Raw genomic sequence first — 72089 nt, 5'->3', positions numbered from 1 at the left:
GATTTACTATTTATTTTAAAGGAAATTCGGTGACTATGTTACTGCCCAGTTTGGCCCCGATTCTGTGCATACTCGGTTTTTCTCTCTCTCGGGAACTGATCGGTGTTACCATGACATTTTGGTGGATTTAGTTGACATTGGGCTAATTTACAAAGATAAGAATTGGTAATGATTGTTGAGGTGTGTGCATGGTCACGACACGTTCCGTCTAGGCGGGAGTTCTAGACGATGCCCGGCGAGAGTTCGGATGCCGTCTAGGCGGGGGTTCTAGACGTTGCCGATCGCGGTAGAGGCCGGATCGATGCTCCTTTGTGGAATGCCGTCTGGGCGGGGGTTCCGGACGTTGCCGTCGCCGAAGTAGCGGGACGATGCCTGGTTACGCCAGAAGACCGGCGGGAGTTCGGTGGCCCGAGGGGTCGTTAATAATCTGGACTTAATGAGTGCGATTTGCATTGGGGAATGCTTTGCCTGAGTTAATTGATGAGCACGTCTGGATTATTGACCATGTTATGCTTGATCATGCCATGAATTGCTTTGCGTGTGCTTGATGGGCAATTGGTCATGTTATGGCGATATTCTAACGTGCAGGGCTTGTGTATGCGCCAAGGCGAGGTAAGGACGCCTGTGATTGTTTATGGCACGTCGATTGTTTGAATCGCATGTTTAGAATTGTTCGGAAGTACGCTTTGGCCTAAGCGAGGCTTAGGTAATTGCTTATTGAGAAGTGTTCTCATGGTTGTATAACCAAACCATTTCAGACCAGCGACCGTGATTGATCCGGAGACGTTGCCAGGATACTACGGGGATTGAGGATAGGTCGAGTTACCCCGTTTTTTGAGTGCACCTTTTTGTAGAGGAGTTAAGCTTACCAACCACCCGATCCATGTTATTGTGCGTGGTTCGTAGATAGTGGCCTCGTAGAAGGCTTGCAAATGTATGTGTTGTAATCGATGTTGTGTTTATAAAAGTGTCTTGTTGATGTGTATTCTTTGTCTCTCTACTATCCCGTTGTTTATATGTTGTACGGAGAGTTCGGGGTTGCTTCCGCATGCGTTACTCGTTAGTGTTTCGATTGGGTCGGCGACAAGTCCTGGGCTGTCGCGTACATTACGACCACAAAGGGATGATCGCGCGCTCGTAGGTTCGGGGCGTGACAATACCTGCTGTAACACTAATACCTTGACTTTTTGTCGTACTGATACAAGTTTGGGTATTGGTGTCACAGTAGACAAAGATTAGGGTTTTTTGTGTAGACTGAAGGTTTTTTGGTCATATTGTATAAGTTTGGATGTTTTAGAGACTTAAAAAATTGGGATAGTGCTGTCACTGTGGGTATATCTTAAAATTTTTTGTGGTATTGTCCCTTACTATATTGATTCTCACAATAAGCCGAGATTAATGAAATATTTGATATTTAAGGTCCATCTAATAAAGATTGGAATCATAATGCCTATACATCCATGTATACAAAATTTCATCCGGAAAACTTTTAATGTCGATTGACCAATAAATGAAGGTAATCAAACTGAAATATGCTATTTATTGAATTGTTTGATTCTTGGTTACTTCTCACATTGTTGTAGATACACCGATCGTGTAAAGAAAATTTTTCACACACGGCCTTATCCATAATAGATTTGAGGATTATAACTACCTACTCGCTAAAATTGACGATCTGTAAGGCGGCTCTATGTTGAACGTTTTTTACGGTGGTGGTGTGTTGTGTGATTACCCTTGAAAAAGACTTTGTCACTATGCAATAGCCATCCAGGTAATGTAAAATGAATAATTACGATAAAAAAAACTCTGACTTTAACATTACTTTATTATAATTAAAGACACTGGTAGGATTCGGCTTTTCTTTGTTTGGTAAAATAAATCCTATCTTCATCTTATCATCCAAATTTGAACTACTATGTGAATAACCATGCGCAGATTCTTCATAATCAAATAAAATACAGTTGCGACACCAAATTATTTGTTTAGTATTAGCTATTTCACCAAATTCTTCGTTACGACCCCTATTCTCTGTGTGGGTGACTGTAAATCATTGTTATATGGGTTAATACCACTAAAATCCTAAAGGGTGATGCTTTCTTTACTCCCACTATGACTAAAACATTTCCTATCATAATGTTTTGACAATATTAACCTTTGTGGGTCCCACTTTTTTTCTTAAACATTCTTCAATTGCTTTTATGCTTTCTCTTTTCTCGCTATACCACTTTCCTTCTTCTCATTTATTTCTCTTTGTTCTCTCTCTTTCTAAAGCAACCCCTCTCATGCCAATAATAGACAAGTTTTAGATGCATTTAGCTATGCAAAGAAATTGAGTCAAAGTTTCTTCTTTCTCTATGCATTCTTTTGGATTTAGACTTGAAATTTTGAGATCGTAGTTTGAGTTTAATTGTTTTTGAGAGAAAGTGAGGCTCAATCATTAAGATTTTCTTTGCATACCATACCTCTCTTTTCTGCACTCGGTTTCTTTCTTCGTTAAACTTGAAGTTCGGACATAGCGTGACGAGATCTTTAGTTTCAGCAAATTTCCGATAGAATTTCTCTGCTGCATTTTAACTCGTTATGTAATTGGATTGTTTCTTGTTGCTTTTCTCAATAAACACTGACTATTTGCTATTGCAATAAGCTTTGTTCAGTGAACGACATAAGTTGGGATGTATGTGTGAGACTTGTAATTTACCCCTTTTTTTCAAATTCAACCATGAGGTGATCGATTATTTCCTTGTAATTAACACAAGCAACTCATGGAGTTGAAGCCTAGATTTGCAGAATCTTCCTTTGCACCCAACTATGCCTCTTCCATCTCCATTTCTTCAACTCAAAGCTCAACAGTAAGTAAAAAATCCATCTCATATCTCTTCACTCTTCACCCCCATTCCCTCCCTTTCGCTCTATGTTATTTGTGGTCCCATTTTGCATCAAACTCTTCGATCATTGTTCACGAAGGCAAGAAAAACCCCATGAAAGATTCAAATCCATGAGCTGAAGTCCTCACCCAAATCCTCATCAAGCTCATCGGCATTGTCCCCTTCTCTTCTCTGTCTTCATCTTCTTGGTCCTCGTAGTCATCGTCATCGCCGATTCATCATCAACTACTAGCCTCTAGATCCATGGTTTAAATCCGCCCTTGCTCTCACTAAGTCATTTACACAAACGAAAAATGCCACCTTCAAGAACGACAATCCCATCCTCAAGACTAGTGAGGATTTGCCCCTCCTCGCCCCTGCAGTCTCTCCTATTTCCCACCGATCTTGATTGCTGAATCGACCCCTACTCTCATTAAGTTTTTTGACATATACTACCAAGGCATGAACCCTGATCAAGATTAAGAGGGAACCAAGAGAAGTGAAGGAGGAGAAGGAAAATGGAACCCACGAGAAAAGATAGAAGTAAACAAACGGAACACCATAAGCAAACAAAAAAGGATAATTAAAAAAAGTTAGGACCTACAAAGGTTAATATTGTCAAAACATTCTAATAGGGAGTGTTTTAGCCATGGTGGGAGTTGAAAAAGCGTGACCCGATCCTAAACTATTTTTATTGTGACAGTAATACCCAACTTTTCTTAGTTTGTCATTATCCCTTAACTATACCTACTTTGACACCAATACCTCGACTTTTTGTCGCACTGTTACAAGTTGGTGTATTGGTGTCACAGTTGACAAAGGTTGGGGCGTTTGGCGTAGACTAAAGATTTTTTTGTCATATGGTATAAGTTTCGGTGTTTTAGTGACTTAAAAATTGGGATATCGGTGTCACTATGGGTATATTTAAGATTTTTTGTTGTATCATCCCTTACTATATTGATTCTCACAATAAGCCGAGATTAATGAAATATTTGATATTTAAACTCCATCAAATAACGATTGGAATAACAATGCCTATACATCCTTGTATACAAAATTTCAACTTGAAAACTTTTAATGTCGATTGACCAATAAATGAAGGTAATCAAACTGAAATATGCTATTTATTGAATTGTTTGATTCTTAGTTTTTTTTTGTGAAAAGAAAATGGTATTCATTAGTAAAAAGGATACATGAGAAGTACTATGACTTTCGTGGCAAAGAAAATCGAAGCAAAGCAAATCCTAAAATACAACAAAACAAAGCCAAATCCAAAAAACAAGGAGGATCAATAGAGCACCGGCAAAGTTAAGCACATATTCGTTCCATAAAAGCGAATCTATCAAGAAAAATAATCGGCGGCCAATCACTATATCTCGAATCATCATCAATGATGAGCACATGCCAGAAATTCCTTCTTGAATAACTACGACGTTGCCTGTTGGCGGTGCACGCCTAGGTTCAGCTTCTTTTGCACCATTGCCAGATGGAGACAACCAGAATAGGTTGAAAAAACAAAGGCAAAAGGACACTATAAGTGCCATAACTTGTGTACGGAGATCACTTTGGTGCCATAACTTTTTTTCGGATCACTTTGGTGCCAAGTCGGAGGAAAAACGATCACTTAAGTGTCATAAGTTTTTTTTGGATCACTTCAGTGCTAAAATTTTTGAAAAACGATCACTTAAGTGCTAAAATTTTTTAAAAATGATCATTTAAGTGCTAAATTTTTTTAAAAATGATCACTTAAGTGCCAATCTCCGGCGAGCCACCTCAGCTTCAGAAATTAATAAAAAAAATGCCACGTCGGATTTCCGGCGAAAAATTGTGTACGGCACCGGAGTTGGCACTTAAGTGATCGTTTTTCAAAAAATTTAGCACTTAAGTGATCGTTTTTCAAAAATTTTAGCACTAAAGTGATCCAAAAAAAACTTATGGCACCAAAGTGAGCGCCGTACACAAGTTATGGCACTTGTAGTGTTCTTTTGCCAAAAAACAAAAATCTGACTTTTGGAACAGCACATTTTCGTGTTTCAGTGAGACACCAAAGCTTATACGATTATCAATGAAATTGGAGGCAGAGAACCTGTACACGGACAGAGCACAAGGTATCAAATCTAAAAAAACATTATTAAACTCCCAAATCTAAATCTAGAGAGAGAGGCTCTTAGATCTAAAACTAAATTTGGAGAGCTCAAACTCTCATATCTAGTATTAGACCGGGAGAAGAGAGCTTCCAAATTTAGATCGGGATAGAAAAAAAAACAAGAAAAGAACAAAAAGGCTTGAATAAAATCATTGGGAGGGGAGGGTAAGACTAGCTCAAATCCTCACCCATGGCTGAAGCTTGAAGAAGATGACGAAGAGAGAAGCGAGAGAAAAACTTTTCGGCTTTGAGATGTTTGATTCTCAATTACTTCTCACATTATTGTAGATACGCCGATCATGTGAAGCAAAATTTTCACGTACGGCCTTATCCATAATAGATTGGAGGATTATAACTGCGTACTCTCTAAAATCGATGATTTATAAAGCCGCTCTATGTTGAACGGTTTTTATGGTGGCGGCGTGTTATGTGATTACCCTTAAAAAAGACTTGTCAGTACGCAATAGCCGTCTGAATAGTGCAAAATGAATAATTACGATACAAAAACTCTGACTTTAACATTACTTGATAAAAATTAAAGACATTGGCAGGACTTGGCTTTTCTTTGTTTGGTAAAATAAATCCAATCTTCATCTTATTATCCAAATTCGAACTATTATGTCAATAACCCCTACGAAGTTTCTTCATAATCAAATAAAATACTGTTTTTTTTATTTTAGTCAGGTGTCCTTAACTAATGCAATTTCCAGGTCATGGCACATGATTTCTCTACGATCTTTTCAATAATGATATGAATTGAGCGTGTTGCATTCATATAAATGTAATAAATTGGATCCTAATCATCACCCCTAAAAGAATGAGACAATGTATTATCGAAAAATCATATTGGTGATGTGGAGAAGAGAACCAATCTGTTTTCAATAAAGTGATTATATGATATGGTAGATAATGAAATTTATGTTTCCCTTATGGAGACTAATTATATATTTGATATTTAAGATATTCATCTAAGTAAGATTGCCAATCCTCACGCCTATAAATCCATGCAAACGAAATTTCATCTTGAAACCTTTAAATGTCGATTGACCAATAAATGAAGGTAAACGAACTATAATATACTATTTTTTGGATTATTGATTATCAGTGTTTTCTCACACTCAAAAAAATCAAATGCAAGCTCTATCCGCACAGGGTCAAAGAAATCACTAAGTTCAATTGTTTGAAGTTGATGGGATGATAATCATTTTTTCACTTGGTGACAGCAAAACTCTTTAGGATCGGAAAAAACCCGCTTTTCTCTTTCCACTCTTCCCCATTAAATTTCAAAGACTTCAAATAATAGAATCCCCAAAATGAGAGAAACTCAGCAATGCCAAAAGGTCTCACTAAAGATCATCCTATAAAGCATAATTAATATCTACTCTTCCCAGACATAAAAAGAAGAGATGAAAGAAGAAAAAGGAGAAAAAAACACCTTCAGACTTTATTAATCTGAACCCATCACAAGGAAAATTATCACATTACTCAACATTAACCAACACTTTGAATTTAATCAATTTGTCCAGCACCCACCATGAAAAATAACGCAAAAACTATCTCAAACATCAAAGAGATGGTGAAGATAAAGGAAAATGGGACCCGCAAAAGAAGTTTCCAAGAAAAAGGACACTAAGAGAATGCGATGAAAGATGGGACCCACAATGGATAAAATGGTCCCGATATTTTATTGGGGAGAGTTTTAGCCAAACTAGGAGTGGAAAAAGCGTGATCCCTAATATTTTGACCACCAAAAACTCCAAACTGGTACATTTGTGACAAATTTGCCCTTCGTTAAATTGGATTAATACTACGAAAGACCATAAATTGGTAAATCTGTAATAAACGCGTCAACAAATCGCTTGCCCAATGCGATCATTCAAAGCTATCCGTAACACGAAGTTCGGGCGTGAAACTCTAAAATTTTGCTCCAACTAAACCGTTACTTCAAATTGACTCACATCAAACCCCACGACTCTATAGCACCCTAATCTATAATTTTCATGCAATTCTACAGTTTAACAACTCCAAATCAGACATTGCAATTTAAAATTCACATAATTTCGAATTTGTGCCATAATCTCAAAAATTACTCCAATTATAAGAATAAAATCATTGCGAATCGAAGTAAATCCGGCTTGGCGTGGTCCGTGACATATACGCGCAAAACCCTTTTCCCTTTTTCTTTTTCCTTTATTCTTTGTCCCTTCGTTTCCTTTTCTTCTTCCTTCTTTTTTTTGTTCCATCTCCGGACATGCTTCTTTCCCTTTATTCTCCCCGTCATGTCTCTTTGCTTTAAATAAAGTAGTCTTCTTTTTATTTTTTTATTAGCCACATCATTTGACCAACTCAACAAACCCAAATATTACAATATCTCAGAAATGGAGGCATAATGATTTTTTCTTTTGTTCATTAGTAATTAATCAACCACAAAAAAAGCTCCAAAATAATCGACAATCTTCCTAGACAAGAGCAAGCATCGCTAGATACCTGAGCAGAAATCGGATTTGCATTTTCTGCTGCATTGTTTGCTCTACGAAATTATTCAATAACGTAAGAACTTATGTTGCTACTCATAATCATTATCACTACTGTGACTAGTAATCATCTTTTTTGTACATCCACCGAGTGTGAGTTGAGTTAACCGCGTCTTCTCATGTCTGGCTGTGAAATTAAATATTTTGGCCCCATTGGTAAAACGACTGGAATTTCGTGGCTTAATTTTATAGCTCAATTAACGAGAGGTTCGTATTCATTTCAATGAATCCTCTGTAATCGTCTCGGCATCGACAGTTTACTTTTTGGTGGAGGGAATACTAGGCACTCAATGGCTAATGCTAAGTATATTACGAAATTTCATTTCAGAGTATTCAATTACCATATACACTATGTATAATTGGGTCACACACTAAAAATCATTTCGTTTCGCGGGGAAGATTGAGTGAACATACTAATAGATGTCGGTACCTTAAGCTTCTTCCTTTTGTCTTTTGAACAGTTAGAGGCAACCAGCGTGTTTCACATTGACACCGAAAAGAAGAGGCTCATGTCTTAATAGACTCGTAAAGAAGAGTGGTATCTACTTTTTCTTTGGGTCAAGCGTGTTTAAAAGCCATAGCGTGAAAAGGGAGGCGATGGATCCACGCAACAGCGTCTTGTGATAATATAGGACACAGAGTCCTTAGACTTGGCTGAAGTCACAACCTGCATTGAAGCAGAATAAGCATCAATTCATATTCTCAAGTTAGAGGTGTCAAATACAGTCATTCTGATAACACTACAAAAAAACCGGGTTTTTCCGAGGAAAATTTCCGACGAAAAAATTTTCGTTGGAAATTTGCAACGAAAATTCCAACGAAAAATAAATTCGTCGGAAATTTCCGACGAAAAGTGCTCCGTCGGAAAATTCCGACGAAATTTTCCGACGAAGCACTTTTCGTCGGAAATCTCCGATGAAATTTTCCGACGAAAAAATTTTCGTCAGAAATTTCCGACGATTTTATTTTTCGTGGAACTTTTCGTTGTAAATTTCCAACGAAAATTTTTTCGTCGCAAATTTCCAACGAATTTTTGCGACGAAATTTTTTTCGTCGCAAATTTCCAACGAATTTTTGCGACGAAAAAATTTTCGTCGGAAATTTCCGACGAATTTTATTCGTGGCAAATTTGCAATACGAAAAATGATGTATTTGATATCTGTCCCGACCCCTAATTTCTCTCTGTCGACTGATTCCTCTTATCCCCTCGCTGTTCTCTCTCCGTCTCTCTCTTTAATTTCTCTCGAATTACTTATCGGTGCACGCGCAAATCAATCTCGGTAAAGCTTTTTCGCCGGTAAGTGTCGTGGCTAATTTCATGAATAATTGGCGACGAAAACGGTTCGTCGCAAAATTATTCTTCGCTGGATTTGTATTTGTTGGTGTTATTAAAATTTTTTTTTTCCTTTCCTCACTGGTTTGGCCGATCGCCGGCCATGGGGCGAGGTCCGGTGGCCTGGCCATGGCCGTCGGTCAACCTCGCCGACGCACAGGCGGGCTAGCCTCGCCGGCCAAGCTCGCCGGCCATGGCGAGCTCGGCCCCGGCCAGCGGCGAGGCTGGCCCTCGCCGGCACCGGCGAGCTCAAGCTCGCCCAGATGTGGGAGAGATCTGGGCCTCGCCGGCCATGGCGAGCTCGAGCTCGCCGGCGGCTTGGCTGGCCCTCGCCGGCACTGGCGAGGGCCGAGCTCGCCATGGCCGGCGAGCTCGAGGTCGCCCAGATCTGAGCGAGATCTGGGCGAGCTCGCCGGCGGCGAGGGTGGAGCTCGCCATGGCCGGCGGCTCGAGGTCGCCCGTATCCGAGCGAGATCCGGGCGAGCTCGCCGGCGGCGAGGCGGAGCTCGCCATGGCCGGCGAAAGCTCCGGCCGCCCGCACCTCGGCGAGATCCGGGCGACCTCGAGCTCGCCGGGCTTGGCTGGCCATCGCCGGCACTGGCGAGGGCCGAGCTCGCCATGGCCGGCGAGCTCCAGCTCGCCCAGACCTCGGCGAGATCTGGGCGACCTCGAGCTCGCCGGCGGCGTGGCTGGCCCTCGCCGGCACTGGCGAGGGCCGAGCTCGCCATGGCCGGCGAGCTCGAGCTCGCCCAGATCTGGGCGAGCTAATGCTCGCCCGCGGCTTGGCTGGCCCTCGCCGGCACTGGCGAGGGCCGAGCTCGCCATGGCCGGCGAGCTCGAGCTCGCCCAGATCTGGGCGAGTTCTGGGCGAGCTCGCCGGCCATGGCGAGCTCGGCCCTCGCCGGTTCCGGCCAGGGCCAGCCTCGCCGCCGGTGAGCTCGATGTCGCCCAGAACTTGCCCAGGCGAGCTCGCCGGTCGCCGGACCGGCGACCGGCCAAGAAGAAAGGACAAAAAAAAAGAAAAAGAAAAAAAAAGAGAAAAATATAAAAGATAATTAAAAAATTAATTTTAAGTCATTTGTTTTTATTTCAGGTACGTGTCTATTTGAAGGTCTCGCAATCCAAGTGAACGTTGCAATTCTCATCAAATAGACCACTTTCTACTACAAAAGTTTCAGTCAAATACTTGGTAAGTTTTCTTGACATGGTAATTTTTTTCATTTTTTTCAAGTTGAAAGTAATTATTTCGTAAAAAAGAAAATTGTAATTGTTAGAATTTTATGGTTTTAATTAACAATATTAAACAATAGATATGATATTTTTAATATTGTACGAGAATTTTTTTATTTTTATACAGACACAATGCAAAGAGACAGGGGTTGGATGTATAATAAGAACCTACCTGGACGTCAAGGATTGACCGATGAGTTTCGAATCGGGGTGGAACTATTTTTGGACTTTGCTAGTAATAAATATGAGTTCATGGATGGAAATAAGTTAAGGTGTCCATGTAGAAAGTGCAGTAATGGAAAATTTCAAGACATTGACATAGTTAGAGAACATCTTTGTAGATTTGGGTTTACTCCGAACTATTATAATTGGACTTACCACGGTGAACCATTTATATCTGATGACGGATATCGAAGAAGCGACCAAATGTTTGTTAGGGAAGAATGTAGCTATTATGACCAATTGAATCCATATCAGGGGATGGTGTTTGATGAAGCAGGCCATAATTTTTTTCCAGAATCGAATCATGCAAGTACTAGTTTAACTCCTCCACTTGAACAAGTGGGAACTAGTCATGCATCACAATTGGAAGAGGCAGGAGTTACAGGTTTTGATGAGAATGTGTGTGATGGAACTTTTCAATCTAATCGGTTATGGGAAGAGTTGAAAACAGCAGATGAACCTTTATGGGCAGGTTGTGACAACCACACGAAGGTATCAGTGACAGCAAGACTGTTAAATATCAAGGCAGAGCATAATGTGTCGTGGATTGCTTCAACTCTTTTGTTGAAGTAATGCGGGAAACAATGCCTCGTGATAACATCATGCCAAGTGACTTTTACGATATGAAAAAGCTAGTGGATAATTTAGGTCTTCCAGTTGTAAGGATTGATGTATGTAGTATGGGTTATATGTTATATTGGAGAGATGATGAAAATGCAGAATCTTGCAAATTCTGCAGCCAACCTAGGTACAAGATTAACAGGCAGCAAGGTCGTAATCAGAAGCGTAGACCATGTAAACAAATGTTCTACTTGCCCTTAATCCCTAGGTTGCAAAGGCTTTATGCGTCTCAAGCTACTGCTGAACACATGACTTGGCATGCAAATCATGAAACAGAAAAGGATCTAATGTGTCATCCTTCAGATGCAGAGGCATGGAAACATTTTGATAGAACATATCCCGAGTTTGCGATAGAGCCTCGAAACATCAGGTTAGGTCTGTGTGCTAATGGTTTTGCCCCATTTGGGAAATCAGGAAAAAGTTATTCATGTTGGCCAGTTATCTTAACTCCGTACAATCTTCCACCCGGTATGTGCATGAAGACACCTTATATGTTTTTGACATTGATCGTGACTGGCCCGCAAAATCCGAAAAAGTTGATAGATGTTTATATGCAACCATTGATTGAAGAGTTACAACGGCTATGGGATGAAGGTGTCCCTACGTATGACGTTTCTACCGATCAAACATTTGTAATGAAGGCTGCCTTCTTTGGACGATAAATGACTTTCCAGCTTATGGAATGTTATCTGGATGGAGTACAGCTGGGATCTTAGGATGTCCGATATGTATGGAGATATCGAAGTCATTCAGATTAAAGCACGGTAAGAAGGCCAGCTATTTTGACTGTCATAGGCAATTTTTGCCGCTAAAGCATACATTCAGAAGGAATAAAAAAGAGTTTATCAAGAATAAGATCGAAAGAACACATCCACCATTGAGGTTGACCGGTGATCAAATTTGGGAGCGAGTGCAGGAGTTTCCAACGGTTGTTGAAAACCCTCACGGCACAACTATTGGGTACGGAAGTACACATAAATGGACTAAGCGCAGTATATTTTGGGATCTACCATATTGGAAGGCCCATCTTATTCATCATAATCTTGACGTCATGCACATAGAGAAGAACGTTTTCGATAATGTCATAAATACTGTGATGGATGTCACTGGAAAAACAAAAGACAACTTGAACGCAAGAAAAGATATGAGGGATAGTTGCGATCGGCCAACACTAGATGTGGATGCAAGCAGCAGGGGACCAAAACCAAAAGCAGTTTATACATTGGACAAGGAGCAGAGACGGGTCGTTTGTCAATGGTTGAAATCGGTGCGATTTCCTGATGGATATGCTTCGAATCTAGGGAGATGCGTTGATTTGAATGAATGCAAGTTGATAGGTCTGAAGAGTCATGATTGTCACGTATTTATGGAAAGACTAATTCCAATAGCCTTCAAGGAACTTTTACCAAACTTTGTTTGAGGCACCATTACAGAGTTAAGTAATTTCCTGCACGATATTTGCTCAACAGCGTTGAAAGCATCACATATGGAGAAACTAGAGAGAGATATTCCAATTATTCTTTGCAACTTAGAAAGGATATTTCCTCCATCGTTCTTTGATTCAATGGAGCATCTCTTAGTTCACTTGCCTTATGAGGCCAAAGTTGCAGGTCCCGTCCAATTTCGATGGATGTATCCATTTGAGAGGTAAGTTTTTTGTTAAATAAATTTTAAAGTACTTCATTATATATTATGTTCCGATAAATTTTTTTGTATTGCAACTAGGTTCTTATATCATTTGAAGAAAAAAGTGAAGAATAAGGCATGTGTCGAAGCTTCAATTTGTAATGCATATATTGTGGAAGAAGTGACAACATTTGCATCATACTATTTTGAGCCGCACGTGCAGTGCAAGAGGCGGAGAGCAGGAAGAAATGATGAGGGCCCCATTGATCCCAATTGCAAATCATTCTCTATTTTCAATTATTTGGGTCGACCAAGCGGCGCAAGTAAGTTTCGGCACTTAACAGTGAAGAAAAGGGCAGCCCATACATATATTTTACTTGAACTGTCCGAAAGTTGAGCCATACTTCAAGTAAGTGTACATTTGTAAGTATATGTATTGTGTGTCAAACATTTGCTAATATATAAATGGTATTTGTTAATAGGATTTTCCAAAATTCAATGTTTGGACTACCACCGAATGAGTTCGGCCGTTTGTGCCAGGAACAATTTGCAACATGGTTCACAACATATGTAAGTTGTATGTGGAAGAAATGCAAGTTATTCGAATTTTTTATACATCATATATTAAAATATATATTATTGACATTACGTATGTGACCTTAGATTCACAGTAATCATGATCATGCGACGGAGCAAGGATTGCTATATCATCTGGCGTGGGGTCCAAAGTCCAGAGTACGAACTTGGCCAGCATATTTCATAAACGGGTACAATTTTCACACTCGAACATATGGAATGGGAAAAGCCACAATGAATAGTGGTGTGTGTGTTCAGTCATCCAATGGTGGCAGTTCGAAAGATGATTTTTATGGGTTGTTGGATGAAATCGTAGAGATAGAGTACCATGGACCATTAATTTTGCGGGTTGTGTTATTTAAGTGCATATGGTTCGACCCGTCAAAGGAATGAATGTGCATACGAAGTTTAATTTGGTTGAAGTAAATCACAAGAAAAGATATATGAAATATGAACCATTTGTCTTAGCACAACAAGCAATTCAAGTATATTATGCATCATATCCTAGTTTGAAACGTGACAAAGCCGATTAGTGGGCTGTATGTAAAACCAAAGCACGGAAAAAAATCGAGGAACACTGGAAGGACACAGCATATCAACAAGAGAAAGTTTGTCACACGATTGAAACTGATGAATATACCATTCCAACTTTACGAGATCCATGTGGAGCGATGATCGATGTGGATCCAACTGAAATTCGCGAATCAAATTTTGAAGTTGGTATAGAACTTGATTATGAGACAGATGATGAAGATGATGCGCATGAAGTAGATGAAGACGAAGATGAAGACGAAGACAAAGCTGCAGATGAAGATGAAGATGAAGATGAAGAATATGATTTTTGATACTTTTCACTATTTATGTGCAATTATTATTATTATTGCGACATGTATTTTTTTTTCTCATAAATTTTTGTTATTGTTGTTGTCGTCGTTGTTGTTATAATTAGAATCATGACTAATTAGCCTTCGATTTCGCCACAGAATTAAAATAGTAGGGAAAAATATTAGAATTTTGCAAGGAATTTGCATTTCGTTGGAAAAATTTCCAACGAAATGCAATGTCGTTGGAAATTTCCAACGAAATGTAAAAATTCGTTGGAAATGTTTTCCAACGACATTGCATTTCGTTGGAAAAAATTCCAACGAATTTGCATTCGTTGGAAAACATTTCCAACGAAATCCAAAATCGTTGGAAACATTTCCAACGAATATGCATTTCGTTGGAAACATTTCCAACGAATTTTCATTTGTTGGAAATTTTTCCAACGAATTTGCATTCGTTGGAAACCATTTCCAACGAATTTACATTTCGTTGGAAACATTTCCAATGAATTTTCATTTGTTGGAAAAAATTCCAACGAATTTTCATTCGTTGGAAAAATTGCCAACGACTTTGTATTTCATTGGAAAAATTTCCAACGAATTTTAATTTCGTTGGAAATATTTCCAACGAATTTTCATTCGTTGGAACAATTTCCAACGAATTTTCATTCGTTGGAACCGTTTCCAACGAAATCGAAATTCGTTGGAATAATTTCCAACGAATTATATTTTCGTTGGAAAAGTTTCCAACGACATCCCAATTCGTTGGAATAATTTCCAACGAATTATATTTTCGTTGGAAAAGTTTCCAACGACATCCCAATTCGTTGGAAACATTTCCAACGAATTTGCATTTTGTTGGAAAGATTTCCAACCAATTTCCATTTTGTTGGAAAAATTTCCAACGAACTATAAATTCGTTGGAAATCTCAAAATAATTTTCCCGCAAAAAAATATATAAGCAAATATTTTGCCACGAATATGAAATTTGTGGGAGAAACCGTAGGAAATTTCTAACGACGTCCAAAGTCGTTGGAAATTTCCCACAAAATTGAAATTCGTGGGAAATTTTCCACCAATTTTCTCACGAATTTCAAATTTTCGGAAATTTCCCACTAACTTCAATTTCGTTGGAAATTTCGTGGGACATTTCCAACGAATTAAAATTCGTTGGAAATTTGCCTTGAATTACATCGAAATATTTTAAAATCGTACGAATTTCCAACGAATTACAAATTCGTTGGAAATTTTCCACCAATTTTCCCGCGAACGGGTACAATTTTAGGAAATTTCCCACTAATTTGAATTTCGTGGGAAATTTTGGTGGGAAATTTCCAACGAAATTCAAATTCGTTGGAAATTTCCCACCAAAATTTCCCACGAAATTCAAATTAGTGGGAAATTTCCAAAAATTCGTGAAAATTTTCAACGAATTGAAAAAATTCGTGGGAAATTTCCCACGAATTTCACATTCGTTGGAAATTTCCCACGAATTTAAAATTCGTTGGAAATTTTGCACTTAGTCTATTTTCGCCGACACTCCACTTTTGTTGCAAGAACAATATCGCCACGAATCTCCTAAGAGCCGTCCTCGTCGCCGTCCTCCTCGCCGTCGCCGCCTTCGTCGTCCACGTCGCCGTCGACTTCGCCCAGCCCGGTAGGTAACTCTAAACTATATATTGTGTGAATAAAATGGTGACGCGGCCGTGAGGGGGTGGCGGGTGTCGCGGCGGACTTGGCCGAGGGAGGGGGTCGCGGCGGAGTTGGCTGGTGGGGGGTGGCCGCCTAGATGGCCGGAGGCCGTGGGTCGTAGCCGAGGGGGGCCGGAGGGGGTTGTCGCCGGCGAGCTGGCCGTGTGGGGGGGGCGGGCGACCGGCCGTGGGTGGGGGGGTCGCCGGCGAGCTGGCCGTGTGGGGGGTCGCGGGCGACTAGCCGTGGGTGGGGGGTCGTCGGCGAGCCGGCCGCGGGCCGGGGGTCGCCGCGGCGAGCCGACCGTGAGGGGGGGTTCGCCGACCAGCTGGCCGTGGGGGGGGTCGCCGACTAGCTCGCCGGAGGGGGGGTCGCTGGCTGTGCGGGAGCCAGTCGCCGGTGAGCTCGCCGGAGGGGGGGGTCGCCGGCAAGCTCGCCGGAGGGGGGGTCGCCGGAGGGTGGTGTCGGGCGACCTCGCCGGAGGGGGGGACTCGCGGCTATGATTTTGACACGGTTGTCGTTTTTTTTAATGATTTTTGTGTTAACATATAAAATTTGGTAAAACGATGCTTATAGAGGGAACAAATTAATGTGTTGCATTTGTGGCAAATTTACTTATTGAACGTAATTTGTGATCTTTTTTTTAGGTCTGTACTAGAACTGTGCGAAATAACATATTTGGGGCATAAATTTGCATAAATGTGGCATCAGAGTTTATACTTGTTGTAATTCGTTCTGCACATTTAATATGCTTCATTTTATTTTTCGTGGAATCTGATGTGGTCCAAATTTTAATAGGTTGTTTCAACGTGGACCAAAGATTGCTATTTATCAGAGGCGATAGTCGGTTTGTTTCATTTTGTCGAGTTTATTTATTGCTCTATTAAACAAAATGGTAAGCAAAATGGCTAATGTCATTTTCAGTCCCTAATATATGGTCATATTTTTAAATATATTTGTCTAACCTTCCTACTTGTCAGTTTAAACGTGGAGGTCTCCTGCGTGGTTCGGGTTCGCAAAGAAGATTAGCCCCTTCCGCTGGCTCGTCCTCGTCCCCGACCCTGTCCTCTTCCCCTGCCCATTTATGTAACCCTCAACCACAACATGTTCATGGACAACACGAACACATTGGCCCATCCTTCGACCCTCAACAACATATTAGGGTAGAACCTCGGGACATGCGAACCGAATTTACTTCAGTTCCATCTCCGATTCGATCTCCTTCGGTTCCACTTTCTTCTTCAAGGCAACACTCGAATGATGAAGAAGATACCCGATTCATTATATGCCCATGTGGAGATTCGTAAGTACTTCATTTTTTTACGTATATATAAATTATCGATGTAAATAAAATTGTTCGTGTTGCGAATTATCCATATGCTTCATTGTCTCATTGTCCGTATTGTTATAACATGTTTTCAGATTCACGGATTCTACGCATGTTGTGAGGGAACTGAATAAAATAGTCAATAACTGTTGGATGGGCCAGTTTATTACTTTTAGCAGCGCTCCCGCAGAACTAAAGACTTTGTGGTGGAATGAGTTTAAGGTTAGTGTTGTCTTCCTTCACAAACTAAGTTCGGTGTAGCATATTGATGGTCAATAATGAATTTTGTCACGAATTGTCTGGTACATTGTAATGGATATGTGACATGTGACCCTAGTGGATAATTTTCAGTTGTTTTTCTATTAATTGTAGCGTAAGTTCACGTGGGATGAAATGGAAGAGGATGAGGTTAAAAGAATTTTCAAGAAGAAAATCGGTGATCACATGCGATATGTGATAAATAGAGCAAAGAGAAAAAATGAAAAGCCGACCTTTTTTACAACTGACAATTGGACGGAAATTACAAGAACTTGGGAAACTGAGAAGTATAAGCTAAGGTGTGAACAGAACAAGAAGAATCGAGCTTCTAGTTCTAGTGACGGGTCTGCGTCTGCCACATATGCTGGGGGCTCTATCAGCATCGGGGAGCATAAAAGAAGAATGGTAAGTCTGTTTATACATGTCAGTGCATTTAATGTAATGATTAGTCATTTATGTTTATATTTTGTAGGCAGATGAATTAGGGACGGAACCCACTTTTACAGCTACATTTGAACGCACATTCCAAAAAAAAGATAAGACATGGACTGGCGCTCGAGCAAAAGCTATTAAGGTATGTAAGGTTATAGTTCGGACTTATAGGAAACTAGAATGAAAATCATGAATGTTTTAATATTTATGGTAATATATATGAATTTATTTTATTTCCATCTATAATGTTAATATAGGAAAAATATGATGAACTTTTAATGAGCACTGCTGGTGGTGATGGTGGTGGTGGTGGTGGTGGTGATGGTGGTGATGGTGGTGGTGATGGTGGTGATGGTCGTGCTGTGTCTGAGCCATCGGTTGACAGTATGGCATTATGGGTGGAGGCAGCGGGTGGGATGAAAGGAGGAAAAATATTTGGGATGGGATCCTTGTCAAGGATGTACAAATCGAAGGTTGGTGCAACTTCATCCTCCAATGCAAATTGTTTCAAGGAGGACACGACGTGAGGAGCATATAACCCAAGAATTGAGCCAACCGAAGCTTGCTTGTACGTAAAGGACGAAGAAACGAAGTATTTACTTGGACGAAGGACGAACAAATAAGGGTGATGCAACAACAACTGCAAATTGTCATGCGACATCTCGACATCGATCGCAATGAGGTTCCTCCTCTACCTCATATTAATCCAATTGATGATGGGCATAATGCTGAGCCACAAAATGATGCGGCGAATGGTGATGGTGATGATGATGATGATGATGCTGATGATTTTATTGTCAGTCCTTCCTAGTTCATTCTCGAGTACCAAAACTGCCAACGTTTTTATGGTTGTCCCGCGTTCTTTCAATGTTTTGAATGTATTACTTGATGTTCATTAGTGCTTAGCTGCCTCTTCGTATTATGAGATTGAAAATCGAATATCATCATATGAGACTTTGTAACTTATGCATTGTAGAAATTAATATTGCTTTCTTACCAAAAAAAAATTAATATTGATAATAATTAGATTTAAAATCGAAATTATCGCTAAACAAAATTCGTCGCAAACTTAGCGACGAATTTTGTCACGAATAGCTTTCGTTGCAAATTACCAACGAAAATTGAATTTTTTTGATGGAAAAAAATCGAATTTCCAACGATTTTTGCATCGAATAATTAGCGTCAAATTTTGCAACGTATTTTCCCACAAATGTTGTTTTCGTTGGAAATTACCAACGAAAATTTTAACTTTTTGGATGAAAATTTCGCGGATTTCCCACGATTTTTTGCAACGAATAAGGATGAATTTATATATTATTTTTCCAACGAATTAAATTTTCGTCGGAAATTACCAACGAAACTTGCTATTTTTTGTCGGAAAAAATTGCGATTTCCAACGAATTTTTTTTTCGTTGGAAATTAACAACGAAAAATTTTTGTCGGAAAAATCCCACATTTCCAACGAATTTTTTTTTTCGTCGGAAATTAACAACGAAAATTGTAATTTATTGTGGGAAATATTCGGGATTTCCAACGAATTTTATTTTTGTCGGAAATTACCAACGAAAATTCGTTTGTCGGAAAAATTCGAGATTTCCAACGAATTTTTTTTTCGTTGGAAATTAACATGAAAATTGTTTGTGAGAAAAATTCCCAATTTCCAACGAATTTTTTTTTCGTCGGAAATTACCAACGAAAATTGTTTGTCGGAAAAGTTCGCAATTTCCAACGAATTTTTTTTTCGTTGGAAATTCAAAACGAAAATTGTAATTTCGTGTGGGAAATATTCGAAATTTCCAACGAATTTTTTTTTCGTCGGAAACTACCAACGAAGATTGTTTGTCGGAAAAATTCGGGATATCCAACGAATTTTTTTTCGTTGGAAATTAAAAACGAAAATTGTAATTTCGTGTGGGAAATATTCGAAATTTCCAACGAATTTTTTTTTCGTCGGAAACTACCAACGAAGAATGTTTGTCGGAAAAATTCGGGATTTGCAACGAATTTTTTTTTCGTTGGAAATTAAAAACGAAAATTGTAATTTCGTGTGGGAAATATTCGAAATTTCCAACGAATTTTTTTTTCGTCGGAAACTACCAACGAAGATTGTTTGTCGGAAAAATTCGGGATTTCCAACGAATTTTTTTTTCGTTGGAAATTAAAAACGAAAATTGTAATTTCTTATCGGAAATATTCGGGATTTCCAAAGAATTTTTTTTTCGTCGGAAATTACCAACGAAAATCGTTTGTCGGAAAAATGCGGGATTTCCAACGAATTTTTTTTTTCGTTGGAAATTAAAATCGAAAATTGTAATTTCTTTTCGGAAATATTCGGGATTTCCAACGAATATTTTTTCGTCGGAAATTACCAACGAAAATTTTTTGTCGGAAAAATTCGGGTTTTCCAACGAATTTTTTTTTTCGTTGGAAATTAAAAACGAAAATTGTAATTTCTTGTCCGAAATATGAGGGATTTCCAACGAATTTTTTTTCGTCGGAAATTACCAACGAAAAGTTTTTGTCGGAAAAATGGGGGATTTCCAACGAATTTTTTTATTCGTCGGAAATTAACAACGAAAATTTTTTGTCGGAAATATTCGGGATTTCCAACGAATTTTTTTTCGTCGGAAATTACCAACGAAAATTTTTTTTGTCGGAAATATTCGGGTTTTCCAACGTATTTTTTTTTTCGTTGGAAATTAAAAACGAAAATTGTAATTTCTTGGCCGAAATATGAGGGATTTCCAACGAATTTTTTTTCGTCGGAAATTACCAACGAATTTTTTTTGTCGGAAAAATGCGGGATTTCCAACAAATTTTTTTTTTCGTTGGAAATTATCATCGAAAATTATTTTTCGCAAAAATTCGCGATTTCCAACGAATCTTTTTTTCGTTGGAAAGTAAAAAAAAAAATTGTTTTTCCGAAAAATTCGGGATTTCCAACGAACTTGTTTTTCGTTGGAAATTACCAACGAGAATTGTATTTTTTTGTCGGAAAATTTAGCAGATTTCCGACGATTTTTGCAACGAATATTTTGCAACGAATTTTTCCAACGATTTTTAGCGACGAAATTTGCCACGAATTAATTTTCGTGGGAAATTACCAACGAAAATTCAAAATTTTTTTCGTCACTAATTTCGTTGGAAATTACCAACGAATTTTGCCACGTTTTTTCCAACGAAGTATTACCAACGAATTTTCCAACGAATGTTTCCCACGAATTTTTCCAACGAATTTTTCCAACGAAATTTTTCCAACGAAAAAATTTCGTTGCAAATTACCAACGAAAATTTAAATTTTTTTGTCGGAAAATTTTGCGACGACTAATTACCAACGAATTTTTTTTCGTCGCAAAATTCGTTGGAAATTCGTTTTCCAACGAATTTTGACGAATTTTTCGTTGGAAATTTCGTTGGAAAACTCTTGTTTTTTTGTAGTGTAAGATAACCATGCACAGTTAGTAAATGAAATGAATCTCCACTCAACCAAATCATTCAGCTCAATGATAGGCTCATGAATTTATAGGATGAAAATATCGATTTTGATGATCCATTCCTCAATTTCACAACTATGCTCAAATGAAGGAGAAAAGGCATTTCCTTAGTCAGAACAATACTTCACTTCTCATCTAATAAGCTCAATGACAAGTGTTGAACAACTCAAAATTCCTCAATCAGAGTAATTATTAGTATGTCTACTCCAGCAACAATTTCTACAAGTAGTGATTCCTAGATACATGCGTGCCTATGATCTTACATCAGATAATAGTGACAATGTGACATCTTTGGATTAACTCACTAAGATATTGTCCGCTTTGGTTCATCCCATACCTTGTCTCATGGTTTTGTTTTTGGCATACAGATGGGCACCTTCCTAAGAGGTCACCCATTCTAAGAATGCTCCCACCTGAGTACGTTTAACTTTGGAGTTAAGCATTGTTGTTACATCAAAAGGCGTCTCCGTGAGTTAATTTCAATTTTTACATATATATCTCAAAGTCGCTCTGTGACATTCCGAATTTCGGCCCATTTTTGGGATTTATAAAACGTGTAATTCGTCAGTGTGCTTATAGTAAAATCTCGCCCGGGAACTGATCACCCTCGGTTATTTTATTTTTAAATTAGAGATTTCGCTAGAAACGCACTCGATCGAATTTGGCCGTTAATTAGAGCCCAAACTTTGGTGTCGAATTTCTCGGAGTTCCAGGACGAATTTAATTGGACGGTGTCGATATTATTGTGGCCAGCCTCAAGATTGCCCGGAATATGTGAAAAGTGGATTTTTGACTGGGTGCGGATTTGGACTAGTAGACCTCCCTCGTGGTAGTTTGATTTAATTAATTTGGCCTTTGTCCCTTATTATACTCTAGGATTAATTTGGACTGCCGGATCGTTTTCGATTTTAAATATGGGCCGTTGGATCGCAATGATTATTTGAATGAACGTTTGTTTCTCTCTCTTTCTTTCTCTCTCTCCTCCCCCTCTGCCGTGCACAATGGCCCCCCTCTCTCTCTCTGTCTCCTCTCTCCTCTCTGCTGCATTGCTGCTGTGCACGATTTTTCCCCCCCTATCAGACTCTCTCTCCTCTCTCTCCTATTTTTCTTCTTTTCTTCTTTTCTTCTTTCTTCCTTTCTTCTTCTCTTCCTTCTTCTTGGCCTGCGACTGCTCCAGCGTTTGCTTCTACTTCTTCTCCTTGCTGCCCGGCGCCGTCCGCCCGAGCTCGCCTGACCACTGTGCGCCGACGTCGATCCGCCCGCCAGCCGCCGCGCCATCGCCCCCGAGCCCCCCCTCTCCTTCTCCTTTCCCTATTTTTCCTAGCCGAGCCACACCGTCGCCCCTGTCCACCAGCTCGCAACTGCGCTTGCAGCTCGCCGCTTGCCTTGGGCTCGCTCGGCCGGCCTCACGTGTCGCCAGCCGCGGCGCAAGCCGCCGCCCGCCGCCGTCGTCGTCGCCCCCCCTTAGCCCCATCTCCCTCTCCCTCTCGCCCTCACCGCCCCAGCTCACCTCTCCCCTATCCTCCGCACCATCGCCGTCACCGCCGCGTTGCCGTCACCGACAAGTCAGCCCCGACCAGCTAGCTGGCCAGCCAGCCCCGCCGGCCAGCCAGCCCAGCTCGCAGCCAAGTCGCCCCGGGACGTGGCCGAGCCGTTGCCTGCTCGCCCAGGCCACGTGCCCGGCGCCTTGCCCGTTCAGCCCAGGCGCCTCGCCCGTCCAGCTCGCCGTTCGCCCCCGGGCACGCCGTTCGGCCACCGCGCCCGCGCGCCAGGCATGCCGATCGGCCACTGTGCCCGTGTTGGCCGGCCAGCGCGCCCGTTGGCCCGCGCCAGTGCCTAGTCCAGCACTGTTCACCCGGGCCATTTTAGGCCCGAGCCGATTTTCTCCGGGCCAAAACCAAGTAAGTGACCTCCTATTCCTTATTTAGGACTATGGGTATTTTTAGACTTATTTAGGATGTGCTTGGTACCGGGTTAGGAATTAAATTAGGCGTGGGCTAATTTGACTGATTGTGCTCAGTTTGTGAATTATTGTGGCGGTAATTGTGTGGCTAATTTAGTGATTGACTAAGATAAATAGCATGACTGAATTGTCATGGCGCTTGTGGGTGAATTGGATTAATTGAATGTGTTGACTTGAATGTCGGAATCGTGAGCTTGTGATTTGAAATTGGGATGATTGTGGGTGCATATTTGTGGCTATTGTGGTGAGTCAATGATTGGCTTATCGTGGCGGTTGTGAGTGGAATTGATAGCTGAATGTGACCGACTTGAAGGTCGGGTTGGTGGAATATTGTGGTGAGCATGCCTTGAGTTTCATTGGTACAACTTGTGAGAATTTCGAATTGTGTTGTGGTGCATGTGCATGAGACAAGCCCGGATTGATCGGAGGGCTACGGACTTGGGACGTGTTGACGGCGGTCCGTGTGAAGGCATGAATGGTCGGTGTGCCAAATGGATGCGGGCTTGAGACGTGTTGACGGTGGCCCGTTAAAGGTGTGTTAGACCGGGACGTGTTTACGTTGGTCCTTAGAATTGAGCCCGGATTGATCGGAGGGCTACGGACTTGGAACGTGTTGACGGTAGTCCGTGTGAAAGCATGAATGGCCGGCGTGCCAAATCGGCCTGAGGCGCAGTGGCGCGGGCAGTGAGAATGGACCTGAGGCGCAGTGGCGCGGGTCGTGAGAAAGATGTTCGGCCACGCATGCGAATTGAGTGTGATTGAATTGGCTGGTTGAATTAGTTGGATTGATTGAGTGCAAGTGTGGTTGGTGTTTGAGCGATTGTGATGTGTTATTTAATTACTATTATTGTATTATCACGTTGTGACTAATGTGTAGAGTTGGCATGAGCTTGATGACGAGGTAAGTACAATGATGCGAATTTTATATGTCATGGGGTAGATTGCATGTACGACTTGTCTCGGTACGCATTGGCCTATGTGGGGTATAGAGGGTTGCTTATTGAGACTCGTTCTCACGGTTATTATATAACCATTTTAGATCCGCGACCATGAGTGATTGGAGACGCTGCAAGGGTATCTCGGAGATCGAGGACGGGTTAAGTACCCGGTATTTTGAGTTCTCCTTTTTGTAGAGGAGTTAAGTTTGTGAACTATTGTCTCTTTTGAGGAATGTGGTTCTGTTGTTGTGGCCTAGCTTGGGATTGTCTTTTTGTGAGCGTCGTATGTATCTGCCAAGAGTAGGAATTACAGTTATTGTTTCGTGCTACTGCTACCCCTTGTCATTATTAATTGTCTGGGTTGTTTCTATTTGTTTCCGCGCGTGCCTAATCTCTGATGCTTGGGTTGGGTCGGCGACGTGCCTGGGACGTCGCGTTCAATGATCGACCATCGAGGGATGATCGTGCGCTCGTAGGGTACAGGGCGCGACATCCCGGTTGATTTAGTATCAGAGCAAGGTCAGCTCGAACCAAGATGGTCGAAGCCTGGAGTGATCAGGAGCGATGACTTTGGGATAGCCAGTTAGGGAGACTCGTGTGCCATGCGTATCCCAGACTGTGTGATTGTGATTGTTGAGTGATTTTTATGCAATATTACGTGAGATGCATGTGCGTCAGGACTTGAGGTAAGTGCACAAACTTTGTTGGTTGTGATTAGGTGTTGTTTATGATTGGCTGCCTGCTTAGTGAATTATTGTTATGATTCACTGCCTAGGGCTTTAGACTGGTATAGTTGGCCTAGGTCTTTAATTCTCGAGGGAAATTATAGCAGGTAAGTGGGTGGTGTGAATCCTGTGAGTAAGAGTAGCCGAGGAAGAGGTCGAGGTCGAGGTCGTGTAGGTCCGCAAGTTGGAGTTGTGGGGGATCCCAGATGGGATGAGATTTTGAGGGCACTCGAGGAAGTTGGAGTTTTAATGGGAAGGCAGACTGAGCAGTAAAATGCGACTGTTGCTACTAATGCTGAGGTCGTTGTTGTCGCCGCCAATGGAAATAACGGGAATCATGGGCATAATAGAAATGTTGGGAATCAAGGTCAAGGGCAAGTTAATGCAATCAGATATATGTGTCAGCTGGTTGGAAAATATTTGAAATTGAAACCTCTGAAGTTCGATGGTAAATGTGACCCTGAGGCTACATTGCTTTTGAGGTATTCGGGTGCACTGGTGAGGAGAAAGTGACTCTGGCTCTATATCAACTCTAAGGAAATGCAAATGATTGGTAAGAGGGCCCCGAAGTAGGATATTTCAGAGGGCATATTTCTAAGCTGGGGTGTCGTTATCGAGGCCTTCAATGGGAGGTACTTTCAGAGAGTGCGCAAGGACAGAAAATGACAGAGTTTCTTCGGCTTCGCTAAAATTGAATGTCAGTCGATCAGTACGAGGTTGAGTTTGTAAGGTTGCCTAAGTACGCACCAAGGATGGTCAAGAACCATGTGGATAGGACAAGGAGGTTTCGGGATGGATTAGAACCGGAATTCCGCAATCAATTAGTACTTTTGAGTCTTAAGGGATTGTAATGAGCCATATGACAAGGCTTAAACGGTTGAAAGGGATATGAAAGAGAGGGTTACCGTATAGGGATTGCGGTACACGCCAGCTAGGGACAATAAGAACTTAGGAAGAAGTCTATGACAGAGAATATGAGACTTGTCCCTCCGGTAAGGAAGAACTCTGGAAAGCTGAACTATTGCTCCAATGCCGCATGTCGGTCTTATGGAAAGAGGCATAGGAATAGCCATTGCCAAGGTAGAAGTGGAGCATGTTGTGGATGTGGACAGTAAGGTTACCAAGTGAGAAATTGTTGAACCGACAGGTTAGGTCACTAATGCAATCGCAGAGACCGCAGGTAAGACATTAAGCGAAAGCTACCCCGCAGATTAATCAGAATCGGCTAAGGACGTAAGGAAAAGTGTATGTTGTGGCTGAGAAGGAGTGAAGGATGTGCCTTGAAAGTCTAGATGCGTTATGAGATGATATTAGGTACAATAGGAGATGATTTTGAAGTTATCGCTTGAGTGGTCAGGTAAGACTTATAATCAATTTTATAGTGGATAGGCGCAATCGGCTTAAGGATTTCTAAATTACTGACGATATTCTTGGACGAGTTGGGAAGGATGAGTGTTGCTTAGGAATTACAGATTTTGTAAAGAACCGATGTGAGTTGTTTTTGAGAGACTATTGGATTGAAATTGGATGGATTGAGCTTTGTCCTTGAGGTGTAAAAAGATAATTAAATTGTGGCTGACTAGTTGGTTGAGCAATCAAGGCTAAAGGACATAGCCGAGGTGTGTAATCTTCCCGATGTTGTTCCTCCGGAATTGCCGGGATTGCCACTTGATAGGATAGTCGAGGTTGTGGTTGAGTTGGCCTCAGGGACAAAACTGACCTTGGGAGCGCCCTACAAGATGTCATTGTCGGAATGGAAGGAATCGAAGGTCCAAATGCGGGAGTTATTGGCTGAAAGTTTTATTCGTCTGAGTAGGTCTCCATGGGGAGCGCCAGTTTTATTCGTGAGGAAGAAGGACGGATCGTTAAGGTTATGCATTGACTACAGACAGTTGAATCATGTGACTATTAAGGATAAACACCCGTTGCCAAGGATTGATGACCTATTTGATCAGTTGCAAGGGGCGTCAGTGTTTTCTAAGATCGATTTGAGGACTAGCTATCACCAATTGAGGATCAAGAAGGAGAACATGCCGAAGTCGGCATTTAGGACGAGGTATGGACACTATGAGTTTACGGTGATGCCGTTTGGACTGACGAACGCCCCTGCTGCCTTTATGGATTAAATGAATCGGGTGTTCAAGGAATTTCTGGATCAGTTTGTAATTGTGCTTATAGATAATATCTTGGTATACTCAAAAAGTTACGCCGAGTATGAGTTACTTTTGGAAAAAGGTTCTACGGACTTCAAAGGGGGCATGCACTCTACGCCAAGTTCAGTAAGTGCGAATTCTGACTTTACCGAGTAGCATTCTTAGGACATGTGGTATCTGGTGAAGGGATCGCAGTGGATCCGGCAAAGATTGAAGCCGTCATAAATTGGCCAAGACCGACAATGGTAATCGAGATTCGGAGCTTCTTGGGTCTGGCAGGCTATTACAGACGTTTCGTGAAAAGATTTTTAACGTTAGCGACACCGTGGACGCGTTTACTAAAGAAGGAAACGGAATTTGAATAGACGGGTGAGTGCAAAAGGAGTTTTCAGGAATTAAAACAAAGTTTGATGACCACGCCAGTATTGACGGTCCTGTCAGGTTTGGAAGGATATGAAATCTACTGTGACGCGTCGCTAAAGGGACTACGATGCGTGCTAAGGCAACATGGAAGGGTGGTAGAATACGCATCGCGACAGTTGAGATCGCATGAGATGAATTACCCGACGCATGATTTAGAATTGGCCGTGATCATTTTCACCCTTAAGATTTGGAGGCATTACTTGTGTGGGGAGAAGTTTCGGATTTATACGGACCACCAAAGTTTAAGGTATCTGTTTTCCCAAAAAGAACTTAACATGAGACAGCGTCATTGGATGAACTCCTTAAGGACTATGACTGCGAGATTTTGTATCATCCCGGAAAAGCTAACAAAGTAGCGGATGCATTGAGTCGAAAATCGAGCATCGCGCATATGATGATCAAGGAATGGACTCTGTTGGAGGGAGTTCGGGATTCGGAATTTAAGTTTGAAGTGAGTCATGTCTCGAGCCTGCTTACAGCATTGAGGATTGAACCGAACATCCAGACTAGGATTAAGGTCTTGCAATCGACGGATCCAGAGATTCAGAAGATTCTTGGTATGGATGTCACAAAAAGGAAATTGGACTTTCATGTATCCGAGGATAGGATTCTGAAGTTCCGTGGACGGTTGTGTGTATCCTGTGATGTAGAGCTTAAGGAGGAGATTTTGTCTGAAGCACATCGTAGTAATTATAGTATTCACCCGAGTAGTATGAAAATATATCAGAACTTGCGATAGCATTATTGGTGGAACGGCATGAAAGTAGACGTGGCCAAGCACGTGGCCAAGTGTTTAGCATGTCAGCAAGTGACGGCGCAACATTGCAAGCCAGGTGGAATGTTGCAGCCGTTGGAAATTCTCGAGTGGAAATGGGAATACATCACGATGGACTTCGTCAAAGGATTACGGAGGAGCCAGAGGGGCCATGATTCGATTTGGGTGATAGTGAATCGGTTGACTAAATCGGCACATTTTCTGGCAGTGTGAAAGGACTTCATGTTAGAGAGGTACGCAGAGCTGTATGTGCAACAGATAGTTCGTCTACACGGAGTACTAGTGACGATCACTTCGAATCGTGATCCTAAGTTTACCGCCGCTTTGTGGAAAAGTCTTCAGACGGCATTAGGGACGAAGTTACAGTTAGCACGGCCTACCATCCACAGACGGATGGCCAGTCTGAGAGGACGATTCGAACTTTAGAAGATATACTGCGAGCATGTGTTTTGGATTTTAGGGGCAATTGGGAACAACAGTTACCTTTGGTTGAGTTTGCCTATAACGATAGCTATCAGCAGAGTATCAAAATGGCACCGTTGGAAGCGTTATATGGCAGAGTTTGCAGAACACTGGTTTGTTAAGACAAAGTTGGTGAGAGGAGCATCACAAGTCCCGAGTTGGTTCAGCAGTCAGTCGAAACGGTCAAGGTGATTCGGGACAGGCTTAAGACCGCTCAGGGCCGCCAAAAGAATTATGCGGACCGGAGACGTAGGCCTTTGGAGTTTCAAGTGGGGGACCACGTTTTCTTCAAAGTGTCGCAGATGAGAGGATTGTCACGGTTTGGCAAGAAAGGAAAATTGAGCTCGAGATACGTGGGTCCATTCAAGGTCTTAGAGAGAATCGGCACTTTGGCCTATCGTCTCGCACTACTGCCAAATTTATCTCATGTTCATAATGTGTTCCACGTGTCTATGCTAAGGAAGTATGAACCAGACCCGACCCACGTGCTGAATTACGAGGAAATAGACGTGGACGACAGAGTGTCGTACGTGGAAGAGTCAGTTCGGATCGAGAATAAAATGGAGAGAGTGTTGCGGAATAAGACAATCCCGATGGTCAAGGTGATTTGGGAGCACCATGGGACTGAAGGTGCGACGTGGGAAAGCGAAGAGTTGATGCGACACCAATACCCTCATTTGTTTGAATAGTTGGGTTGGATTGTAAATTTCGAGGACGAAATTTTTGTAAGGGGGAAAGAGTTGTGACATTCCGAATTTCGGCCCATTTTTGGGATTTATAAAACGTGTAATTCGTCAGTGTACTTATAGTAAAATCTCGCCCAAGAACTGATCACTCTCGGTTATTTTATTTTTAAATTAGAGATTTTGCTAGAAACGCACTCGATCGAATTTGGCCGTTAATTAGAGCCCAAACTTTGGTGTCGAATTTCTCGGAGTTCCAGGACGAATTTAATTGGACGGTGTCGATATTATTGTGGCCAGCCTCGAGATTGCCCGGAATATGTGAAAAGTGGATTTTTGACTGGGTGCGGATTTGGACTAGTAAACCTCCCTCGTGGTAGTTTGATTTAATTAATTTGGCCTTTGTCCCTTATTATACTCTTGGATTAATTTGGACCGCCGGATCGTTTTCGATTTTAAATATGGGCCGTTGGATCACAATGATTATTTGAATGAACGTTTGTTTTTCTCTCTTTCCCTTCCTCTTTCTTTCTCTCTCTCCTCCCCCTCTGCCACGCACGATGGCCCCCCCTCTCTCTCTCTCTCTCCTCTCTCCTCTCTACCGCGTTGCTGCTGTGCACGCGTTTTTCCCCCTTGTCAGACTCTCTCTCCTCTCTCTCCTCTTTTTTTTCTTTTCTTCCTTTCTTCTTCTCTTCCTTCTTATTGGCCCGCGACTGCTCCAGCGTCTGCTTCTGCTTCTGCTTCTTCTCCTTGCTAGCCGTCGCCGTCCGCCCGAGCTCGCCTGACCACCGCGCGCCGACGGCGATCCGCCCGCCAGCCGCCGCGCCGTCGCCACCGAGCCCCCCCTCTCCTTCTCCTTTCCTTATTTTTCCCAGCCGAGCCGCACCGTCGCCCTCGTCCACCAGCTCGCGATCGCGCTTGCAGCTCGCCGGTCTTTGCTCGGCCCGCTCGCCGGCCGGCCCTGCGTCGCCAGCCGCCGCGCCATGCCTTCCCGCCGCCGTCGTCGCCGCCCTCCCTTAGCCCCATCTCCCTCTCCCTCTCGCCCTCACCGCCCCAGCTCACCTCTCCCCTCTCCTCCACAATGTCGCCGTCGCCGTCGCGTCGCCGTCGCCGACCAGTCAGCCCCGCCGGCCAGCCAGCCCAGCTCACAGCCAAGTCGCCCCGGGACGTGGCCGAGCCGTTGCCTGCTCGCCCAGGCCACGTGCCCGGCGCCTTGCCCGTTCAGCCCAGGCGCCTCGCCTGTCTAGCTCGCCGTTCGCCCCCGAGCACGCCGTTCGGCCACCGCGCCCGCGCGCCAGGCACACCGATCGGCCACTGTGCCCGTGATGGCCAGCCAGCGCGCCCGTTGGCCTGCGCCCATGCCTAGTCTAGCACTGTTCACCCGGGCCATTTTAGGCCCGAGCCGATTTTCTCCGGGCCAAAATCAAGTAAGTGACCTCCTATTCCTTATTTAGGACTATGGGTATTTTTAGACTTGTTTAGGATGTGCTTAGTACCGGGTTAGGAATTAAATTAGGCGTGGGCTACTTTGACTGATTGTGCTCAATTTGTGAATTATTGTGGCGGTAATTGTGTGGCTAATTTAGTGATTGACTGAGATAAATAGCATGACTGAATTGTCGTGGCGCTTGTGGGTGAATTGGATTAATTGAATGTGTTGACTTGAATGTCGGAATCGTGAGCTTGTGATTTGAAATTGGGATGATTATGGGTGCATATTTGTGGCTATTGTGGTGAGTCAATGATTGGCTTATCGTGGCGGTTGTGAGTGGAATTGATAGCTGAATGGGACCGACTTGAAGGTCGGGTTGGTGGAATATTGTGGTGAGCATGCCTTGAGTTTGATTGGTACGACTTGTGAGAATTTCGAATTGTGCTGTGGTGCATGTGCATGAGACAAGCCCGGATTGATCGGAGGGCTACGGACTTGGGACGTGTTGACGGCGGTCCGTGTGAAGGCATGAATGGCCGGTGTGCCAAATGGATGCGGGCTTAAGACGTGTTGACGGTGGCCCGTTAAAGGTGTGTTGGACCGGGACGTGTTTACGTCGGTCATTAGAATTGAGCCCGGATTGATCGGAGGGCTACGGACTTGGGACGTGTTGACGGCGGTCCGTGTGAAAGCATGAATGGCCGGCGTGCCAAATGGGCCTGAGGCGCAGTGGCGCGGGCAGTGAGAATGGACCTGAGGCGCAGTGGCGCGGGTCGTGAGAAAGATGTTCGGCCACGCATGCGAATTGAGTGTGATTGAATTGGCTGGTTGAATTAGTTGGATTGATTGAGTGCAAGTGTGGTTGGTGTTTGAGCGATTGTGATGTGTTATTTAATTACTATTATTGTATTATCACGTTGTGACTAACGTGTAGAGTTGACATGGGCTTGATGACGAGGTAAGTACAATGATGCGAATTTTATATGTTATGGGGTAGATTGCATGTACGACTTGTCTGGGTACGCATTGGCCTATGTGGGGTATAGAGGGTTGCTTATTGAGACTCATTCTCACGGTTATTATATAACCATTTTAGATCCGCGATCATGAGTGATTGGAGACGCTGCAAGGGTATCTCGGAGATCGAGGACGGGTTAAGTACCCGGTATTTTGAGTTCCCCTTTTTGTAGAGGAGTTAAGTTTGTGAACTATTGTCTCTTTTGAGGAATGTGGTTCTGTTGTTGTGGCCTAGCTTGGGATTGTCTTTTTGTGAGCGTCGTATGTATCTGCCAAGAGTAGGAATTACAGTTATTGTTTCGTGCTACTGCTACCCCTTGTCATTATTAATTGTCTAGGTTGTTTCTATTTGTTTCCGCACGTGCCTAATCTTTGATGTTTGGGTTGGGTCGGCGACGTGCCTGGGACGTCGCATTCAATGATCGACCATCGAGGGATGATCGCGCGCTCGTAGGGTGCGGGGCATGACACGCTCTCCCCCTGTTCGGTGCACAGTTCGATTCATTCCTTCCTTCTTCGTCATCTTAGAAGCCTGTCAGGAGCTGCTCATTGTCTAGGCCCTCTGGCCCAGCAACCGCTCTCCACCCTTGTTAGACCGGGTTGTTACAGACAACTCAAGAGAATGAATGAAATGACTACCTTTTATTTTAGTCAAGAAATCACATCTCGAAGAGTCAAATAAAGAAATCGCAGCATAGAGATTAGATTGCATATTAGAATAGAGGTTAGTACTTTTTTTCTTTTGAGTCTGATTCTATCCTATTTCTATTTTACAAGCCATTGTGCGTACTATGTACTGTGTGTATAGGTTGCGAAACTCAAGTGGGAAGGATTGCCTACTGAAGCAATCCCAGTGGTTGCATAGAGGTTAGTACTTGATTGATGCAGTTTGGGGTTTTGATGACGTGGGCCAAGCGTTAGTAGAGTCGTAGAGGTGGAACTGGATGGTCCCTCCATCCCACTCCAATTTCGGTATAAAGAGGCGGGCCCAAAAGAATGGGCATGGTTGGTTCGCAAGGATGGCCACTTCACGCAACGACTAAATCCGGTTATTAATTTGTCTATTTTGTCCCTCTTGATAGATGTGCATCTTGAAGTATAAATTGGAGGCAACTCAGCTCTGCGTGGTCATCTTCTTGAGCAACCTGAATATAGGCATTTTTTTTCTGTCGTATTAACTGAGAGAATCGGTTCAAGAGTTATTGAAGGAGTAACAATGAAACCAGATCTAGTGTTTGGTGCAATGCTGGTTGGGTCAACGCTTGTCTCTGTGCTCGCATACAAGTTTGTCAAGAACAGAAAAAAGAACACGCGTCGAAAAGCAGATGGTCGTGGTGCGTCTAGCTCTCGCACCACTTCGGCAGGAAGTAACAACTATGACCTGTTCTTGAGCTTCTGTGGTATGGATGTTCGCTATAAATTCGAAGATCATCTCTACACCAGCCTCGTCAATGCTGGAATCTGGGTGTTTAGAGATAACGATGAGCTTAGCGAAGGTGATGACATTGGCACCAGCCTTTACCAGGCCATTAAGAATAGCAAGATCTTCATCCCTATTCTCTCTCAGAACTACGGTTCAAGAAAATGGTGCCTTCAAAGAGCTCGTTGAAATGATCAAGTACATGGAGAGCGGCGGGCAGATTGTCTTGCCCATATTTTACGAGGTTGAACCAGCCCATGTGCGATACCAAAAAGGGGACTTCGGGACAGCTTTTTCCCAGTTTAGTAAGAATTATATTGTTGAAGATATTGAGAAATGGAAACAGGCACTCCAAAAAGTGGGTTCCCTAAAAGGATGGGAATTGAAGAGAATTGCCAACAGGTATTTCATTTACTATCGAAACTTTGTTTACTTTCTTTCAACAGGATTCTTGCTTGTAGAGGAGGCTATACAATCGTGTGTTTCTCAACTTGTGCAAGCCGTTTTTACTCTTATACGCTATATATAGTGTTGTAATAACGAGATATAACGGCATATGATTGTTCTTTTAGTCCTTTTTAATTCGAATGCTTTATAAACAGCGGCGACGGAAAATTGTTGGAATTGGTCGTGACACGAGTTTCGAGGGAGTTAAGTGCCATGCAGATGGATGATATCGAACAACCTGTCGGAATTGATGATGTGGTGGAGGATATTTTGAGATTGCTGGATAATAAACCTTGCGCTACCCAAATTATCGGTATTCATGGAATGGGGGTATCGGTAAGACAACTTTAGCCAAGGTTGTCTACAGCAAGCTCTCTAACCAATTTCGGTATCGTAGTTTCCTTGAAGATATTCGAGAATCCTACAAGGGCAAATTCTCTTTACAGAATCAATTAATATCTGATATACTAAATACGAAGGATCAAGTGTCTAATACGTGTGATGCAAATAACTTCATGGCATCTAGATTTAAATATACGAAAGTCCTAATTATTCTAGATGGTGTGGAAGATCAAAATAAGCTAAGCGATTTGTTTCGGAAAGAATGGTTTATGACAGGAAGTAGGGTAATAATTACCACAAGAAATCGTTCTGTTCTTGAGCATTTTGAGGTCAACTATGAGTACAAAGTCAAGGAAATTGATGCAGATCAATCTTTGATCTTGTTTAGTAGACATGCTTTTCGGAGGGACTCTCCTCCGTGTGAATTTGAGTCTCTCGCTAGTGCCGTCGTATCCACTACCGGAGGGCTTCCCTTAGCTCTCAAGGTTATAGGTTCCTTACTGCGTGGGAAAGAAGAAGGATTTTGGCAAGACACATTAGAAAAGTTAAGGAAAGTACCGATTAAAGAAGTGCAAGAGAAGTTGAGAATAAGTTTTGAGGCATTGAGTGATGAGGGAAAAGAGATATTTTTGGATATTGCATGTTTCTTAATTGGAACAGATTTGAGAATTGCATCCTACATATGGCATGCCCGTGATTTACAGCCGAGGATGGAGATTTTAATATTGAGTTCTATGTCGCTAATAACAATTGGAGATAATCATGTGTTGAAAATGCATGACCAATTGAGAAACCTTGGTAAGAAAATTGCAAGTCAAGGAGAGCCCAAGGAGCGAAGTAGGTTGTGGGTCTTTGACGAATTCCTTGGACGTACTTCATGAAGATAAGGTAATTGCTACCTCTGTCGTTGTTCTGCTCTTTTTTTTACATGAATTTTCTTCATTGGAGTGAATTTTAGATCTCACAGCCAAAATTATTCTCCTTATATTATTTCCTTGATGTGATTAGGAAGTAATGTTCGTAGCATCTATACATGGTAGACATTTTCTTTCAATTTAAATAAAAGAAAACTTTTGGGTTTAAAATAATTAGGTTGAATTGACACATTTTACATTAATATGTGATTCTCTTAAACATGATACATAAAATAATTAGGTCGAGTTTAATCATTTCCAATTCAAAATTTTCTTTTAATTTCACATCATCTCCCACCCGAATAATTCATTTTTTGTGTTCAAATTTAAACTTAGATTTGCCTTGATTGACTTTCACTTTTTACTTTTTACTTAAGTGAAATCTTGCAACCAACGCACTTTGGCTTTTTTTTTAAATCCGAAATACTGAGAATTTGTACTTTTATGTTTATATATAGGAATTTTACATGATTATCTTCGCAATTTGTGGCATACAAGTTAAAAGTGACGTATTACATGATTATGTTATTAGAAAAAGATCGCATATGTTTTTTAAAGTGTAAAGAAAATGCATTGGCCATGATAACATACGGACGTATCCTAACAAAAGGTTGTTGAGTGGTATTTATTCATGTCAAGAACGGGGAATTCCTTGTGGGCATACTTACAACGCTCAATTTTTTGTTGTAGAATAACAAAATTAAGGCACTACGTCTGGACAAAGATGACTCAAGCAAGTTCATGGAGCAAGAGAGCTTTAAAAGATTGCCAAACTTGCAGTTCCTTCATTTGAGTGAAGTGGATTTTGCTGGAGACTTAAGGGAGTCACTTTCTAAATTAAGATGGTTGAAGTGGGAGAAATGTCCTGGCTCATTCGAAGCGACCAACGTTGGTTTGGAGAAATTACTCATACTTGATTTATCAGGTGGTTTTATTAGTCAAAAATGGGGAGGATGGAGATTAATTAAGGTAAAGATGAGAAGCGCTTTCTCTTTTGTTACATCTCGTTGAAAAATCATTCTATTTCTGACCACTAATCTTGGAACATGTTTCTTTCTTACAGATGAACAGGTTGAAAGTTCTCAATCTTTCAGGGTGCTCAGATTTAAGGAGCACCCCTGATCTCTCTTCATTTAGGAGTTTAGAGATGCTAACCCTGGAGAATTGTGAGAATTTGGAGGAAATCGACCCCTCCATTAGAGAAGTCAAGCTCCTCGTTTCCTTGAACTTGAGGTACTGTGAGAGTCTCGAGAAGTTACCCGAACAACTGGGCTAACTAGAAAATTTGGAGGAACTTCTTTTAGACGAGACTGATATAAGAGAAATACCTCCAAGTATAGGATCTCTGGAGAAGCTGAAGACACTAAGTGCCATGGGTTGTCGTCTACTGACTCGAGTTCCTAGTTCAATAATCTGTTTGGTAAGTTTGTTGGCCCTGAACTTGAACACTTGCAAAGAATTACAAGAACTTCCGGACTCCTTTGAGGCCTGTGGGAAATTGCAACGCTTATCGTTAGAGCGCTGCTACATGTTGAAAGAGATCCCTTCTTCAATTGGGAAGTTGGGAGAGTTGGTTGAGCTGGACTTGTCATCTACAAAGATTAAGGAATTACCCAAATCCATTGGCGAATTGTACAAACTGAAAATTCTGAGGATTTCTCATAGCGAGATCGAAAAGCTACTCAGGGCCATTGGAAGATTGAAAAGCCTCCAAGAGTTAGATGCCTCAGGCTGCCATAAACTGGAGGGACAAATTCCTGTTGATGAAGGTGGATTGTCTTCTCTAAGGACCCTTTGTTTGGGTAGAGCTAAAATTTCTCGGTTGCCGGAAAACTTCCATGAGCTTTCTAATCTCGACCACCTTGATTTCCTTTACTGTAGTGAGCTTGAGTCACCCCAAAATTTTCCTTCCCGCTTGTCATCCCTACATCTCACCTGTCGGAGCGACAAGCTTCCATCACTCTCTCAACTAAGTTATCTAAAGGAGCTCACCCTTCGCTCTTGCATGTCTCTTCAAAGCATCCCAGAACTTCCCTCCTGCATACGGAAGCTTCGTGTTTGGAAATGTCCCAAATTGGAAAGGTTGCCAAGCCTTTCCAAATTGAATTCCCTGTCGGATTTAGAGCTCTTGCAATGCTATGGGCTGAAGAAATTGGATGGTCTAGAAGCTTTGAAATCCCTAAGAAAGTTGGACTTATCGACAAGCACAGAGTTATCCAGACTCAACGACTTTGAAGATTTAGAGTCGTTGAGATACTTGGACCTGCAAAGCTACGATGGGAAGGTGGATCATCTCCATGCGATAGGAGGCCTCGGCCAATTGAAATCCTTGGAAGTGTTGAATATCTCTGCACGCAAGCATGTCACGCCCCGAACCCCATCGAGCACGCAACACACTTCTCTGGTCGAATAATGCGATGTCTCAGGGTATTGCCGACCCAATTAAACTTATCAAAGATTTATATCAATCAGCGAAAGCCACAAATACCCAGACAAAAATAACTGGGGTAAACAGGGGAGATTAACCACATTCATTACTGATTCAAACTTATATAATATCCACAATTTACATACCACAATATACATGAGCACACCGAACTTCTACACTATAAACCACCGACGTAAAAAAGGATCGATAGCCTGGGTACCCTATCACCAAAAATGGTACACTTCAAAAAGTCTATTCGCAACCCCTACACTAGCCCCTATGCCCTCTGCTTGGCGTCCACTCCGAGTCTGATTCCTCATCATCTGAATCTGAATCCCCCTGAACTATCTGCTCCTCTGAGCACTCCGGCTCGGACTCGATCTCAATCGGGTTGTTTATATCACCCGATTCCGCTGGACCTTCAACCCACTCCTCCTCAACCGGCTCCTCATCTGACTCATCCTCTGGCACAAACTCGGGATCGTACCAGGGCTCATACTCTGGCTCGTACCATGGCTCGTCCTCGGGTGCGTCCTCCGGTTCTTCTTCAGGCTCATCTTCTAGGGCCTCTTCAGGTTCTACCTCAGATTCTACCTCTTCCGGTTCTTCCTCTGGGATCGCCTCAAGATCCACATCCATCGGATCATACCCCGCTTGGGATTCTTCCGGCTCCGGTTCATGCTCGGCCGCTGAAGGCTCCGGTGCTGCAGGTGCAGGCTGAAGTCCTGACTGCGCTAGACTAGTCTCCAAACTAGTCATCTCGCCATCCGGAGGAGGTATGGCTGATGGATCCCAGTCCCCAACTCCATCAAAGGGGACATCGAAGCCACGGACGGGGCCAAACTCATCTACCCAGTCTCGAAAGAACCAAGCGGTGTACGTGTGGGCTTGCCAGAGGGGTAGTCCTATGTCTACCCAAACTACCGTCGTATGCTTAACCCACGTCATATTACTGTCTATCGAGTACTCTACAACACTATGGTTGGTGTGCACCGGTACTCCAAAACGCTCAGGTGGCGGCGGCGGGGGATTCATTGCTCAGGCCGGGGTTCTGAAATTGTTGGTTGAAACAACCATGAGGTTACATCTCATTAAGTACACACCCTAAACCCCACCTAGGCTATCACGTACCTCCAAATAATCACAACCACAACCACACTCAGCCATCACATAGCAGGCACACAATTATGCTTACTTGGGCCTTTCCAGCGTGCAACCTGCACATTAGTCACAACAACACCATTCCCAATCACATGCACGTTCTAAGTACATTTCATGCATTTGTTCCGGCCTCATAACATTCTTTCCACACAACTCGCCAGTGACCCGCGTAATGGTACCGCCTCAGGTTCACTGCGACCATCTCACACTCGATTCGCCTGTGACCCGCGTAGTAATATCGCCTCAGGTTCACTGCGACTAACTCATAACAACACTTCAAGGCCCCCGTAATGGTACCACCTCAGGCCGTGTAGCTTGCCCGCGTAATGGTACCGCCTCAAACTCAACACCCACCACCTACGACACAACCCGCGTAATGGTACCGCCTCAGGTTGGCCGTCCTCCCGTAATACCGGGCATCGTCCCGCGTAGTCGTACCGCCTCAGGACGAATCAATTCCCCGCGTTATGGTACCGCCTCAGGGATTTCCGCAACCACACATACCATGCCACACACGATTTCTCACTCCTTCACACGCTCAACACCCACTTGCCAATAAATTGGCCAATCACACGTGGCCCATGCACGCCCCAATTCACACACATTTCTCATGCTCAATAAGCATCCAACATGGCCAATTGACAATTAAAAACTAATCTAGCCTAAGCGTGCACCTAACAGCTCACATTTCAATCAACCAAAACACGATCCAACAAACACACAAGGCCACTAACGGGCCCACAATCAAAGCCACATAATGAGCAGAATTTCAGCATTTCCTCACTCAATTCAAGCCATAACAAACATCACATTCCAGCCACCATACCGTACACCAAACCGACACCATTTGCCCTTAAATCGAGCCAAATACTCGTCACTACGAGTCCCAATTTTCAGCATTCAATCCGGCACCAATTCAGCCTCGGAACATCACAATTTCAACTTCAAATCAGCCCATCTCCATTCCCAAATCAGAATGCCAACATAACCCCTAAACGGCCCCAATTAACCCATAAACCGACACTAATTAATCCGATTCAACCCCTAATCACGTCTATCGATACCCGACATCCTAAATAGAGTTTAGGGCGCGACTTACTCGAACTCTAGACTGGCTTGGCTAGAGTGGGAAGGGGACGGCAGGCTGGTGGCCAAGCGGTGGTGTCCGGCGGCGGTGAGCAGCTCCGGCGGACGGCGACGATGAGCGGCGGTCTGCTGGCTGGACCTGGCTGAGCGGAACAGGACAAGACGAAGGTGATGGTGGTTCGGTGAGTCAGAATAGGGCAGAGAGAGAAAGGGACAGTGGGGTGAGCGGCAGCTCCGGCGAGCGGCTGCTCCGGCCAGGCGAGAGGGCAGCGATGGTTGCTGGCTAGGCCGGATGGCACGTGCACGGCGAGGAGAGGTGGTCTCGGTCGGGAGGAGGGGGAGAGAGAGAGTGAGCCGAGAGTGGTGAGAGAGTGAGGAGAGAGAGAGAGGAAATGAGATTAAATAGCTTAGGACAATTATTGATGCCCAAAAGACCATCATGCCCCTCTCTCACAATCCAAATCAACGGTCGAGATTCATTCTTATCCAGAGATCGACGGCCCGGATCGAATCTTTTCCAAAAACCCAAGGGCAATTTGGGAATTTTTGAAAGAGTCCAAGGGTAAAATTTATCCAAAAATCTCTAATTCTAAGGCTAGGGCGAAATTACCAAAATGCCCTTCCCAAATTACATTGGCCTTAACAAATTTTCAAGGGTAAAATGGTTATTTTCCATTTCTCGCCGAAATTCAATTTTTCTGAAGGATTCGGACAAATCCGAGGCTACCCGAGCAAATGACAACATCATCCAAATGATCTGTCGTGACTTTCTAAATTTCCAATGCCCAACTTGGTCTCTAATTAATGCCTAAGTTCTGAATAACGTAACTTGCGCAAATCTCGTACTAATGGGTGGCTTTTGGGGAAATTCGCATTATTGACCTTTGGCCGATACTGAATCATGCCACGTACAAGTTTACTCGGGTTGTGACGACCTCGGTTTTCACTTAATCGCGAGGATCGATCGCTAGATCCGACGGGCACGATCGTTTGGTATAGGTTTAGGGTCATTCGTCAATTCATTTCGTGGTCCAGCGGAATCACCCGCGATCCACTAATATGATAGTGGCGAACTGATCCCTGGCTATCCTTGGATCGGCCTACAGTGGCTCAAAATGTCACCTCAACAATTTTCATGGTCGAAAGTCGGTTCACGATCGAGTTCTTTGGTCGCACGAATTTAGATTCCTAATTAGCCTTTCCGTAATGGTTAGTATTCCTGAAGTGATCAATTCCGGGCGAGATCTAACTACAAGCACGTCCATAAACTACTCATTTCATAAATTCCAAGTGGGTCGGATTTCAGAATGTCACAACTCTTCCCCCCTTATAAAAATTTCGTCCTCGAAATTTACAAATTACACTACTACTCAAACAAGTGGGGGTATTGACGATGCATTTGCTCTTCACTTTCCCACATCGCGCCTTCTGTCCTGTGATGTTCCTAAATAACCTTGACCATTGGGATCGTCTTGTTCCTTAGAACCCGTTCTTTCCGATCTTCAATCCTTATTGGTCTCTCGACATATGACACTCTGTCATCGACTTCTATCTCCTCATAATTCAACACGTGAGTTGGGTCTGGTTCATATTTCCTCAACATCGATACGTGGAATACATTATGCACTTGCGACAAATTTGGCGGAAGTGCAAGGTGATAAGCTAAATCTCCAATCCTTTCTAGAACCTCAAAAGATCCCACGTACCTTGGACTCAACTTTCCTTTCTTACCGAATCTGGATAGTCCTCTCATGGGCGATACCTTAAGAAATACGTGATCCCCTACTTGAAACTCCAAAGGTCTTCACCTTCTGTCTGCATAACTCTTTTGACAGCTTTGAGCTGTTTTCAGCCTTTCGCGAATCACCTTAACGGCCTCAATTGACTGTTAAACTAACTCTGGCCTGGTTATACTCCTTTCTCCTATTTCGTCCCAACACACGGGCGTCCTACAAGCTTTGCCATATAGCGCTTCAAAGGACGCCATTTCGATGCTCTGCTGAAAACTATTATTATACGCAAATTCTGCTAAGGGAAATTGCTCTTCCCACTTACCCTGAAAGTCCAATACACATGCCCTAAGCAAATCCTCTAAAGTCTGAATCGTCCTCTCAGACTAGCCATTTGTTTGAGGATGATAAGCTGTACTAAACTGCAGCTTTGATCCTAATGCCGTTTGCAGACTTTTCCAAAAATTGGCGGTAAACCTAGGATCACGATCTGAGGTAATCGTCACTGGTACCCCATGCAAATGAACTATCTATTGCACAAACAACTCGGCATATCGATCTAATGCGAAGTCTTTTCGCACAGCCAAAAAGTGTGCCGACTTTGTCAATTTGTCGACAATCACCCAAATAGTATCATGGCCTCTTTGGCTCCTTGGTAATCCCGTCACAAAATCCATAGTTATAGTTCCCATTTCCATTCTGGGATTTCCAAAGGTCGCAATAATCCTCCGGGCTTACAATGCTGTGCCTTCACTTGCTGGCATGTTAGACATTTGGCCACATGTCTGGCTATGTCTACCTTCATACCATTCCACCAATAGTACTGCCTCAAATTCTGATACATTTTGGTACTACTTGGGTGGATACTATAACTACTACGATGCTCTTCTGACAAAATTTCTTCCTTAAGCTCCGCATCGTCAGGCACACATAATCGTCCACGGAACTTCAGTATCCCGTCTTCGGATATCTGGAAATCCGGCTTTCTCTTAGTATCATCCATCTCCAGAATCCTTTGGATTTCTTGATCCGCAAACTGCAAAGTCTTAATCTTAGCCTGGATCTCCGGTTCAATCCTTAACGTGGCTATCAAGCTCGAGACTTGACTTACTTTGAATCTAAACTCCGAGTCTCGCACTTTTTCCAACAATGCCCATTCTTTGACCATCAAATGAGCGATGCTCGACTTCCGACTCAATGCATCGGCTACCCGGTTGGCCTTCCCGGGATGATACAATATATCACAATCGTAATCCTTCAACAACTCCATCCACCGACGCTGCCTCATATTTAATTCCTTTTGAGAAAACAGATATTTAAGACTCTGATGATCTGTATATATCTGAAATTTCTCTCCGCATAGATAATGTCGCCAAATCTTAAGGGCGAATACTATTGCGGCTAATTCCAAATCGTGTGTCGGATAATTCAACTCATGCGGTCGTAACTGCCTTGACGCGTAGGCCACTACTTGTCCATTTTGCATGAGTACACACCCCAATCCTTTCAACAACGCATCACTATAAATTTCATATCCTCCGGGTCCTGATGGAATAGTCAACACCGGTGCCGTTGTCAATCTATGCTTTAATTCCTGAAAACTCCTTTCACATTTATCGATCCATTCAAACCTCGTTTCCTTTTTCAACAAATGTGTCAACGGTGTTGCTATTGCCAAAAACCCTTCCACGAAGTGTCGGTAATATCTTGCCAAACCCAGAAAGCTTCGAACCTCTGTTACCGTCGTCGGTCTCAGCCATTTCATTACCACCTCAATTTTCGCTGGACTACTGAGATTCCTTCCCCAGAGATCACGTGTCCAAGAAATGCTACTCGATGGAGCCAGAACTCGCACTTGCTAAACTTAGCATACAGTGCGTTCTCTCTTAAAGTCTGCAAAACTTTACTCAAATGAAACTCATGCTCCTCTGGGCTCTTCGAGTACACCAATATGTCGTCTATGAAAATGATCACAAATTGATCTAAAAACTCCTTAAACACCCGATTCATTAAGTCCATAAAAGCAGCAGAAGCATTCGTCAATCCGAACGGCATTACCATAAATTCATAATGTCCATATCTCGTTCTAAATGCCGTCTTCGGTATATCCTCCTTCCTAATCCTCAATTGATGATATCCCGTTCTCTAATCAATTTTAGAAAACACCGAAGCCCCTTGTAACTGATCAAACAAATCATCAATCCTCGGCAGGGGATATTTATTTTTTATCGTCACCTGATTTAGCTGCCTGTAGTCAATACATAACCTCAACGATCCATCTTTCTTTCTCACAAATAAAACTGGCGCTCCCCACGGGGACGCACTCGGATGAATAAATCCTTTGTCTAATAATTCTTGCATTTGCACCTTTAGCTCCTTTAACTCCGACAACGACATTCTATAAGATGCCTTCGAGATTGGCTCAGTTCCAGGGGCCAATTCGATTACAAACTCTACTTCTCTTTCTGGTGGCAATCCCGGCAATTCCTGAGGAAAAACATCGGGATAATCGCACACCACGGCTATGTCCTCTAGCCTCGGCTCCTCAGCCGTCGAATCCACTACAGCTGCTAGAAATCCTTGACATCCTTCATTCAACAACTTAGTCATTTCTAGCGACGAAATCCATGGAATCGAAGGTCCTCCTCGATTTCCCACAAATTTGAATTCCGGATGTCCAACAAGATTAAATTGGATCACCCTGCTACTATAGTCCATTACGGCCCTCTGCTTTGATAGCCAGTCCATACCCACTATCACATCAAAATCATACATGGCTAGAACCGCTAAATCAATCCTTTCCTCCCTATCACCAATCACAATCTTACAATTCCGGCACCCCAACGAGACTAACATCTTATCATTCAAGGGAGTCATAACACATAACACAACATCAAGTAACTGCGGTTCTATACCAGTCAACTCAATAAATTACTCAGATATAAATGAATGTGACGCACTATGGTCAAATAAAGCATACGCAGCATGGTCGCACAGAAAAACTGTACCTGTGACAACCCCTGGCGCGTTCTCAACCTCTCTTCTAGCCATGGCGGGCCTGTGGCCTATTCTGATTAGTTGTCTGGGCAGCTCCAGTTTGGTTTCCGTTCCGGGGTGGCGGCAACGCAAGCGATCTATTCTGCCTGAGGTTGGGGCAATACCTCACATGATGACCAAATCCGCCACATCCAAAACATGCTCCGCCCCTGGTTGGACAAAGTCCATTTCCATGTCTTTCCCCACACACCCGACATGGACCATTCTGATTACGGGCCGGCTTCCCTATATTCCTTCTAACAGGAGGGACAAAACGTCGATTACCCGTCATTGGCCTCTTTCCTAACTGACGGTTGTCCCTACCCTGGGCAAACCTCGACCCAGAAGCGGCGGCCCTATCTGCCAAGTCTCGCTTAATCGCTTGAGCCCTGTCATAAATCTCATTATACCCTCTTAAATTCATTTGGCTGCGAAGGTCCGGTTTCAAGCCGTCTCGGAACCTTCGAGCCCTATCCAACGGGTCCTCAACCATCTTCGGGGCGAACTTAGACAATCGAGCAAATTCAGCCTCGTACTGGTCTACTGTCCTTTGCCCCTGACGTAGTCTCATAAACTCGGCTAACTTTTGTTCCCGGGCACTCTCAAAAAAATATTTACCATTAAAGGTTTCCACAAACATCGCCCAAGTCTGGGCTGTAATAGGCGGGAATATCATTCCTCTGGTGGCTTTCCACCAATCATTTGCATTTCCTTGCAATTGATACACCGCTAATGTCACTTTCTCCTCGTCTGTATACCCCAATACTTCAAAAGCTTTTTCTAATTCCTCCACCCATAGCGATGCACCCTCAAGATCGCCTCGACCATCAAACTTAGGAGACTTTAACTTCAGAAACTGTTCAACTAATTGGTGCATTTGCATATTCGTATTCATCTGCCCCTGCCCATGATTCTCATTATTATTATTGACAGCAGCGGCCTCGGCAGCTTGGGCAATCGTGGCAGCTCGTTCCTGAGTCTGCTGTCCTATCAGATTACCGATCTGTTCTAGGGTCCTCATGACCGCATCCATTCTAGGATCTTCTGCAGGTCGGGCTCGGGCTCGGGCTCGTGAGCTGGATGGACCCCCAGTTCCTTTACCTCACGAACTCATCCTCACGATTTCTACCACTCGACTACCTGCTGTAATTCCACTCAGGAATTATAAACCTAGGCCAGCTATACCAGTCTAGTCCTAGGCAGTGAATTAAAATAATAATTCACTCAGCAGGTAATCAATCACCACAGCACAAGGCCACAATCAATAGGGTCTGTGCACTAACCTCAGGTCCAGACGCACCTGCATTTCAATCGTTATAACAATCAATTCACCCAACAATCACAACAAACAATCTGGAGGCACGTGTAGCTTATTCCACCCTATGACTTGCTAAGGTCTCCCTAGATTACTACCCCAGGGTCTCTACTCCTTATCACTCCAAACTTCGACCAACTTAGATCGAGCGGTCCTCGCTCTGATACCAAATCAACAGGTGATGTCATGCCTCGAACCCCATCGAGCACGCAACACACTTCTCTGGTCGAATAATGCGATGTCCCAAGGTATCGCCGACCCAATTAGACTTATCAGAGATTTATATCAATCAGCGAAAGCCACAAATACCCGGACAAAAATATCTGGGGTAAATAGGGGAGATTAACCACATTCATTACTGATTCAAACTTATATAATATCCACAATATACATGAGCACACCGAACTTCTACACTATAAACCACCGACGTAAAAAAGGATCGATAGCCTGGGTACCCTATCACCAAAAATGGTACACTTCAAAAAGTCTATTCGCAACCCCTACACTAGCCCCTATGCCCTCTGCTTGGCGTCCACTCCGAGTCTGATTCCTCATCATCTGAATCTGAATCCCCCTGAACTGTCAGCTCCTCTGAGCACTCCGGCTCGGACTCGATCTCAATCGGGTTGTTTATATCACCCGATTCCGCTGGACCTTCAACCCACTCCTCCTCAACCGGCTCCTCATCTGACTCATCCTCTGGCACAAACTCGGGATCGTACTCTGGCTCATACTCCGGCTCGTACTCGGGTGTGTCCTCTGGTTCCTCTTCAGGCTCTACTTCTGGGGCCTCTTCAGGTTCTACCTCAGATTCTACCTCTTCCGGTTCTTCCTCTGGGATCGCCTCAAGATCCACATCCATCGGATCATACCCCGCTTGGGATTCTTCCGGCTCCGGTTCATGCTCGGCCGCTGAAGGCTCCGGTGCTGCAGGTGCAGGCTGAAGTCCTGACTGCGCTAGACTAGTCTCCAAACTAGTCATCTCGCCATCCGGAGGAGGTATGGCTGATGGATCCCAGTCCCCAACTCCATCAAAGGGGACATCGAAGCCACGGACGGGGCCAAACTCATCTACCCAGTCTCGAAAGAACCAAGCGGTGTACGTGTGGGCTTGCCAGAGGGGTAGTCCTATGTCTACCCAAACTACCGTCGTATGCTTAACCCACGTCATATTACTGTCTATCGAGTACTCTACAACACTATGGTTGGTGTGCACCGGTACTCCAAAACGCTCAGGTGGCGGCGGCGGGGGATTCATTGCTCAGGCCGGGGTTCTGAAATTGTTGGTTGAAACAACCATGAGGTTACATCTCATTAAGTACACACCCTAAACCCCACCTAGGCTATCACGTATGTGACATTCCGAATTTCGGCCCATTTTTGGGATTTATAAAACGTGTAATTCGTCAGTGTGCTTATAGTAAAAATCTCGCCCGGGAACTGATCACTCCCGGTTATTATTTTAAAATTGAGATTTCGCTAGAATCGCACTCGATCGAATTTGACCGTTATTTAGAGCCCAAACTTTGGTGTCGAATTTCTTGGAGTTTCAGGACGAATTTAATTGGACGGTGTCGATATTATTGTGGCCAGTCTCGAGATTACCCGGGATATGTGAAAAGTGGATTTTTGATCGGGTGCGGATTTGGACTAGTAGACCTCCCTCGTAGTGTGTTTTGGGTTATTTTCTTTTGGCCTTTTTCCTAATTTATAATTGGGATTTTCGTGGACCCTTGATCGTTTTTAGATTCGAATTATGACCGTCGGATCGCACTCGAGTACGATGTTTGACTTTAGTCTCTCTCTCTCTCTCTCTCTCTCTCCCCCGGTCACCTCCCCCTCTGCGCTCGTCCTTTCCCCCTCTGCCCGATGCAGACTGTCCTCTCTCTCTCTCTTTCTTTTCTTTTCTTTCTTCTTTTCTTCTCTTCTGCTTCTTCCTTTCTCTTCCTTCGTCCGACCGCTGCTCCTGCTCCCCTCTGCTGACCGCCGCTGGCCGACGCTCGACCGTCGTCGGCCGTCCGCCTTGCACCGCCGCTCGTCCAGCAGCTGCGCCTCCGCTAGCCATGCCATCGCCGCTGCGACTCCCCTCTCTTTTCCCTTCCCCTATTTTCTTCGCCCCGACTCCTCCCCTGTTTTGCCTGGCCCGCAACCGCCGCACGCCGCCGTTCCGGCCGCCATCACCCCCATTGGCTCGCCGCTACCATCCCAGCTTCCCCCCAAGCCGCCGTCGCCCCTGCTGCTTCGGCGACGACGCGTCTACCTTCCCCCGTTCTGGCCGAGCCTCCGCCGCCCCAGCTCGCCAGCTGTGCGCTCGCCCAGCTCTCCGTCGCCATCGCCATCGGCCGCTCGTCCCAGACTGAAGCTGTCACCGTCGCCTCTCCTCTTCCTTTTCTTCCCCTGTTCCCGCGGCTTTGGTCGCGTCGGAGCCGAGGCCGACCAGATCGGCCGTTCGCCCCCCCTGTCCAGACTCCGACGCCGCTGCTGCCTTGTCGTCCTCCCAGCTGTCGACTGCTCGCCGTCGCTGGCTTGCCGTTCACGCCTCCACCAAGCTACTTCTCTCTCCCTGTCCTCTCTAGTTCAGCCGAGCTCCTTCTTCTAGCCCCTGTTCCACCCTCGGATTCATCGCCGTCGTGAGTTGCCGCGCGTTTGCCGGAGCTGCTGCCGTTCCGGCGAGACCCCTGCTCACCCCTGCTGCCGCCAAGCTGCTGTCGCCTCAACCGGAGCCCCTTGCCGCCCCTGCTGCCCGGCTGTGGCCGAGAGTCTCGCCGATCACCGCTGTCGCTGCTGTTCCGGCGAATCCCCGCTGCCCTTGCCCGTTTTCTTGCTCAAGTCGAGGTAAGCGACTTCCTAATCCCGACTTAGGATGATGGGTAATGCTAGACTTGTTTAGGGGTTCGTGTGTGGGCTGAATATAGTGGATATAGTGGTTGTCATGGGTTGTTCGGCGTGGTTTTGGTGGCCGTTTAGCGCGATTGGGTGGCTAAGTTATGGGCTGGTTCGGGGCAAGTGAATGGGCCGGAGTATGGGCTGAATAGCGATGGTTTATGGCTGATTTTTGTGGTTGGGTTGGAGGTCGTTAGTGCTGGAATTTATGCCGAGATCGTCGGTCGTTCGTGCGTGATTTAATGGTCGTTCGACGGTAGTTCGTGTTGATGATTCGTGATGGGGATAACGCGCCTATTGTGGGTTGTGGCTTAGTGTGATTGTATGAGGGACCTTTGAGGCTAGAATATCAATTTAGTGTGCGATTGTCCCGTGTGGTCCAATGCTTGAATTGTGTTCATATGTGGTGAATTAATGATTGGTTGTGATCGCTCTATGGTGATCGTAAGTGTTTGTTGAAATGCAACGTGAATTGGTGGAACCGTAGCCTTTTTGGCGTAAGTATGGCAAATTGTGTTGTGGCCGTTTGGAAATGGTTGTGTGATATTTGATTCGGTGAAAGACCTGAAATTGATTGAATTAAGTGGCGTGTGTGTTTACTTGAAAAGCCCGGTTTGATCGGAGGGCTGCCAACCTGAGGCGTGGTTACGCGGGTGTGGCGAGAAAGGCAAGAAAAGACCTGAGGCGTGTTTACGCGGGTCATTGGAGGATGCTGAGCCTGAGGCGTGTTTTACGCGGGCTGTGGAAGGAAAGTTGGACCTGAGGCGTATTTACGCGAGTCATTGGAAAGAAAGTTGGACCTGAGGCGTGTTTACGCGGGTCATCGGAAAGTGAGAATGGGCCTGAGGCATGTTTACGCGGGCTGTGAGAATGGGCCTGAGGCGTGTTTACGCGGGCTGTGAGAATGAGCCTGAGGCGTGTTTATGCGGGCTATGAGAATGGGCCTGAGGCGTGTTTACGCGGGCCATGGGAAAGGACCTGAGGCGTGTTTACGCGGGTCGTGGATAGTTGGATGGACATGCATGTGGAATGTGCTTGATTGAATTGGATGAACGCACGTGTATATGGCGCTCGAGTGATTGTGATGTGTTCTTGGAATATTATTGCTTATAGTGATTTGACTAAAATGCCGAGTTGACGCATGATTAGAAGCGAGGTAAGTATGTCTATGTGATTTCTAGTACGTCGTTGGTTAGATTGCACGTTGAGACTTGTCTGGGTACGCATTGGCCTAGGTTGGGTTTAGGTTGTCTACTTATTGAGATTTATCTCATTCCCGTTGTTAAACATTTTTAGGTTTGAAGTGATGGATAGTTGTCACGTGTGGTTCAGAGACCGGGAGTGACCTTAGGCATCTGATGCTTCGTTTCATCTTTGGATGCCCCTCTTTTGTATAGCGAAGTAAGATATCCAACCACTGTTCCCTTTTGATGTTGTGTATTTGAAATTATTGTTTTGTGCTATCCCTTTGTTATTATTTATTGTCTGGGTTATTTAATTTCCGCTTCCGCTTATGTTTGTCTTCGCGTGTTTCGTTTGGGTCGGCGACGCGTCCTGGGATGTCGCATTCAATACGACCATCGAAGGAGTGTCGCGAGCCCGTTGGGGTTTAGGGCGTGACATCCCGGTTGATTTGGTATCAGAGCAAGGTCAGCTCGAACCAAGATGGTCGAAGGCTGGAGTGATAAGGAGCGATGACTTTGGGGTAGCCAGTTAGGGAGACTTGTGTGCCATGCGTACTCCAGACTGCGTGATTATGATTGCTGAGTGATTTTATGAAATAATATGTGAGGTGCAGGTGCGTCAGGACTTGAGGTAAGTGCACGAACTTTGTTGGTTGTGATTGGTTGTTGGTGGTGAATTGCTGTCTGCTGAGTGAATTATTGTTGTGATTCACTGCCTAGGGCCTAGACTGGTATAGTTGGCCTAGGTCTTTAATTCCCGAGGGGAATTATAGCAGGTAAGTGAGTGGTGTGAACTCTGTGAGTATGAGTAGCCGAGGTCGAGGTCGAGGTCATGTAGGTCCGCAAGCTGGAGTTGCAGAGGATCCCAGGGTGGATGGAATTCTGATGGCACGCGAGGAAGTTGGAATTTTAACGGGAATCATGGGCATAATGGAAATGTCGGGAATCAAGGTCAATGGCAAGTTAATGCAGTCAGATAGATGCGTCAGCTGGTTAGAAAATTTTTGAAATTTAAACCTGCAAGGTTCGATGGGAAAAGTGACCCTGAGGCTACATCACTTTGGATATAAGAGTTGGAAAAAGACTTTGAAGTATTGGAGTGCTTTGGTCGAGGCTTTCAATGGGAAGTACTTTTCGGAGAGTGTGCGAGAACAGAAAAAGACAGAGTTTCTTCGGCTTCGCTAAAATCGGATGTAAGTCGATCAGTACGAGGTCAAGTTTGTAAGGTTGTCAAAGTACACACCAAGGATGGTCAAGGACCATGTGGATAGGACAAGGAGGTTCCGGGATGGATTGAAATCGGAACTCCGCAGTCAGTTAGTACTCTTGAGTCTTAAGGGATTACAATGAGCCGTATGAGAGGGCTCGATGGGTGAAATGGATATGAGTGAAAAGGCTGCCGTTTCTGGATCGTGGTATGCGCCGGTTAGGGACAATTGGAACTTGGGAAGAAGTCTATGATAGAGAATTGGAGATTTGTCCCTCTAGTAAGAAAGAACTTTGGGAAGCCGAATTACTACTCCAACGCCGCATGTCGGTCTTATGGAAAGAGGCATAGAAATGGCCATTGCCAAGGTAGAAGTGGAGCATGTTGTGGATGTGGACAGCAAGGTCACCAAGTGAGAAATTGCAGAACCGACAGGTTAGACCACTGATGTAATCGCAGCGATCGCAGGTAAGACATTAAGCGAGAGCTGCCTCGCAGATTAATCGGAATCGGCTAAGGATGTAAGGAAAAGTGTATGTTGTGGCTGAGAAGGAAGCGGAGGATGTGCCTTGAAAGTCTAGATGCGTTATGAGATGATATTTAGTGCAATATGAGATGATTTTGAAGTTATCGCTTGAGTGGTCATGTAAGACTTATACTTAATTTTATGGTGAATAGGCGCAATCGGTTTAAGGATTTTATGGATTATTGATGATATTCCTGGACGGGTTTGGAAGGATAAGTGTTGCTTGGAAATTTCAGATTTTGTAAAGAACCGATGTGATTTGTTTTTTGGGAGACTGTTGGATTGAAATTGGATGGATTGAGCTTTGTCTTTGAGGTATGGAAAGATAATTATTTTGTGGTTGACTAGTTGGTTGAGGAACCAAGGTTAAAGGACATAGCCGAGGTGTGTAATCTTCCCGATGTCTTTCCTCAGGAATTGCCGGGATTGCCACCTGATAGTGAAGTGGAGTTTGTGATTGAGTTGGCCCTAGGGACGGAACTAATTTTGAAAGCGCCCTATAGGATGTCGTCGTCAGAATTGAAGGAATTGAAGGTTCAAATGCAGGAGTTATTGGGTAAATGTTTTATTCGTCCGAGTGCGTCTCCATGGGGGGCGCCAGTGTTGATCGTAAGGAAAAAGGACGGGTCCTTGAGGTTGTGCATCGAGTAACCAATAAGAATAAGTACCCGTTGCCAAGGATTGATGACATGTTTGATCAGTTACAAGGGGCGTCAGTGTTTTCTAAGATCGATTTGAGGACTGGTTATCACCAATTGAGGATCAAGAAGGACGACATGCCGAAGTCGGCGTTTAGGACGAGGTGTGGACACTACGAGTTCACGGTGATGCCGTTTGGACTGACGAATGCCCCTGCAGCCTTTAAGGATTTAATGAATCGGGTATTCAAGGAATTTTTGGACCAGTTTGTGATCGTGTTCATAGACGATATTCTGGTGTATTCGAAGAGTTCCACCGAGCATGAGGTACATTTGGAAAAGGTTCTATGGACCTTGAGGGAACATGCGCTCTACGCTAAGTTCAGTAAGTACGAATTCTGGCTTCATCGAGTGGTGTTCTTAGGACATGTGACATCCGGAGAAGGAATTGCAGTGGACCCGACGAAGATTGAGACCGTCACGAATTGGCCGAGGCCAACAACGGTGACCGAGGTTCGGAGCTTCTTGGGTCTGGCGGGTTATTACAGACGCTTCGTGGAGAGATTTTTGGCAATAGCGACGCCGTTGACGCGATTACTAAAGAAAGAAATGAGATTTGAATGGACGGATAAGTGTGAAAGGAGTTTTCAGGAGTTAAAGTAGAGGTTGATGACCGCGCCAATGTTGACAATCCCGTCAGGACCGGGAGGTTATGAGATCTACAGTGACGCGTCACTAAGAGAACTGGGACGCGTGCTAATGCAACATGGAAAAGTGGTGGCATACGCATCGCGACAACTGAGACCGCATGAGCAGAATTATCCGATGCATGACTTGGAACTGGCCGCGATTATTTTCGCTCTTAAGATTTGGAGACACTACCTGTGTGGGGAGAAATTTCAGATTTATACGGACCATCAAAGTTTAAGGTACTTATTCTCCCAAAAGGAGTTGAACATGAGACAGCGCCGTTGGATGGAACTCCTTAAAGACTACGACTGCAAGATTATGTATCATCCCGAAAAGGCTAACAGAGTAGCGGATGCACTGAGCCGGAAATCGAGCATCGCGCATATGATGGTCAAGGAATGGACTCTGTTGGAGGGAGTTCGGGATTCGGAATTTAAGTTTGAGGTGAGTCAAGTCTCAAGTCTGCTTGCAGCATTAAGGATTGAACCGGAAATCTAGACTAAGATCAAGGCCTTACAGTCGACGGACCCAGAGATTCAAAAGATTCTGAGTATGGAGGTCATAAAGAGGAAATCGGACTTTCAGGTATCCGAGGATGGGATTCTGAAGTTCCGCGGACGGTTGTGTGTACCCAGTGATGCAGAACTCAAGGAGGAAATTTTATCCGAAGCACACCGTAGTAATTATAGTATTCACCCGGGTAGTACAAAGATATATCAGAACTTGCGACAACATTATTGGTGGAACGGCATGAAGGTGGATATAGCCAAATACGTGGCCAAGTGTTTGACATGTCAGCAAGTGAAGGCACAACATTACAAGCTAGGTGGAATGTTGCAGCCATTGAAAATCCCCGAGTGGAAATGGGAACATGTCACGATGGACTTTGTAATGGGATTATCGAGGAGCCAGAGGGGTCACGATTCGATTTGGGTGGTAGTCGATCGATTGACAAAGTCAGCACATTTTCTGCCAGTGCGAAAGGTCTTCGCGTTAGAAAGGTACGCAGAGCTGTACGTGCAACAAATAGTTCGTCTACATGGAGTGCTAGTGACGATCACCTCGGACCGTGATCCCAAGTTTACTGTCGCTTTTTGGAAAAGTCTTCATATGGCATTAGGAACGAGGTTACAGTTTAGCACGGCCTATCATCCACAAACGGATGGCCAGTCTGAGAGGACGATTCGGACTTTAGAAGATATGCTGCGAGCATATGTTTTGGATTTTAGGGGCAGTTGGGAAGAATAGTTACCTTTGGTTGAGTTTGCCTATAACAATAGCTATCAGCAAAGTATCAAAATGGCACCGTTGGAAGCGTTATATGGCAGAGTTTGCAGAACGTCAGTTTGTTGGGATGAAGTGGGTGAGAAGAGTATCACGGGTCCCGAGTTAGCTCAGCAGTCAGTCGAAACGGTCAAGGTGATTTGGGAGCACCATAGAACCGAATGTGCGACATGGGAAAGCGAAAAGTTGATGCGACACCAATACCCCCATTTGTTTGAATAGTTGGGTTGGATTGTAAATTTCGAGGACGAAATTTTTGTAAGGGGGGAAGAGTTGTGACATTCCGAATTTCGGCCCATTTTTGGGATTTATAAAACGTGTAATTCGTTAGTGTGCTTATAGTAAAAATCTCGCCCGGGAACTGATCACTCTCGGTTATTATTTTAAAATTGAGATTTTGCTAGAATCGCACTCGATCGAATTTGACCGTTATTTAGAGCCCAAACTTTGGTGTCGAATTTCTTGGAGTTTCAGGAAGAATTTAATTGGACGGTGTCGATATTATTGTGGCCAGTCTCGAGATTACCCGGGATATGTGAAAAGTGGATTTTTGATCGGGTGCAGATTTGGACTAGTAGACCTCCCTCGTAGTGTGTTTTGAGTTATTTTCTTTTAGCTTTTTTCCTAATTTATAATTAGGATTTTCGTGGACCGTTGGATCGTTTTCGGATTCGAATCGTGACCGTCGGATCGCACTCGAGTACGATGTTTGACTTTAGTCTCTCTCTCTCTCTCTCTCTCTCTCTCTCCCCCGGTCACCTCCCCCTCTGCGCTCGTCCTTTCCCCCTCTGCCCAATGCAGACTGTCCTCTCTCTCTCTCTTTCTTTTCTTTTCTTTCTTCTTTTCTTCTCTTCTGCTTCTTCCTTTCTCTTCCTTCGTCCGACCGCTGCTCCTGCTCCCCTCTGCTGACCGCTGCTCGCCGACGCTCGACCGTCGTCGGCCGTCCGCCTTGCACCGACGCTAGTCCAACAGTTGCGCCTCCGCTGGCCGCGCCATCGCCGCTGCGACCCCCCCTCTCTTTTCCCTTCCCCTGTTTTCTTTGCCCTGACTCCTCCCCTGTTTTGCCTCGCCCGCGACCGCCGCACGCCGCCGTTCCGGCCGCTATCACCCCCACTGGCTCGCCGCCACCAATCCATCTTCCCCCAAGCCGCCGTCGCCCCTGCTGCTCCGGCGACGACGCATCTACCTTCCCTTGTTCTGGCCGAGCCTCCGCCACCCCAGCTAGCCAGCTGTGCGCTCGCCCAGCTCTCCGTCGCCGTCGCCATCGGCTGCTCGTCCCAGACTGAAGCTGTCACCGTCGCCTCTCCTCTTCCTTTTCTTCCCCTGTTCCCGCGGCTTTGGTCGCGTCGGAGCCGAGGCCAACCAGATCGGCCGATCGCCCCCCCCGATCCAGCCTCCGACGCAGCTGCTACCTTGTCGTCCTCCCAGCTGCCGCCTGCTCGCCATCGCTAGCTTGCCGTTCACGCCCCCACCAAGCTGCTTCTCTCTCCCTGTCCTCCCTAGTTCAGCCGAGCTCCTTCTTCCAGCCCCTGTTCCACCCTCCGATTCGTCGCCGCCGTGAGTCGCTGCGCGTTTGCCGGAGCTGCTGCCGTTCCAGCGAGACCCTTGCTCACCCCTGCTGTCGCCTCAACCGGAGCCCTTTGCCGCCCCTGCTGCCCGGCTGTGGCCGAGAGTCTCATCGATCATCGCTGTCGCTGCTGTTCCGGCGAATCCCCGCTGCCCTTACCCGTTTTCTTGCTCAAGTCGAGGTAAGCGACTTCCTAATCCCGACTTAGGATGATGGGTAATGCTAGACTTGTTTAGGGGTTCGTGTGTGGGCTGAATATAGTGGATATAGTGGTTGTCATGGGCTGTTCGGCGTGGTTTTGGTGGACGTTTAGCGCGATTGGGTGGCTGAGTTATGGGTTGGTTCGGGGAGAGTGAATGGGCCGGAGTATGGGCTGAATAGCGATGGTTTATGGCTGATTTTTGTGGTTGGATTGGAAGTCGTTAGTGCTGGAATTTATGCCGAGATCGTCGGTCGTTCATGCGTGATTTAATGGTCGTTCGACGGTAGTTCATGTTGATGATTCGTGATGGGGATAACGCGCCTATTGTGGGTTGTGGCTTGGTGTGATTGTATGAGGGACCTTTGAGGCTAGAATATCAATTTAGTGTGCGATTGTCCCGTGTGGTCCAATGCTTGAATTGTGTTCATATGTGGTGAATTAATGGTTGGTTGTGATCGCTCTATGGTGATCGTAAGTATTTGTTGAAATGCAACGTGAATTGGTGGAACCGTGGCCTTTTTGGCGTAAGTATGGCAAATTGTGTTGTCGCCGTTTGGAAATGGTTGTGTGATATTTGATTCGGTGAAAGACGTGAAATTGATTGAATTAAGTGGCGTGTGTGTTTGCTTGAAAAGCCCGGATTGATCGGAGGGCTGCCAACCTGAGACGTGGTTACGCGGGTGTAGCGAGAAAGGCAAGAAAAGACCTGAGGCGTGTTTACGCGGGTCATTAGAGGATGCTGAGCCTGAGGCGTGTTTACGCGGGCTGTGGAAGGAAAGTTGGACCTGAGGCGTATTTACGCGGGTCATTAGAAAGAAAGTTGAACCTGAGGCGTGTTTACGCGGGTCATCGGAAAGTGAGAATAGGCCTGAGGCGTGTTTACGCGGGCTGTGAGAATGGGCCTGAGGCGTGTTTACACGGGCTGTGAGAATGGGCCTGAGGCGTGTTTACGCGGGCCGTGGGAAAGGACCTAAGGCGTGTTTACACGGGTCGTAGATAGTTGGATGGACATGCATGTGGAATGTGCTTGATTGAATTGGATGAACGCACGTGTGTATGGCGCTCGAGTGATTGTGATGTGTTCTTGGAATATTATTGCTTATAGTGATTTGCCTAATATGCAGAGTTGACGCATGATTAGAAGCGAGGTAAGTATGTCTATGTGATTTCTAGTACGTCGTTGGTTAGATTGCACGTTGAGACTTGTCTGGGTACGCATTGGCCTAGGTTGGGTTTAGGTTTGTCTGCTTATTGAGATTTATCTCATTCCCGTTGTTAAACATTTTCAGGTTTGAAGTGACGGATAGTTGTCACGTGCGGTTCAGAGACCGGGAGTGACCTTAGGCATCTGATGCTTCGTTTCATCTTTGGATGCCCCTCTTTTGTTTAGCGAAGTAGGATACCCAACCAGTGTTCCCTTTTGATGTTGTGTATTTGAAATTATTGTTTTGTGCTATCCCTTTGTTATTATTTATTGTCTGGGTTATTTAATTTCCGCTTCCGCTTATATTTGTCTTCGCGTGTTTCGTTTGGGTCGGCGACGCGTCCTGGGACGTCGCATTCAATACGACCATCGAAGGGGTGTCGCGAGCCCGTTGGGGTTCGGGGCGTGACAACGTACCTCTAGACAATCACAACCACAACTACAACCACACTCAACCATCACATAGCAGGCACAAAATTATGTTTACCTAGGCCTTTCCAGCGTGCAACCTGCACGTTAGTCACAACAACACCATTCCCAATTACATGCGCGTTCTAATTACATTTCATGCATTCGTTCCGGCCTCATAACATTCTTTCCACACAACTCGCCAGTGACCCGCGTAATGGTACTGCCTCAGGTTCACTGCGACCATCTCACACTCGACTCGCCAGCGACCCGCATAGAAGTACTGCCTTAAGTTCACTGCAACTAACTCATAACAACACTTCAGGGCCCGCGTAATGGTACCACCTCAGGCCGTGTATCTTGCCCGCGTAATGGTACCGCCTCAGGCTCAACACCCACCACCTACGACACAACCCGCGTAATGGTACCGCCTCAGGTTAGCTGTCCTCCGGTAATACCGGGCATCGTCCCGCGTAGTCGTACTGCCTCAGGACGGATCAATTCCCCACGTTATGGTACCGCCTCAGGGATTTCCGCAACCACACATACCGTGCCACAAATGATTTCGCACTCGTTCACACGCTCAACACCCACATGCCAATAAATTGGCCAATCACACGTGACCCGTGCACGCGCAAATTCACACACATTTCTCATGCTCAATAAGCATCCAACATGGCCAATTGACAATTAAAAACTAATTCAGCCCAAGCGTGCACCTAACGGCTCACATTTCAATCAACCAAAACACGATCCAACAAACACACAAGGCCACTAACGGGCCCACAATCAAAGCCACATAATGAGCACAATTTCAGCATTTCCTCACTCAATTCAAGCCATAACGAACATCACATTCCAGCCACCATACCGTACACCAAACCGACACCATTTGCCCTTAAATCGAGCCAAATACTCGTCACTACGAGTCCCAATTTCCAGCATTCAATCCGGCACCAATTCAGCCTCAAAACATCACAATTTCAACCTCAAATCAGCCCATCTCCATTTCCAAATCAGAATGCCAACATAACCCCTAAATGGCCCCAATTAACCCCTAAACCTACACTAATTAATCCGATTCAACCCCTAATCACGTCTATCGATACCCGACATCCTAAATAGAGCTTAGGGCGCGACTTACTCGAACTCTAGACTGGCTCGGCTAGAGTGGGAAGGGGACGGTAGGCTGGCGGCCAAGTGGTGGCGTGCGGCGGCGGTGAGCAGCTCCGGCGGATGGCGACGGCGAGCGGCGGTCTGCTGGCTCGACCTGGCTGAGCGGAACAGGACAGGACGAAGGTGATGGTGGTTCGGTGAGTCAGAATAGGGGAGAGAGAGAAAGGGACGGTGGGGTGAGCGGCAGCTCCGGCGAGCGGCTACTCCGGCCAGGCGGGAAGGCGGCGACGGTTGCTAGCTAGGCCGGACGGCCACGTGCACGGCGAGGGGAGGTGGTCTAGGTCGGGAGGAGGGGGAGAGAGAGAGTGAGCCGAGAGTGGTGAGAGAGTGAGGAGAGAGAGAGAGGAAATGAGATTAAATAGCTTTGGACAATTGTTGATGCCCAAAAGACCATCATGCCCCTCTCTCACAATCCAAATCAACGATCGAGATTCATTCTTATCCTGAGATCGACGGCCCAGATCGAATCTTTTCCAAAATATCCAAGGACAATTTGGGAATTTTTGAAAGAGTCCAAGGGCAAAATTGTCCAAAAATCTCTAATTCTAAGGCTAGGGCGAAATTACCAAAATGCCCTTCCCAAATTACATTGGCCTTAACAAATTTTCAGGGGTAAAATGGTCATTTTTCATTTCTCGCTGAAATTCAATTTTTCTGAAGGATTCGGACAAATCCGAGGCTACCCGAGCAAATGACAACATCATCCAAATGATCTGTCCTGACTTTCTAAATTTCCAATGCCCAACTTGGTCTCTAATTAATGCCTAAGTTCTGAATAACGTAACTTGTGCAAATCTCGTACTAACGGGTGGCTTTTGGGGAAATTCGCATTATTGACCCGTGGCCGATACTGAATCATGCCACGTACAAGTTTACTCCGGTCGTGACGACCTCGGTGGTCACTTAATCGCGAGGATCGATCGCTAGATCCGACGGGCACGATCGTTTGGTATAGGTTTAGGGTCATTCGTCAATTCATTTCGTGGTCCAACGGAATCACCCGCGATCCACTAATATTATAGTGGCGAACTGATCCCTGGCTATCCTTGGATCGGCCTACAGTGGCTCAAAATGTCACCTCGACAATTTTCATAGTATAAAGTCGGTTCACGATCGAGTTCTTTGGTCGCGCGAATTTAGATCCCTAATTAGCCTTTCCCTAACGGTTAGTATTCCCGAAGTGATCAATTCCGGGCGAGATCTAACTACAAGCATGTCCATAAACTACTCATTTCATAAATCCCAAGTGGGTCGGATTTCAGAATGTCACAAAGCACATTCAACAACTGAACCTTTCGAATTCGAAGGATCTGAAGCAATTGATTGTCAATAATTGTGAGAGCTTAGATAAAATTTGCTTCCATGAAAATATAAAATCCCTGGAACGCTTTGATATGGATGGGTGCAAGTCGCATATCAAAGACTCTTTAGCACGTGACAGGACATGATTCCGGAGGGAAAGAGTGGCAAAAAGCTGACTAAGGCTCAGGCTAAAGTTAGATTTTGCATTTGATAATACTAAATACAAAGATTTGAATTGAGGACGCTGCCCTGCATGAAAGAATTGTGAAAAAGATTTAGATTATGGCAGCATGACAAAGATCTGATTCTGGAGACTCCTAATGTAGCAGGTAAACTGCCGCTTTTCTGTCGAGATTACTTGCTTTCATTAGTATTTTCGTTTGCATGGGGATTTCCTTTGACATGTTATTATTTTCCATCTTAATTCCAGGAACTGGGGGAAGTTGTTCGAGCAAGTAAATGTGATGCTTCAGTGTTATCTGGCTTGTGGTCATGATGAGAATAAAAAGATCAGGATGACTCCAAACGTATATTAGATGTCTTCAGTCAAATAGTAAGAGATTCTTCATCCTCGACATGGTATCAATATGCACTTGGGTGAGTAAAGTAATACTTTTCTCCTACTTCTATTTGGTTGTCCCATTTATTCAGAAGGATGAAGAAAAGAAATTCACTATCTGATGGATTCTGGAAATTGCTCGTGCATAAGTGATTATTGATAGCATTTTAGTGATTTCGTTATATTGTCATGGAATAGGTTGTGAAGGTACCATAAACGTGTTTTGCATTTTCTCAAAGCCAGGGCATTAATGTCAAAATTATGAATCCCATGGATCTATATAAACTTTGTTCATCACTTGATATGCTAATACGAAGATTGCTCTCTATGAAGGTAGATATATGGCCTTGATCATACTGAAAGTATTATTATTAATGGTAAAATACCCGGTCGAAATCATGTGACCACTCTTTCCTTGTTTACTTCTTTCCTTTATTAATCATCTCGCAAATTCTTACCTTTATATTGCAATTTCTTCCTTCAGTTCAGTCATTGTTTGCTAATGACAATATGCCTCAGAGGCTTTAAACGAACAGAGGATGTTCGCTGTATTGTGGATAACAGTGTCACATCCAAACCAGAAGTATGGAGAACGTCGTTAAATCAACTGCATTGCTTTCATGTCTTTTGGATAAAAATCACAAGTTCCCAATGGGGAGCTAGAAAGGTGATTTGCTTCAGTCCTTGAATGTTTGAGAGTTGATCTAGATCTCTAGATGCCATCTCTTCTTGAACTACTACTCAAATCAGAATGTTTTGTTGCAGCTGCAACTGAACGGAATTGGAAATTCACTCCTGCAATAAGCAGTTGTGGTTTCAACCAGAAATGTGCACCATTTTGGCTAGGCTGATGGCGGGGGGAAAAAATCTTCGGAGCTCGGGTACCACCTAGCTGTTTATGGAATTGAAATGATGTGGGAGGAGCTGTGCATATGATTTTTACTTATGTAGAGAGCTTAATTGACACTGCATCAGAAGCGAAGACTTCCAACTACAACTGTAATCTTGACATAGGAATAGCTCATTGGCAATATTAGGAGTGCAAATTGACTTGGAAGATACTAGTCAAGTTCTTTTATTATCATTTACACAATATTAATTTGTCTATTTTCTCCCTCTTGACCTGTAACATCCTGAATTCGACCCACTTTTGTGATCAATGAAATGGATGATTATTTCTCATTTTGTTTTAGTAAGTCTCGCCCGAAACTGATCATTCTCGGGATACTGACCAATAGGGAATGTCTAACTAGGAAAACGGTACGTGGACCCAAGAACTCGACCGCGAATCGAGGCCGATTTCGAGAAAAGACGAGGAAATATTTTGGGCCAATGTGGGCCGATCCAAGGAGGGTGACGGATTTGGTTTGGCTAACGATATACGATCGGAACGCTGATTATTTCGCACAATCGAGAGTACGCGTGGCGAACAATCCCGAACTTATTCCGAACGATCGCGACCTCTGGAACTAGTGATAAAATCCTCGTGTTCTCTTGGGAATCGAGACCGTCACGACTCGAGTAACCATAGGTCGATACGCGTAACCCCTAAACAGCCGCCCGTTAGTGATAGACGCTAAAATCGCATTTGAGCGAAATTGATCGTGGAATTGAGTCCGGACTTGGGTGTCGAATTTCACCGACGTACGCGATTATTTTTGCAAGGATGACATCGTATTTATGTGACCAATTATATTTGGGATCAATTTAGTCGAAAAATGGCATTTCGGACCGGGAGTAAAAAATTACCGTTTTGCCCCTAGGCCCTAGGTGTTAATTCTGAATTTTGGGGTTTAGATTAGACTTGATCAGCCTCTATTATTGTCAAAATTGATGGACTAATTTGCCCTAGATATTTTAGCAAGATTCAATCCTAACCCTTGAAACTTGGGCAAGATGAAAATTTTTGGGTTGAGTAGTTCAACCACCCCACTCACCCAATCTCTCTAAAACTCCCTCTCAATCTCTCTCTCCTCTCACTCTCACCATCACCACCGGCCACTCCCTCACTCTCACGCTTCACTCCCTCTCTCCCATTCTCCTTCCCCTTGGCCGTGAGAGCCACCGTGGAGCACCACCGCCGCGGCCACGCCGCCGCCGCTCGTCGAGACCGCTCACCACCACCACCTTGCGCCACCCTCAGCCCTTGTTCCTCACCATTTCGCCGCATCACCACCATCATCAGCGCCCCCTTTGGCTGTCGTGATCAGCCGGGACGCCATCAACCCGCGCCCACCGACGCACGCCACCGTGAGGGCCGTAGGCACCGCCGCTTGTTCCGCCACGAGCCGGCGCCCGTCCAACCTGTTTTCCCCCTTGACCGACACCCCTTGGAGCTTAGGAAGTTTTGTGAGAACAAACCCTAAACCCTAATTAGGATTATGTGCACTTTAGACAAGTTTTAGGGGTTAATTAAGGTATTTTAGGGGTTAAATGTTGGCGGTTGACTAAGGCTTATTATGTGGTGAATTTGGGAGCCTAATGTGATGTTTTAAATGTGAATTGGTAGTCTAGAACGGGCTGATTGTTGGCTGTTCATTGGGGATTTGATTTAGGCGATTATATGGACTAAAATGGGTGCAATTGTATGGGTCGTGTAGTGGCTGATCTTGTGGTAATTTTGGAAGTTTAATGTGCTGATTTGGAAGTTGTTTAGTGGCCTAGAGTGGACTGATTAGTGGCTAGCCATAGTGGAATTTATCGGGCCTTGTTCGGCGAAATTGAGGATTAATTATGAAATTTGCTGTGTGTGCTTGAACTGTCCATTATGTGGCTAAGTTAAATTGGGTGCCCAATGTGAATTTTATGAATGCCCGAGCATTGGATGTTATGGCCATGAATGTGCATATCGAGCATTGGCATAACATGTGCGTCAAGTGTGTATGCACGAATGGCATGAGTATGTGATCACCTAAAATGCCCTGATGCGTTTTACGCGGGGTTCAGATAATAATTGGTGAATGTGTACGTGTGATCACCTAAGACCCTGATGCATTTTACGCGGGGTATCGAACCTGTCCTGAGGCGTGTTACGCGGGACGATGCCCGGACTATCGGAAGATGGCCAACCTGATGCGTTTTACGCGGGTTGTGTCATGAGCCTGATTCGTTTTACGCGGGCCGGAGATCGATCGAAAGTGATAGACCTTATGCATTTTACGCGGGTTGGACCTGATGCGTTTTACGCGGGTCGGAGGAGAATTGAGAAAGTGTGCAAGTGTGTAAGAGTGCATCGATGAGCATGAGCACGAGTATGAGCATGAGCATGTGCATGACATGCGTGGTGGCCAAGTGATGTTGTGTATGTGCCATGATTAGGTTCTGTGTTATTATTGAAATTATCATGTGCCTAACCTACAGGGTCAATTAAGTATTGGATTTGGGCCCGAGGGCCTAAGTCATTTATATTCTGGATTATGTGTTGATTAGTGCTTGTCAGGAGGTGCATGTTAGCCTAGTTTAGGTTTAGGGAGCCTACTCGCTGAGATTTATTCTCACTGTTGTTTAAACCCCAACTTTTCAAACTCCCGACCTTGAGATGGCAGGAGTACCAATCCGTTTTGGGATCCCGTACTGCATAGAGCGGTCGGTTATCGAGTACCCCGTAGGGAACGGGGAGACTTATATTAGACATTTTGCCACAGTTTGGGTCGATGTGGGTGGGCCGCAGTTCCAGGCTCATCAGTACTTGGGTTGGTGCTTTCGGGACCCATTCGGGGTTTATGGACCCCTTAGGACCTTTGATGTTCCGATTGTCGGGGTGAGCCAATGGGACCCGCAGCATATTGATGGAGAGGTAGCCAGCCCTGAGGCCGAGTCCGAGGAGGATTCTAATCCCCGGCCGATCATTTTCAAGATGGATTCTGACCCGGAGGAGGATCCGATGGAGTGGGAGTCTAACCCCGAGCTAGAACCGATGGAACTGGAGCCTGAGCCGGAGCACGAGTTCGAGGAGGAGCCAATGGAGGCTGAGTCCGAGCCGGATTCTATGGACTCCGAGCCTAAGTCGTTTGACGATTCGTTCGAGTCCTCGGGATCCGACCCGGACTGGTTACCCTAGGGTTTACCCTTGACCGTAGTTAGGATGGGCCGACACTTTTTTGATAGGTGCCCTTCCTAGTTTTAGTACCCTGACCGCCCGAGCCACATACCCCTTTTTGACGTTAGTGGCTGCTGACCCATTTTGATTTATATGTATATTTTCGTGAATGGATATTGTAAATCCCTATTAATAATGCAAGTTGTATTTATTGTATGTATCGCTATCCCTGGTCATGTGTTGTTTTATTATGTACGGGTGTCATGTTGCTTCCGCATGTGCCTTGTTCTCTGTTTTGGGTTTTGGGTCGGCGACGGGTCCTAGGACGTCGCATTGAGTCGACCTCGGTAGGGTTGTCGCGTGCCGTAGGGTTCAGGGCGTGACATAACCCATGTGCATCTTGAAGTATAAATTGCCAAAAACTCAGCTCTGCATGGTCTTCTTCTTGAGCAAACCGAATATAGGCATTTTATTCTTTCATATTAATAGAGAGACTCGGTTCAAGAGTTATTGAAGGAGTAACAATGAAACGTGATCTAAAGTTTGGGCAACCTTTTACAGTGCTGGTTGCGTTGATGCTTCTATCTGTGCTCACACGCAATTTTGTCAAGAACCAAAAAAAGAGCACACGTCGGAAAGCAGATGATCTCAGTGCGTTTAGCTTTCGAGCCACTTCGACAGGAAGTAACAACTACCACTTGTTCTTGAGCTTTTGTGGTATGGATGTTCACAAAAAATTCGTGGATCACCTTTACTATTAGAGTAATTAAATATTAAATCATGCATTCATCTAATAGCTTAAGCTTTTAAAATAGTTGGTAATGGTTCCACCAAATCCCATATGGTATTAGAGCCAGGAGGCCCCGAGTTCAAATCTTTCCGAGCCCCATTTGCCTCTCAAATTATATATGTCCATACTTAGTACTAGGCAAAAAAACAAGACCAAGCATGCACGGGAGTGTTAGAGTAATTAAATACTAAGGGATATGTTCACTGAAAGTCCTAAAACTTATCATAAAGTGCAATTGAGTCCTAAAACTTGTAAAAGGTAAAATTGAGTCCTAAACCTTGTTAAATAGGTTCAATCGAGTCCTAAAGTTGATACCGTCTAATTTACTAATGGAAAATGCTGACGTGCCGTTGTCGTGTCTTATTTTATTAATTTATTGAGACACGTGGTGATGATGTGGCGTCCAACAAGCGCCACGTCAGAAAAGAAAAAAATATAAATTAAATTAGAAAAAGCTATAAAAAAAGAAAAAAAAGGAAAAAACAAACCCACAACCAGCAGTTGCGGCAGTGGCCAAGCCCTTGTTGGGGCTAACAATACAACCTAGAAGGGGGGTGAATAGGTTGTTTGACAAACATTGGCAAAAACAGTTTGTAAAAATTAGGTGAGTGCTGCTGTTTGACAAATCGTGATAATAAAGATCAGGTAATGCTAATATTAAAGATATAAAAGATTTGCAAGCAGATATGTAGTAGTTCAGCTTTATCCCCAAGCCTACATCCACTCTCCAGACTAATAGTCGCAATACTGGCTGGATTGCACTAATAATCTGCTCAACAAGTTACAATTGGCAGGTGCTGATCCTTTACAGATGATATATCACACTATCAGGACTCAGCTACTGCAGTTACTCTTATACACTTGATCTTTCACACGATTATTATACGGCAAGATCATCATAATAAAGATCTTTGGGAGAACGAAACAATATCAACAAGGAAAGTAGTTCAGAGCAAATATTCGGATCCTACATTGTGTTCTCTCTAACATTTTGGCCTAGAAGCTCTCCTCTTAAATAGCCATCTTAAATCTTCCCGTTGGAGATGTCTTGGAAGATCAACTAGCCGTTAGAAATCCATTGGTGTTGCTATCCAAAGATGGTTCTACCTGTACAACCCTTTATCCTGAACATTTGCAAGCTACCCAAAAATAGGTCGTGCAACTACTGTTCCCTATGCTGACTGCTCTGACATTTCTGATAGACGCCTGCTCCTGTTCCCCGATAGACTTCATAATCTTCCCGATGTACATTTCCATTCTTCAATGGCTATAATCCTGAACATCCTCACATGTTCGTTATTCAAATATCACTAATGTCATGATATCTCAACATTGATACAAACATCATCAATCAACTGATCTTTAAATTCGTTGGTGCTCTTTACGGAAAAACGTACTAGGACATCTTGCGATCTTCTCCCAATGAATCACACTATGGATATCACGTAGTCCTTGAAGATCATCACAATCTTCCACCTTATCTGTATAAGGCAGCTGCTCTCACCCGATATTGATGCTGATTTTTCTGGTCCTTCTAAGCATATTGACAATTTTGACTCTTCCAAGTTGTTCATCTTCATAATCCTTCCAAGCTTTACCAAACATCCTTATTCTAGGCTTGTTCACCATCATCTGATCCATCCAACTGTTCACTCGATCTTTGTACCTTCAAACCATCACGAACATCTCTATTCTTTTCGACTTGTTCACCCTCGAGTAAGGTCCTTCCATATGTTCACCATATCTGAAGATCCTTCCAGCTTGTAGACATATTCAATTACCCAATATCTTGTTCACCTTAGATATTAGGATAGTATCTTGATAGTGGCAGAGCACTCCTCATATCAGAATGTTTTTTTTTGCTATTTATGACAAACATCTGTATCTTGGCTTGTGCATATATCACATGGTATTACTCAACCAATACGCACATTAGTAGCATTTGATTGCCTTTGTCATCTTTAAAACAACATAGGGGATTTTCCCAATAATCACCACATTGGTGATTTTCCCAATAGCCCTTGCCGGTGGTTGCCGCTGGGAAGGGCTGGCGAAGGTCGCCTGGGTGAGGGTCGGCGCCATCCTGTTGACACCTGATTTTTAGCTCATTTTTTTTTTCATATTTTCAAAAATCTCAAAATTAGGATTAGGAATCTTGGTCAAGCCTAGAAACCTATTTCTAAACCAAAAATGATTTTTTTTAGCATTTTCCTGAATTTTTCTTTAATTTCATTTAGTCAAAATGAGTGAGAAAATCAAGAAAAATAGTAAATGGAATCAGAAAATTCCATAAAAATAGTCCTTAGGCTTCTTTTAAATCCAATTTCACTAATGCATCATCAATTTTGGAAAATCTCAATCGGGCATGTGTTTTTCCCAAAATTGGGCAAAATCAAACCCGAATTGAACCAAAAATGCAATTAGATCTTTTCTAGTCATTTTTAAGTCATGGTATCTTCACAACAAATGATTTTGGGACCTTGAATTACATAATGGTTAGTCCAATTGAACAATTCAACAAAGAAATCAGAAAACCCCAAAATTCAATTGAAAATTAGGAATTTTGAGCCCAAATTGGGAATCGTGTCCAATTCGAATTTGTCGAATCATGAGACCATCATTTCTAGGGTTAATCAAATGTGGGTAATTCAATTTTGGCACCAATTTTGCCTAATCAGGTCATTAAGGCATCGAATTGAACAAAGACCCAATAACCCGAGTACAAAAAGTTAAAAATCTACGAAATGATTTTGTCAAAAATTGGGGAAAATCACATTTTTGGGTTTAGAATGTTATGAGGAATTCAATTTTGAAAATTCTGTCGAAATCGGGCTTAATTTGAATTTTTAGTCAAAATCGGACTTACCGGGTCAACCGGGTCGACCGGACCCGAACCGACCCGGGTCAGTCATCCCCTTTGCTCGGTTCGCCCATTGCACAATAAACCCAGAAAAAATATCTTCAAACCCGCGACTTCGACAACTTCATGTGATCAATTTAGCATGTGTAAATCGATTCGGCCAGCTAGAGAATTTCTGGCTAGGGCCAGAGAATCGTTACAACCGATTCTAAGTCGGTGGTAACGATTTTGGAGCGGGAAAATTGATCAAGAAAAGTGAAGAAAAATTGAACAAAATGCAGGGAACGTGTTCAACGAAATGCTAAAGAAAGAGAAAGTGAATCAGAGAACACAAAAGAAAGAGAAAGAGAGCTAGAGACGTGTTGAGGATCTTAGGACCGAGTGATCGGCATCTTCTCCGGCGAGAAAGTGCCGGCAAATCGGCTCCGATTGTGATCTTCCACATCTTGTGAACCTGTGATGAAGCTGTTGATCCAGGCCTGAAAACAAGCCTCGGTCGGCGTGTTCAGAGCTCTTCCGGTGAAGCGAAGACCACCTACTGGAAGCCTAAGTGTCAAAGAAGAACTCTAAGGTGACCGATTAGTGCGAAAACTTCGTTTGATCCCTCGGCGAAACAGGTAAAAATCGCTCGTAGTTCTGATTTTTCCAAAATTCCAAAAAATAAGCTTTGATGTTCATGTGATTTTCTTTTGGATTTTAGACTTCTAAATGTTTGAAACTTGTTTCTGATCATTATTTGTGTTGTTTCATTGCATTTGGGGTGTCAAGCTTACACAAACTGAGTCGGCCATGCATGAAAACCACTTCGCCGGAGTCCCGAGGAACTTTCGCTAGAGCGTCGCCGTGACCTTAGGTTAGTCAAGTTAGCCTCTCTCAATCTTGTTTGATGTTTTGTTCGCCATTAGACTCGACATAGACGGCTAGGGCGATTAGGATTAAGATTTGTATTCTGAAAAAGCTTGCCAAAAACAGTTTGCAAGTTAGGGTTTTTAGATTGATTTTTCGCCGGTCGACGGCGGTCCGACGGCAAGGTGATTAGGTTAGTTTGATAGGGGGTGACATAGTCTTCACATTGAACCAACTAAAATGGCTAAATAGTCACCGGAAGGTCGTCAGCGATGAGCTCGAAGTCACGGTCTTGAAAACCCTAAAAAAAGTCATGCATTTTAGGTGTTTGATAAAATGCCTAAAAGAAAATGGGCCAAACGGCACCGTTTTTAGCACCGTGCCCGTCAGAGAAGACGACCGGCGACAGGCTTCGGCAAGGCCCGGTTCGGCCAAATCGAATCGGGTTGAACCGGGCTAGTCCGGTTCATTTTCCCGGAGGGAAAATTCAAAAAAAAAATTCAAAAAATTCAATAAAAAAATAGAAAATTTAGAAAATTCATAAAAAATCAAAAAAAAAATTTCAGAAATTCGGAAAATTCCAGAAAAATAGAAAATTTCATAAAAATTCGAATTTTTAAAAAAAAAATTCAAAAAAATTCAGAAAATCTATAAAAAATTCGAAAATTCATAAAAATTTTCAGAAAATCATAAAAATCAATTCTCGATTAATGAAATTCTCAGAAATTCAATTTCCAAAAAAAATCAAAAATTTTAAAAATTCACAGAATGGTTTAAAAACACTGTGGCCAACCTTAGAAAGTGAAATTTAATTTTTTTTTTGAAGTGCCCAAGTGGCATTTTTAGAAAAATCTCAAATTCAGAGGTTATAACCCCTAAAAAAACCTAAAACCCTAAAAAAAACACAAATCATGAAATTAATAAGTTTTAGGGCTTCATTAGGATTTGGATGATTTTTGGGTGCATTTTGATTTTTAGGGACAATTTAGGATTGTTTGGTTTGATTAACATTGATTGCGCATTTAATTCTCGATTGATCTCCCCACAATTAGAATGGATAGGATTAGTGGATAAGCCTCGAAAATTTGTGTGACACGTTAGACATCATATCATTCTTAAGTACCGAAAGGGCATTAGGGATCTCGATTCGGCATCATTAGCGTAACCAAGTCCCCGTATTCAGAATCTCTAGTTCGTAGAATCGTGGTATTTCTCCCATTCCCCGATTAGATTTCTAGTCAACCTACCAACAATGACTAGTGGCGACTCCAAAATCGAGAACTTAGACTAAATAGGAAATTATCATCCGCTGTCACGTGAGGTATGGTATGGAAGAGACCCTTGCACGGAAATACCTCTTTAGCGCGCAAACCCCGAAAACCCAAAAAAAAAAGCGCGGTGCGACACCTCCCCCAGATCGAGGCCTGCATGCCCTCGTTGGGGACTGGCGAGGCCTCGCCCGGGGTCGGCGAGGGTCACCAGGCTTCGGGAAGGCCCAGGCGACCTCCGCTAGCCCTTCCCGGCGGCTGTGGCAGCGGCCATCGGTGAGGGCTTGGCCATCGCCACAGCCGCTAGATGTGGCTATCTATTTTCTTTTTCTTTTTTCAATAGCTTTTTCTAATTTAATTTATATTTTTTTCAACTTTTTCTGACGTGGCGCATGTTGGATGCCACATGTCTCAAGAAAATTAATAAAATAAGACATGTCAGCACCACGTCAGCATTTTCCATTAGTAAATTAGACGGTGTTAACTTTAGGACTCGATTGAACCAATTTGACTAGTTTTAGGACTCGATTGCACATTTTGCAAGTTTTAGAACTCAATTATACTTTTGTAACAAGTTTTAGAACTTCTAGTGCACATATCTCAAATATTAAACCATGCATTCATCTAACAGTTTAAGTTTTCTGAATAATTGACAGTGTGCCTTCAAGAGCTCATTGAAATGATCGAGTACGTAAAGAGCGTCGAGCACATTGTCTTGCCCATATTTTACGAGGTTGAACTGACCCATGTGCGATTCCAAATAGCGGACTTTGGGACGACTTTCTCCACTTTGGTGAGAAGTATATTGTTGAAGTTGTTGCGAAATGGAAACAAGTGCTCCAAGAAGTGGCTTCCCTAAAGGGATGAGAATCGAAGAAAACTGCTGACGGGTATTTCATTTTCTATCGAAACCTTGTTTACTTTCTTTAAACAGGATTCTTGCTTGTAGAAGAGGCTATACAATCGTGTGTTTCTCAACTCGTGCGAGCCTTTTTTACTCTTATATGCTGTAGTGTTGTAATGTTGAGATATAACAGTATATGATTGTTCTTCTAATCCTTTTTAACGTGAACGCTTTATAAACAGCCACGAAGGAGAATTGGTGAAAATGGTCATGACAAACGTTATGAGGGAGTTAAGTGCCTTGCAAATGCATGATACCAAACAACTTGTCGGAATTGATGATGCAGTGGAGGATATTTTCAGATTGCAGAATAATAACCCCAGTGCTACCCAAATTGTTATGGGGAGCATCGGTAAGACAACTTTAGCCGAAGTCGTCTACAATAAGTGTCACACCCCGAAACCCACCAGAATGAGAGAGTGGCACAGCCGTCCTTCCATATGAAGGATGCAACCTCTAACACAAACAAAGAACCAACTCCCGAAAATTCCTATTGAAATCACTCTTGCGCTACAGCCACTAACTAAGGAACGTGAAAAGATTGGAAATGAGAGAGGTGAGCAATCATAACTCAGTGAGTAGCACATATCTTCTAAGCAGATTGAACAACCACTATGCATGTATACATAAAGCAATACTAGAAACTCATACTTCAATCTCAATATATATTATACATATCAAAGCATATACGAGTTATTTCAATTCAACAAAACTTTATACAAATTAGAAAATCTCATTTAATCCACTACCACAATTTAAACATCAATGGTCAAGTTTGTTTATCAATCTCATCAATTCACACGTCAATGATCGATTCCAAGCTCAATGTCCAACTCAAGACTCTAGAGGTGGCTCCTATGATACTCGTGTCGCCATGTGGCACTTAACCCTTGACCAATATATATCAATGGTTAGATGGCTCCCAC

General features: G+C 44.0%; 1 protein-coding gene, 1 long non-coding RNA gene and 1 pseudogene across 2 annotated transcripts; all 3 read left to right on the top strand.

Annotated features, from left to right (window-relative positions):
- The first annotated feature begins 32846 nt into the window (after positions 1–32846).
- LOC115689924 (disease resistance protein RPV1-like) lies at positions 32847–57145 on the top strand (annotated as a pseudogene).
- Positions 33370–34837, top strand: LOC130134572 (disease resistance protein L6-like). Its single transcript, XM_056310420.1, has 3 exons — positions 33370–33569; positions 33770–33950; positions 34061–34837. The coding sequence occupies exons 1-3, from the start codon at positions 33370–33372 to the stop codon at positions 34835–34837; spliced, it is 1158 nt and encodes a 385-aa protein (XP_056166395.1).
- Positions 57146–59872: 2727 nt separating the features above from the next.
- On the top strand, positions 59873–61558 carry LOC115689920 (uncharacterized). Its single transcript, XR_008816372.1, has 4 exons — positions 59873–60226; positions 60328–60494; positions 60941–61123; positions 61222–61558. It is a non-coding gene; the product is annotated as an uncharacterized LOC115689920 (long non-coding RNA).
- The last annotated feature ends 10531 nt before the right edge of the window (positions 61559–72089 follow it).

The sequence above is a fragment of the Syzygium oleosum genome, unplaced genomic scaffold (assembly GCF_021117445.2).
Source record: "Syzygium oleosum isolate NSW1041296 unplaced genomic scaffold, Sole_v2.1 Sole_v2.04, whole genome shotgun sequence".
Lineage (NCBI taxonomy): Eukaryota > Viridiplantae > Streptophyta > Magnoliopsida > Myrtales > Myrtaceae > Syzygium > Syzygium oleosum.
This window is presented reverse-complemented; position numbering and strand designations above follow the sequence as displayed.

Bases quoted from the DNA above. Each gene is read 5' to 3' on its own strand.
- LOC130134572 (XM_056310420.1), top strand. From the start codon at position 33,370: ATGGAGAGCGGCGGGCAGATTGTCTTGCCCATATTTTACGAGGTTGAA. The intron at 33,570-33,769 runs GTATTTCATTTA...CTTTATAAACAG, and splicing joins TTGAAGAGAATTGCCAACAG to CGGCGACGGAAAATTGTTGG. The intron at 33,951-34,060 runs GTAAGACAACTT...TTCTCTTTACAG, and splicing joins TTCATGGAATGGGGGTATCG to AATCAATTAATATCTGATAT.